The following is a 72,089-nucleotide window of genomic DNA, read 5'->3' as shown; positions in this document are numbered from 1 at the left end:
GTAGAGCTGACGGAGGCCCCCCATGCGAGATAGCGGCTGGCTCCGCAGTTATCAGAGCAGAGCCCCACCATCTGGAGCACGTTGCAGACGGTCAATGTGCCCAAGGGCACGCTGGAGCATGTGCAGCGATAATGGCCATTCGCCAGCCTCAGCCAATGTGGCAGCAATTCGGGAGTGCTTGTGGAGACCGAGGAACTCCTTACTGCGCTCCTGTGCAGTCTCTCGAGCTGTTGCTTCCTGGCTGGAGATAGTAGAACCAGCGGCAGAGCATATAGCAGGATGGATGTGGCCGCAGCTTGGCTCATCCGCAGCGCCCACTTGACGGTGCAGCCCCGACCACGCTGCTGCACCTTGCTCACTGCCCCCTGGACTCTTCGGACTTTGGAGATGACAGCCTTGGCAGCAGGAATCCAAGAGAGCGGATGATCAATGACTAGGCCTAAATATGTGACTTCCCGCTTCCATGGGACGGTGGTGCTTAGAATGCGCCGCTGTTTCACGTAGTGGCGTGCGGAGGTCAGCGGGTGTACAAGTCCTTGCCGGGGACACGGAGAGGCGAATGCCCCCGAGGAAGGAGATGACCGCTCCTAATGCCCTCTGTAGAGAGCCCCGGATGGCAGCGATGCTTCTCCTGGGTCCTCGTATCCACAGCGCCACGTCATCTGCGTAGATAGCGCAGCAAACTGGGTAGCGGCTGTCAGCCGGTAGTGCTGCTGCGAGTCCTGCCAGAACCAGGTTAAAGAGGAAAGTGCTCAGCACTGATCCCTGCGGGACACCGGAGGTGATGTTTCTGGGATTGCTGAGCACCTTGCCTACCTGCACACGAAAACTCCGGCCCACCAGGAAGGCAGAGATGAGGCCCCGGAGACATCCCGTGACGCCTAAGCAGTCCAGTGCATCCTCGATCCCCTCGTGCGGCAGCCGGTCAACGGAACTCTGGACGTCCAGGAGCAGCAGCATGGCGACCTCCCCACTGCCCCTGGCATCCTCCAGGGTGGCCACCACATCTGCGATCGAGTCCGCCATTGGGCGCTTTTGCCTGAAGCCAGGTTGTTGTTCTCAAAGTACTTCAGCTGGGCAGCTATCCATTCGAGCCGTGATAGGGCCATCTTCTCCATCAGCTTGTATGCTGCAGAGGTAAGGGAGACTGGCCATCAACCACCAACACAGCCATCAGCCAGCCCTCAGGCAGGACCCCAGGGCTCCAGGAGGAGTTGAACTGCTCCTGGAGTCGTACTCGTTGTGGCTCTGCAAGGTTACGCAGCATCTGGCAGGTTATCCCGTCGGCTCCTGGAGCACTCCGTCGTCGTGTGAGAGCTAGCGCCGGCTCGAGCTCGTGCATGCGGAGAGGCCCGATGCACAGGGCGGAGATCTGTGCTGCCACCCACTCTGGATGGTGGCAGGGAGGGAGGCAGCGTCTTGTGGCGACCGTCGAGGGCAGGATCTGCGGGGCTGGAGACTTCTCAGGAAACTAGTCAGCTAGGCGCTCGACCAGGGCCCGCTCGCTGATGCCTATGAGAACAGCCACGGTTAAGGACTGGCGTTGAGCGCTTGCAGCATCCATCAGTGACCTCAGCAGGCGCCAAACTCGAGCACGATCTGGATTGCGGCTGATGGTGGAGCAGAGGCTCTCCCAGCTTTGCCGTCTGCGTCATCGGGCGTGGCGGCGGCAGAGAGCATCCACGCGGCAGTAGGCCGTCCATTGTTCCGGAAGCATGGTGCGCCGGGCTCTGCGCTCCACACGGCGCCGAGCAGCTCGCAGGCCTTCCAGTTGACTGTGAGGCACTCTCTGCTCCTGGGGGACTTGCCTCGAAAAGGAGGCAGGAGCAGAGGCAGATGGTCGGAACCCCATGTGTCAGGAAGCGTCTCCCAGCTGTACCGGCAGTCCTCTGTGGTCAGGTTCAGGTCGATTTCCGTCTGTGTTGGACGAGGTCCACGCCGGATGAAAGTGGGGGCGCCAGTGTTTAGAATCTGCAGGCCTAGTTAGTCAGCAGCATCCCGTAGTGCCTTGTCGCGAGGACAGCAGTGCCGGCCACCCCAGGCTGCGTGGTGGACATTGAAACCGCCACAGAGGACGAAGTCTTTGCCCAGGTGGCTAGCCAAACGCAGCAGGCAGGAGGGGTCCCAAGGCTGGCCGGGTCGGACATACACACAGGCGATAGTAGTGTCCACACCCCCGATGCGTACGCGACCTGTGCACTTCTCAGGTCAATACTCGCTCTCATTCAGCAGCAGCTGTATTTTGCAGCCTTTTGGAAATTTGAGCGGCAACGTTCCAGCGCCGTGTTGCCCTGAGTTTCGGCTCTTTTTCTTCTTTTTAACAAATATCGTGACGCTACTATGCTGACACGTTCCAGCTTAGGGCGTACTATTTATATCGCGGAGTTCACTGACCTGATTATCTCGTTGCAAAGCTAATTGGCGGCATTGCAATAGCAGTCCCTGGTAAGGGCAAACTTGCGCTCGAGCCCCACGCCACACCACCCGCCTGCCCGTGCGCATGTGGTCGGGTAAAAATTTTCACATTTCGGAGACTGGTACACACATTTAGGTTTACACTGCATGTGCGAGCCTAGTATATGCCAAAATTTGCGAACCAGTGGGCGAAATGTACAGTTTTCTGCACGACCGCACGCGTCACGGCTCAAGCGTAAATTGGCCGTTAATTAAACAGCCTCAAGGCCGGGACAAAGCTGTGCAACTGGTGCGCGGCCTGCACAGTACTCCGCTATCACACCGGTCAGGTGGTGTAGCGAAAGCAAATTTTCTCGGAGTGTGCTGACGTCACCGCACGCACACGTAGTTTAGTAGAACCTTTAAAAAGATTAGTTGTAACAGTTTACGAACATATTTCTTTAAACATTTAGTAGCACTCCGTCAACAATTTGCTACCGACTTGGATTGGGACTATGATTGAAAACAAAGAGCTTGATTCCTGAGTATGTCAAATATGGGCATTAATGTGTGTTAGAAAAAAATTATTAAAAAGTAACAAGTTACTTCCCATTCTAAATATTTTTCGGCAAACAGTACGAGCTGTGGAGGTACTGAGGATACATGTCCTTCAGAAAAAAAAAATTGTTTGATGATGTATAGCAAAACATAATTTACACAAAAGTAACGAGCCTTTTGACACAGTACTAAAGTTGTTAAACAGACAAAAGCCAGAAAAAGACATGTTGATGGGGCACTTGAGATATTCTATGTGCAAAAGTAAGAAGGAAGTCTTTTAACGGTGTATTTAAAATATTCTTTAAAGAAAAGTAAGAAGGAAGTCTTTTAACGGTGTACTTAATATATTCTTTATACAAAAGTAAGAACGAAGTCCTTTAAAGGTGTATTTAAGGTATTCTTTATACAAAAGTAAGAAGGAAGTCTTTTAACGGTGTGTTTAAAATATCCTTTATACAAAAGTAAGAAGGAAGCATTTTAACGGTGTATTTAACATATTCTTTATACAAAAGTAAGAACGAAGTCTTTTAACGGTGTATGAACAAATGTTAATAGAATGTAAACGTAAACCGACTGTCAATAAAGTAAATAGAAAGTCGATAGAAGTTCTAAATAATGTTAATAGGTATTTTTGTAAGAGGAAATCCTTGTGTATACGGTCTACGCTAACTTTTGCCGCCACGTTCCTTTGGCCGGTGCTGATGCATAGTGAATGCATGGGGGGTATTTGCGAAATGGGTTTCTTTGAGGTTGGGCTCTGGGCACGAAGCCGCCGCAAAGAGCGATGCGAAGGCGGTTGTAGTAGCGCTGTTGGGTTCTTTCATTGTGGCATGAGCCGTGGCAACCAACGTCCATCGACCGGAAACGCGTGGCAGGAGCTTGTTTATCCTGTCAAGCCCAGCTTCTCGCTAGCAACCACAGTCAGTGGCGGGTCCGACTGCCGACACATGAGCCGGTCTGTGAACATGGTGAAACCACGTACTCAGCCAGTGGGCATTGCCTCAGAAGCAGGCACCCGGAATGCTGTCGTTGTGGGGAGGCCGCTGTCAATCACGCCGTGCATCCCGATTGCGGTTTCAACCCCGATTACGTGGCGCTGAGCTATCACTGTGGCCACTCCTAAAGTGTTTTCATTCTTGGCCCCGCTGTTTGATCGGCTAAAGCTGCAAGCTACACAGTGATTCAGGTGTGATATACACGGTTTAAGCACGTCGTGTACTCGGTGTCTGTACCAGGCGTATTATAGTCGGATGCAGCTCAAGTCTGCAGCGAAGCCTCGCCCTCATAGCCGTAAGCCACTGTTCCTCCGCGAGTTTGCACATAGTTCGTACTTCAAACTTTGGCTGTCACCTAAATAAGGCGATAACCACAAAAGTAAAGTTGAAAGCGCGCAACTTTATACGTTTTCACTCGTCTATTACAGTGGAACTGTGAATACCTGATTCTTTACTGAATTGAAATAAAACGGTTGCAACGTAAAAACCCGGCGTGCGCCACACATCTTCACAAAAAGCAAAAGCCACAGTTTGTCACAGTTTTGAACAAGATTGCAAATACTGTAACGTTTTACGATAAACGTTTATATCCAATAACTATTATTATCGTTCACTGCGTTATATAAAAAAAATGTCTGCACGAAACGAATCGGGGCTACATGCTGCAGTTTCCAACATGGACGCCTCTCGTGCGGCGCTGTCATGCCTCAACGAGCTCGCCTTCATGCACTGCGCCGTCACCAGGTGCGCCTCAGGCCTGCCAGGCTATCGCCTAGTAAGAGGCGATTGGAGGATTGGTGGACGAAAAGTAGGCAAACGACAAAAAAAAAAAAAAAACGGAGACGTACAAAAGCACAGTTAGCAATAGCGGATAAGAAAATTTGGGTGTGGGAGTTTATAGCGCTCATTTTTTTTTATTGTTTAACTTAGGTAGGACATTAGGCAGTATAATAGCAAGAGCTTGGTGGCACAACCCACCGCCCCGTTCCAAAGGGGACGCTCATAACAACCATCCATCCATCCATCCATCCATCCAGCTATTATACTCCGACGACGCCGAGGTTGTTCAAAAGAAGCAACCGTGGAAATGGCCTCTGCAGTGTCACTCGAATCTTGCTCAGTGTGTGCGCGTACATGAAGCTACGAACAGAGCAACAGAATGCTGCGATCACGCAGTTCTGCAAGAGGGTGAGCGAACTAAATGGTTTGAGCTGGCGAAGTTTATTAGCACCCATCTTGGGAACGAAAACTTTGAAAATGTTTTATCACATGCAGCGAGATTTCGCAATGCGCAAGAGTACAAACGGCCAGAAATTATGTTTGCAGTTCATGGCATTATCAAGGACGCCTCTGACATTTACTGCAACGTCTGTGCGTACGGTTACGTATGGCATGGTATGCTATGTTTAACCTCCGAAAGCTGCACGTGTACTATGAGACACGCCGTGCCCAGCATCTTAGCTGCGTTTGCCGTAACGTCATGCGTAAACTTAATGTAAGGCAACGTTTGGCATGAGTCAGACATGCACCCAAGGCATTTGAAACGAGTTCTCCGCCATTTAATATTTATGGTTACCTAAACCAAGAATACGTTGTTTAGCGCAAAACGACAAACACAAGAAAGACGACAGGACAAGGCGCTACTCTCAACTGACATCATTTTATTGCGTCACTCCTTTCTAGACCGCTCAAACCATAGGAACATGCGCAGTGAGCACCATGCGGTGGAACCACCAACATCCGATCCCAAGAGCGCACTCATGCGACAGAATCCAAAAAACCAAATTCAGCGCTGTACAAGGTTAAGGAAGGCACACTAATGCACTGTGACCCCAATGACTGAATGAAAAATGCTTCCGATAACTCTCGGGCGGTGGTGTCACGGCTCTTTTTCAAAATAGTGGTATCACGAAACATGGGTTTGCACTTGCATGTTTTACAATGCTGAGCCAAATGGGAACCTGTGCCTGTTGGTATGGATCGCTCATGTTCTCTAAGGCGCTAGTTAACACAGCGGCCTGACTGCCCTACATACACTTTGCCACATGACAGGGAATCTTATAAACCACACCGACGCTGCAATCTACAAACTTCACGTGGTTCTTTTCACAATCAGGTTTCTTACTTGTTTTAGAAATACGGCTGCACAACATTGACAGTTTCTGAGGAGCGGAAAACACTACCGGAATTCGGTATCTAGTGGCGACATTTTTTAGATTGTGAGCCACTCTGTGGCAATACGGCACAACTTCAGGCCTCTTCTTTTGCGTGATGCAGTTACTTTTGTGCCGCTTCCCTTTCAGTTTCTGCAGCAATACCTCCGAGACTGACGTCACCACCACACTTGGGAAACCAGCAGCCTGCAGCCTATTTAGTCCTGTCGCCTTTCTTGTGTTTGTCGATTTGCGCTAAACAAAGTATTCATGGATTCGCACCAACTAGCCCGCCAACACATTGTGCTGAAGTACCTAAACCAATTTCTTGCGCTGTACCACATGAGTGCATCTCACATTCAGCCTACGCAAGTAAGATGTTTACGCAGGTATTAGGATGATTCTGCTCACGTCTGCACAAAGACAGTTTATTTGGGCATAAAATAATTGCACAGCGCCCTCCAATTGTCGAACATATCTAGCGGCTTTTTGGCGACATTTGACAAATGGCAAAAGCGCCGCATTGGTAACGAGGGACGGCTCAGTGGCTCTGGAATAAGTCATACCACCTGGGATGACGTCGCGCAGTGCGCCTCAATCGGAACGCGGCCGACTCGGGCGCAGCAGCCGCGGCAACGACAGCGTCATAGGCCTTCGGATGATACCTGGCGTTATCGCAAAAGGACGCCCGCAGCGCCAGCTCAGAAAGCACAGCGGTTCCTCGGTGGTCATGTCCAATCACGAAAGAATTACAATGAAACGTATACAGACTGATCTTAACGATATGGATTTTACGATGCGAAGAACGTACGGGTACAGTTGAATTTAGATTGAGTCCGCGAGCGATGGCACGCCTCACCAAAAAGATATTTCCGAACGGTGATACAACACGCACGATCGAGAGGCTTTGCTTGATGAGGGTGGAAAGCAAAGGAATCGGAAGGGCGTCGAAAATGCTGTCTCGCTTCAGTTTCTTGTCAAGAAGGGCTTGTTGGGGCATATTAACTTTTGGCTGAACTGCGCGAGGACGGGACAAGAAAGGAAACAAAATCGAGCGTGAACTTGACAATATTTATGCTGAGGTTTCACTTGACGAGCAAAACGGATTCGGCAGTGAACTGTACCGAGGACTTTTGAAGAGTGAAATGCTCATACTCCGTACGCTTTGTCCATGTCTACCCGCCGCGGTTGCTCAGTGGCTATGGGGTTAGGCTGCTGAGGTCGCGGGATTGAATCCCGGCCACGGCGGCCGCATTTCGATGGGGCGAAAACACCCGTGTGCTTAGATTTAGGTGCACGTTACAGAACCCCAGGTGGTCGAAATTTCCGGAGTGCCCCACTACGGCGTGCCTCATAATCAGAAAGTGGTTTTGGCACGTAAAACCCGATAATTTAATTTTGAACTTTGTCCATGTCTGTTGCACACCTCACCGCTTCCGGCGATGAAAAGGCTCTTCAAAAACAGCAGACATTCCGTAGGTATCAAGTACGACGCCGTTTTGAAAAGGTCGCATGACGACGATTTTGTTGCTTATGTGATTGGCTGTCGGAGACGACACAGCCCCGCGCGGTCCGTGTGCCGTTGTTGCCAACTGCTATATTTCGTTGACTTGTATCTTGCTATGGTGACGCGTCTAGGGTGTCGGGCCGCAGGCGAGGCAAGCTACTAGTGGGGATTTGTTTAAGACCTCCCTTTTTATATCGATGATGAGCCGACCCTTATCGGCAGTTGCCGACTCGAGTACAATATATATATATATATATATATCACTTAAATGAAAGGTCAACTTGCATTCAAATAATAACTACGATGTAATAACCAAATGTGCTAGGCTGATTTGGATCTCGCGCGTTGTGCAGAATTTACAGGCGACACCGTGGCCCTCTTGGGGAGCCCGCGCGGACGACCCGTCGGGCGTCGCCTTCCACATCGCGCTGCGCCAGCACGGCGCCCATTGTTGGCGGTAACACGCCCGGCCTTTGCCAGCGGCCGCCCAAATGCGAACAGCGTGGAAGCGAAAGACGCGACAGCGCCGCACACGCGCGTCGCGCTCCTTTTGCAAAACAACCCGTGGGGGCGACGGCAACCGCCGACGTCATGCGCGCTACTATATGACGTCAGCGCCGACGACACAGCGAACGTCACGCGCTGTTTTTGCCTGCTGCGTCGCGTCGGGCCGCACTTGGTCGCCTTCAGCATTTTTCCTCGTACATGGAATTTCATCCCTCGCTTTTATGTATTTCTCGCGAGACCTTTTTTGTGATGCTCGAGCTTTGCAAATCAATCTTCGGCGCGCAGTTGTTGCTGCGCTAAAAGCTAGAACGTACGCTGTTCTTGAGAAATCGGGGTCGCGATGGAAAGTTTCCACTTGGGTGCCTTGTGATGCCTCCCTACAACATAGACAAACTGAAATGTCAAGGCTGGAGGGACCTAAGCTGTGATGAGAGTGGTTCTGTCTTACAGCGGCTTCGTTATGGGTCGCCGTCGGTGACGGCATATAAGCCAAACCACAAAGCTCTCTTTCTTTTTCTCGCGTGCGTGCGTGTGTCAGCTCTGCCGTATAATACGCCGTCTGCACGGGTGAGGCTGTATGCGTCGAGGTACATGCTGTGCACAAACTCAAGCAACTTGTGATAACGTTCATTGCTTAACTGGCTGGCGCTGCATGACTGTGATACAATAGACAGGTGATTACCGATTCAGGACCGCAAGCAGGCTCGCGCATTCGGCCTCTGATTGGTCCACACTGCTGAGGCTGCTCAGTGTCTCCGTTGGTGCACCTTCGAGGAACACGACTGACTTCACGCCATGAAATTCAACATTTCACATGAATGGGAAAACAAATGCTCAAGGTAATGAATAACACAACTTATAAGAAGGCTCTGCGTGTTTTGTTGCTCTTGAAGTCCTCACTCCAAGACCAAAGCGTGTTGAACATATCGCGTAACGGCCAAGCGATCTTTTAATCGGTGTTCGCAGTGCAAACTGTGAACTTATTTCTTCCTCCTCCTCTTTCAATCCCCTTCCCCAGTGCAGGTACGTAACCTACCGGGCTCAGCGTGGTTAACCTTCCTTCCTTATGACTTCCTCTCTCTCTCTTTACTCGGCGCACGGTACTTAATTTCTTCTATGCAGGGGATAACGGTGACGTATTCCTCCACTTCTGCATGCAAAGTCCCGCGCCCAAAGGTTTGTTTGAAGGTGCCTTCTTTAGTTTGCTTTTCAGGGGCGGAGAGCAGACGTTGCTGTTCTACTCTCGCCGCCGCCGCATTGTCAGTCGCTGTACAACCGCGACATTCATCGCGCCGCAGTCGTCGTTCGTCAATACCTACGATTGTTCTAAGGCTTGTATATGCGGGACCTTCATACGTGTCAGTTTATTCAGCTCCACCACAGGTACACCTAGGCGGTATCTTCAGTGGGCCTTTTCTCGCTATTACTGTGTTTTTTTTTTCTTTTTTCACTCGCTGGCTTACGCTGGCTTATACTGGCTATGGCTGTAACGTTAGCGAGAAACCAATGAGAAAACATATGCGAGCTGCATTAGTAAAATCCCTCTTCCACAATAAAACAAAGAAAACCACTCCTACCGCGATAAGGCGCTTGTCAAGAAGAGACAATAGGAAAGCGACTGGTGTGACGCCAGCTCTGCGCGCGCACCCCGGTTCACCTTGACGTCACGGGTTTGGCCATTCGCCCTGCTGCTCGGGCTTAGCTAAGTGTACATTCGTAAAAAGGGACTACATTGTATTATGAACGAGCGAGGGGCTGAACTTGGAAAGTGTCTTGAAGAGCTCTTGCTGAATAACCACAACGGTAGAAACACGAAAAAAGAAATACTTTGCAATCCGTGACGTCCCACTGACGTCCTGAGGTTTCGACGCGAAATACAAAAATAAAAGACTGCCCTCATTTTATCCTCTAAGTAATTTTGCCTATTACCACGAAATCAACAAAAGTAGAGTTCTTCGAGAATATATGCTAAAAATGTGAACTAATTCAGTTTTCTATTACAGGGGGCTGAAATCTGTCCGGAGTCCTCCACGGCGGCATGCCTCGTGATCAGGCACGTAAAAAAAAGCACACAATTGCACATAATTTTGCTAAACACCCTCGATTCCGCCGTTGTCTTGATGAGCGGAGCATTAGGCAAGAAAGGGTGCATAATAGCAGTGCTCCTCAATCACAGGTGCAGTTGTTGCTTAAATAAAATTAAATTCGTATACAAATATGAGTCTTTTCAGAGCACCATACAGGAGTCAAAAGCCTTCAAAATAAATCACCATCGAAACTATATACATAATGTTTTATTCGTAAATGCGCATTTATAATAGTTAATAGAAAGTACCTAACATATATTACGTCGACGATCGTGTCCAGTAGTAAAATTTCGGTGCACCAAGTTTTAGGGAAAACAAGACTAAACACCAGCCATTTCGTCGTCATCCTATTTAAATATTAATTGTTTAGGCAGCTGTCTCGCTCTGTCCTTAGAAGCGTTCCATTTGGACACCAACTATAGCTGTTCGAGGCCTTTTATGCACAAATAATTAAATTCAAGCCCAAAGATCAGCAGCAGCCGTGAGGTCGCCCGCCTCGACACGTGTGCAGCACGCGCCGCCACGATGACAGTGCACAAATGCTTAACCGAAATTTGTTCTCCCGTCGCCCAGCCACGCACGTGCTTGATGTATATGCACAGAGTCTACGTCATGAGTTATTGTCACTATTGTAGTTGTCACTTACACCCTGTCCAGTACCTATCTACAGAATCCAACAATGGGCATTTCGTAAATTCGCTTCGAGTATAACTCATGTCGTCGCCGCCATACAACTGTCGTTGCACAATCCAAGGTCAATCCAAATGGGTCGCGGAGCTTAAGCCGGAAAGCGGTCCAATCGTCACCGACGCGAGCAAGGGTGCTCATATGTGAGAGCAGCGACTGAAGCGCGAGGGGAGGGAAGAAAAAAAAACGTTTTTCGATTTAGGTGAGAAAAAGTTTGATGAATGAAAGGAAAATAAAATTGCCCGTGAATTTTATATACGCGTGGGGGGAAAGAAAAGGCAGTTCTATTTTACGACAAGTGCTTCTTTTTCAGAGCCCAGTATAAAAGGGGGCGTTGCGTCGCTATCACTTGCAATGCAATGTGTGCAGAAAGGCGCGCTCGTAAAGTTCACCCGTTACAATACGCCCCCCTCACACGTTTTGCTAGTCAACGATTGTATGAATTCTGGTGGCGCGGGTGGCTGCATCTTTCTTTGACGTCTTCAGCCCAAAGTAGTGAGTGACGACAATGGTTTACTTTAGCTGCTTTCGTGCGGCGGCGTTGGCCGACCGGCATGGCGCCTGACGATGCGAGCAGCACGCGAAAAGATTTCCTCTGCCTGCAAAGAATCGTGCAGCGTGCGATGCGACACCCGCACGGCTGGCATTATGCTGCGTGGCTTAATTTCCACGCTGAAAGCTCGAAACGCCCATCGAGTCAAATTGCGGGGCATTTGGAAATACGGCCCTAACGGCAAGCCACCGAAAGAAATTTCACGCCTCTGTGAACAAGAATGGCGCCTTCTTAAAGGCGTCGCATTAGTGTTCCCGCGCTACATAGAAGACCCCGTAGGACACCGAAGAACCATCACGCTTCGAACGCGTGCGCTTGTATGGAAGCTTCGCTAGCGGGCGTGTTAACCTTGCACAACCTGTCGCGCATGCGCTCGTCCGCCTAGTAGCGCTTTTCAGAACCCGTAACAATCAACGCTGCAGCTTGCCCGCTGCCCACAAGATGCTATTGCATTATAGCGTCTATGCCCGCAGTGTGTGGCGTCCGCATGACAGTTAGGCTTGCTTCCTCAGCGAGGCACCCGAAGACCAGGAGTGGGCCGTCCAGCGGGCCAGGGCCGTTGCCGAGGATCTCGAAAGATTTTCCTCGGGCGATGGAACCCTGGCAGCCTAGCCCCGGGCACCAACATCAACAACCGTTGGACAAATAAAGTTTATTCCTATCCTATCCTATCCTAAACTTCCAGGCAGTCTTATACGTACGAAGGCCTCTGCGCACAACCGTTGCGGGCTCTGGCATTTACAAAGCAACAGTTGGTGTCGGCCAATCACAGCGTAGGTCATCTCGGAACCGGAAGAGCCACTCTCCAAGTCCACGCTTTTCTGTAATCTATGGGGGCGCCAGAAGCTATTGCAGGAGCCGGAAATCCGCCTTAACCGCCACGACACTGCCTATATTTGGTTGAACATGAACAACTTGCAAATTCATAAAGCAGTTTACAGCTGTATATAGAAGAACGAAAGATATCGAAATCTTGTCCCTTCTTATCGCGGCTTTGTTTCGCGTTGTGCGCTGGTCGCGCGGAAACGCGGCAGCTTCGTGGGAAACATGGCCGCTGTGCAGCGTTGGTCTTTCGGCGCTGCCGTGTGCGAAGGACGTCAGCGAATAACGTCAGCGCTCGATCTCAGAGGTCACGTCGTCGCTGCTGACGTAAACCATGCCTGGAGCAGTGACCTTCTTGCTCGACGTCATCCCGTGCGTACCACGTGTCACATGTTCATCACGACATTTCCGAACAGCTTGTTCGCTTAGTCGTGCGCTAAAGCGCATCGTTGCACGCTCCAGCTGCGTAGCGTCGCAAGCTGCACGCATGGACGGGCCAGTGGTCACAAATTTCGATTTACGCCGCATGCTGGCATCCGGACGCCTGTTGACGCCAACAGCGGACGGCATATTTTTGTCGTCGAAGTGGGTCCCGCGTCAAGGCATTCACTTTCATCACATTCTGTTATGCAACTGCATGTGTTGCGTTGGCGTGGTGACCCACATTTGAAACACTGCGCAGTCATCTTACCCGCACCACATATTTTTATCTAAAGCAACCGCATCATGTTGCAGCAACATGTATCGCTACGTACTCGAAAACTGAAACTGGCACAGCGCAACATAGAAAGCAAGAAACAAGCCGAGCCGGCCAGATGAAAAGAACAGAACGTTGCTCTGTGCAGGGCTCTGTTCCTTCATCTGACCGGCTCGGCTTGTTTCTTCCTTTCTATGTTGCGCTGTACCAGTTCTAGAATGCAATACCAACTCACCTACTAGTGAGAGTTCGGAGAAATTCCCAACTCTCACTAGTATCTCATGGGATGACATGTCCTCGTTCGGAATTGATGCTGCTGTGGAGTATTTCACAGCATTCATTATAGATGCCACATCTAAATGCATATCAGAAGTAAATGGCTTCGCATGCAAACGGCATGTCCCGTGGTGGAACGACGAATGTAGGATCGCTCGTAAGAAACAGAACGCGCCTCTCCTACTGCGGAGAATCTTATTGACTTTAAGAAAGTCAAGTCCCAAGGCAGGAGAGCGCGCCGACAGGCCAGAAGAGAGAGTCGGCAGAAGTTTTTATCGGGCATCAACTCGTATAGAGATGAGGCCAAAGTCTGGAACAGGGTTAATAGGATAAGAGGGCGACAAACATATTCACTCCTCTTGCTAAACACAGAAGGTGATACCCTGCAAGACCAGGTAGATTCACTTGGGGAGCATTTTGAGAGCGTGTCAAGTTCAACCAATTGTTCACAATCCTCTCTCAAATATAAACAAATAGAAAAATATAGGCCATTCATAAGAAAATGTCGACAGAATGAACCTTACAACCGTCCTTTTAGTACTGCCGAGTTGAGAGCTGCCTTGAGCGCATGCAAAAGCTCTGCATCGGTATCTCACAGAATCATGTATGAAATGATCAAAAGCTTACGGAATGACGCGCAAGTTACACTACTCGCACTTTTAAACACAATTTGGGCTGTCGGATACCCTACAACCCCATGGAAAGGAGCCATTGTGATCTCTGTTTTGAAACAAGGCAAAGACCCTTCCTCTGTGGCAAGTTACCGCCCGATAGCCCTCACAAGTTGCCTTTGTAAGGTATTTGAAAAAAAAAAAAGATTAATCGGCGACACATCCATTTCCTTGAACTGAGCCAAATGCTTGATCCCTATCAGTGTGGCTTCAGAGAAGGGTGGTCGACAACCGATCACCTTGTACGTTTTGAAGGATATATCCGTGACGCATTTGTACACAAACAGTTTTTCTTATCAGTATTCCTCTGCATGGAGAAGTCGCACGACACAACATGGCGCTACGAAATCCTTGTCAGAAATGGGCATTCGTGGCCATATGCCAAATCTAATAGAAAGCTATTTGTCCAATCGTACCTTCCGGGTAAAAGTCGGCAATGTACTGCCACGTCCTTTTATACAGGAAACTGGTGTACCCCAGGGAGACGTGCTCAGCTGCACACTCTTTATTGTAAAGGTGACAACACTTCGTGCTTCGTTACCACCGGCCATTTTTTATTCCGTCTACGTGGATGATATTCAAATAGGTTTCAAATCCTGTAACCTCGCATTGTGTGAGAGACAGGTACAGCATGGCTTGAACAAATTTTCGTTACCACCGGCCATTTTTTATTCCGTCTACGTGGATGATATTCAAATAGGTTTCAAATCCTGTAACCTCGCAGTGTGTGAGAGACAGGTACAGCATGGCTTGAACAAATTGTCAAAGTGGGCAGAGAAAAATGGATTTAAAATCAATCCCCACAAGAGTTCTTGTGTTCTTTTTTCAAGAAAGAGAGGCCTGGTTCCGGATCCTTGCTTAGAACTGCGTGGGCAACAAATACCTGTGAACAAAGAACACAAACTCTTAGGTGTTATGCTTGACTCCACGCTTACTTTTATTCCACATATAAAATATCCTAAAGCAAAATGTCTAAAAACAATGAACTTACTTAAAATCCTATCCCAATCAACCTGGGGTAGTGACAGAAAGTGTTTATTGAATCTTTGCAGGAGCATAGTTCGATCACGACTGAACTATGGTGCCGTTGTATATCACTCTGCCGCCCCGAGCGCGCTAAAGATCTTAGACCCCGTTCACCATCTAGGTATCTGCCTGGCCACTGGCGCATTTAGGACAAGCCCTGTTGAAAGTCTATACGTCGAGTCAGATGAGTGGTCGCTCCATCTTCAGAGAACGTACATCAGCTTTACCTATTTTCTTAAAGTTCGCTGAAATAAGGAACGTCCGTGTTTCACAACCGCTAACAACTTGACACTTTTAACAATTTGAAACACTTTTTCGTAATAGACCCTCCAGGAAAGCACCTTTGTCACTGCGTGTAAGAGAGCTTAGCGAAGAAATGGATGTCCCAATTCTCGAACATCGCTTAATGCCTCCAGCTAAGCCACTACCGCCCTGGGAGTGGCAGGTGATAGACTGTGATGTTTCCTTTGTAGAAGTCACAAAGCCAGCTCCTGACCTCAAAATCGTTGTGCACTTCCGTGAACTTCAATCGAACTACTGCTGCTCCGAATTCTAAACAGACGCGTCAAAATCACATTCTGGAGTATCTTTTGCTGCTGTTGGTCCCTGATTTTCTGAATCTCACGTATTGAACCCCTTAACAAGTATCCTCACTGCAGAAGCCTATGCTGTACTGTCTGCAGTAAAACATATAAAGAAATTAAAACTTGACCGAGCGACAATATTTACAGACTCGTTAAGTTTTGTGAAAGCACTGATTTCCTTACAAAAGTTTACAAATCATGTTTTCATTGAACTTTACTCACTCTTATGCGGTACTTATTTATCATATAGACATGTAATAATATGCTGGGTACCTGGCCATAGAGGTATCGAGGGTAACGTACTAGCTGACAAAATGGCCACATCACTCACATCACTAGCTATTAATCCTACGACTACTGTCCCTGTTACAGATCTGAAGCCTTTCTTACATAAGAAACTGCGAAACTACTGGCAACGCATGGGGGACGCAGAAATAAACAACAAACTGCACTACATAAAGACACAGGTTCTTGGCCCTCCGCAACGAAATCACGGCGAACAGATGTCGTATTCTGTCGTCTCAGAATAGGACACACATTTGGCACTCATAATTATCTACTTACTGGAAGTGAACCTCCAACCTGTGACAGATGTGGTGAGAGGCTGAGCGTCCTTCACGTCCTTCTGGAGTGTCGGGAGGCCGAAGGTGAGAGAAAAATATTTTCCTCTGGCATACCGTTCTTACATCCCCTTCATCCGGCTATGTTTCTTGGCCAAGAACCGCTATTTAACATGAAAGCAGTCCTCGCTTTCTTAAACGATGTAATCCTACATGTTATAAGTCCCTTAAATTCGTAGAGCATCCTCGTTCCGGAGGATGCCGCTGCGATAATTGTTTTGCATAGCACATGCCTCCAGGCCCTTGTGTTTCAAGGGCCTTAAGGAGGCAGTAGTGCTCAAGCCAATTTAAGCATCTGACATATATTGTACATGGTATCATTCTTTCGCGATGGATTTTAATGCTCATAGAACATGTCATTGTCATCGACATAATCTTATTACAGATAGATCTTACGCACTTTCGAGCGACTATTTTTAAGGCCCCTTTACAGCCACGTCACATGAAATTCATAGAACTCATAACTACACTGCGAACTCATCACCACGGACCTGGCGCACTTTCGCCATACTAGGCCCTTGCGCCAATAAGCAAAATACATTCATTCATTTTTGCAGGTGTGCTAGAGAACGCTTGCAAGAACGCATACGCACACGCGTTTCTGAGCCGATGAACAAGGCGCAGCAGCAATGCGGCACGCCGTAGCGCGTTATCTATTAACGTACTCCTTTACAGATGGTTCCGCTACCACCGAATACAGCTATACCGTTATCACCGAGCACGCGTGTGTGAATCTTCAACTACGGCTTGTTGAAGAGTACGCATTTGGGCTGGCTGGTTCTTGATTACGAGCAGCAAACAGCACTAAACAACAGCACGAAAAGAGGGACACAGACAACAGCGCTGACTAACAACCAAGTGTCTTTATTCTTTCAGTCACCATATATATACTCCGACGCTATCTCTAAGCGCAGAATCAACAGCATTCAGCATGCGCAGGGGCGAAAATTGCAATTAATGCGATAGGAAGGCAATCTCCTTCGGAAGGAGAGAAATAGAGGGACGGCTTACACATGCTTCGCCGCTAACATGAATGTGGAAAGCTTCGGAAATAAGACGTGCGTGATCATCGCCTTTTTTTTTTTTTTTTGACAGATAGGTCACATATTTAAAAAAAGGCTTCCAGCCACATTCATTGCAATGCAGAGATAATTGACTATCTGTAGCTCGTTTTTTAACTTTGTTTGAGTGTTCGCGCACATTGATGCGCCGCCGTTTCACCGATATAAAAACGCTCGCATGAAATAGGAATCTTATAAGATTGCGGTATTGCAAGATCTTCCGTGAAGGCTGCCTTCATCAGGTCTTGTGACCACCAAGTGGATGCACTTCTGGCGGCGCAACTCACACGTTGTCGAAAATCACATGTTAACAGGCAAAAGGCGATAAAACGATTGTGAAGGTGACGCTCGGGACATTAACTTGTGATTGTTAACATGTGATTTTCGACAATGTGTGAGTTGCGCCACCAGATTTGCGTATATATATTGTCTTTCCGCCAATAAAGCATGAGTTGTTAGTAAGCGCTCGTCCGTGTCTCCTCTTGTGTCGTCTGTTTGGCGCTTTAGTACTTCAGCAATATGCACCAACTAGCCCAACAAAAAGTTCCAAGTGGACGCAAGCTTCGAATTGCAAGTACCCAGGCTGAAGCTCGCGGGTTTCCCGCTACCGCTTTTGACTAACATCGCTGAAAGCCTCGCAACAAGCCTTAAAAGAAAGCAATCGACAGCTAATCAATCTGAGAATCGCTCATGGCAAATGGTTGCGGTTTTCCCATATGTGCACCAGGTAGCGCATAACCTCCAAAAGGTTGTCAGCAGGGCAAGCGTTACGTTGCTGTTCACTGCCAGAAATAAGTTGGGTAGCCTGTGACATCAAGTCAGTCGGGTGACCGAGAACATCAAAACAAGGTAGTAAAAAGCCGCACAAACAGAGGTTTGTTGGTGGCTGTTGTGACTGTGTGGTTTATAAGATTCCTCTTTCATGTAAGCGTTTTTATATCGGTCAAACGAGGCGGCGCATCAATGTGCGCGAACACTCAAACAAAGTTAAAAAACGAGCTAGAGATGGTCAATTATCTCTGCATTGCAATGAATGTGGCTGCAAGCCGTCTTTTAAAGATGTGACCTAACTGTCAAAAAAAGAAAAGCGATGACCGCGCACGTCTTATTTTCGAAGCTTTCCACATTCATGTTAGCGGCGAAGCATGTGTAAGCCTTCCCTCTATTTCTCTCCTTCCGAAGGAGATTGCCTTACTATCGCATTAATTGCAATTTTCGCCCCTGTGCATGCTGAATTCTCTTGATTCTGTGCTTTGGGATGGCCGCGGAGTATACATATATTTTGACTGAAAGAATAAAGACACTTGGTTGTTAGTCAGCGCTGTTGTCTATGTCCCTCTCCTTGTCCTGTTGTTTAGCGCTGTTTGCTGCTCGTAAGGCTTGTTCCTTTACTTGCACTCTGCTGTTCACGTTTCTTTAGCGGCGGCCAAGTGAAATAGTGAGCCTACAATTCATTATTATTATAATTGATTATGACAGACATAAACGTTTATATATATGACAGCTACCTTTTTCAGACATGCTTATAAGATATGCTTTCAAAAGAAGAATGTTTCCATGAAAACAAATGTTAATTCATAATGGTGACAAGACACCTAATTATTACTGAAATCGCGTAATGTGTACATTTCTTGTTGCTGCTAAGAAATTTGCCCGCGAATAGACGTAGTATTATCTTATTCATGCTTTAGGAGATGACAGGCGTTTACGGGGGCACACAAAGCAGAACATTCCATGCAAGAAGGCCGTGGCCCATTTGCAGCACCCTTCACTACTTAGTCATATCTCATTAAGCGTTTAGACAATATACGGACTATGATAACAGCAGGCGCACTCCCTCTCTCAGCAGTGGTGACAATCAAGGATGACCGCATTGAGAACGATTGATGATGTCAACATCGTCCATGCACTTGTTCTCTTTTTATTCTTCTCCCTAGATAAAAAAAGTCGCAGTTTCGCCCGCAAGGCGAAGCCTTGACTACGACAGCGAATTAGTGGACACCATTATGAAGTAAGGATAGTAGTTACATCAGCCGTATAGCGTTGTCAACATAGGGATAGTAACTAATTTCACAAGCATGGTGTGACGCGCGCACAAGCAAACATGAACACATCTCCCTCGATGACGTTGGAATCTCGCTGTCAAAACGCTGCAGTGACGAAGCGCGGCAGCAGCAGCGAGCGAATTTATCCTCGCGCTGCCTCTAGCATCAACCCGAACTAAGCCGGCAAAAAGCACAGCGCACGGCGGACCCCACGGCAGATGGTTTTCGAGATATAGCGGCCCGGCCCGCCCGGAGTGAGATGCGCCCACACCCCCCTCATTGACCGCCCTCCGTAACTTCGGTGAAAGACGGCGCGCTTGCTCTCCACTTTCCTCCAAGCAACAAATGCGCCTGGAGTGTCCGTACAATCGCCACTGCTATAAAGAGAAGCTTTCACGGGATGCATCAAGTCATTGAGCCGTAGCGCCTTGTCCTGTCGTCTTTCTTGTGTCTGTTGTTTTGCGCTAAACAAGGTATTCATGGATTCGCACCAACTAGCCCACCAACGCATTGTGCCGAACTACTCAAATTATTTGATTGAGCTGGGCATGGGCTGAATGACGTTCGTGTAGTGGCAAACTAGGTAGCTAATGCAACGCCAGATTAAAAATAATGACAAGTGCGTAAGCTAACAGAAACAAGTGCACAGTACCTGTATTCTCTCTCAAAGCAAAGCAAGACTTAAGTGACTACGTTTTGCAATGAGTGCACTGATCTCACATGCAGTATGGTTTGCGCAGTAAGTGGTTTTATATTTGTCTTTCTTAACCAGTAACTACTCAAACAGGTGCATGACAATGAAATGAAGCTCAGGCACATTGGGTGCAAGACGCAAGTAGGATAGAACATTTGCCGTGCCTGCTGTCGCACCATTTGCAACATGCAGCCGCTTATAGGCAATGGACGCGTGTTCATTGTGTCTGTTCAACTTTCACGAACCTCGATTGAAAGAACAGAATGTTTGTATTATAGACATTAGTTCATTAGCACCATGTGCAGGGCAGTACAATAAAGTAAGGAATCATGTGTTGCAATTCTTTATTTTCATAACAGACAGTTCCTTGGGTGGAGCTTTGTGACGGATGCACAATATGTTCTGCGTAAATCTACAACGTGGAGTTGTTCTGTTGTTATACAGTCTCTCCACAAGTAGTCCAACAAATGCGAAAAGCCCCATAGGCACTGTGAAACAGAACACCGCAATTTGCAGTTAGGAAGCCACATGAGCACCCTGTGCTGAACATGAAATTATTCCACGAGAAGAAATTCATAGTGGCATTCATTCTCATCTACCGTACAAATCCGCACCATGAAACTAATCTATAATTCATATTGCTTACAATTGCACAAAACTTGTTGCAGCGTTCTCGGTGGAGTAAATAACCTTACAAATCACAGTTGCTTGTTCACTCTATTAAAATGCTCCCAGGCTCTCCAATATTCCTGCACGGTTAGTATCATTACCTTGCTATGCACGATCACTTCTTTCCATTCTTCTGAAATGAAGGTGGTGTATATTGTTACCAAAATCTGCTAGACAGCATAACTGTTAGTCATTGTTTAAGCCTCTCAAAAACAAGAGTTGATGTTCAGTGTTGCTGGTGTGGCATTTCATAGCTTATAACACACCATGATATTTTTAATGAAGCAATGACGGAATTCTATGGTCACGCCATACGATTAGTACGACTGGGGTGTTGCTTCACAGAGGAGTCTCACTAGCACTTTCCCCATTTTGTAAATGCTTAGCCGTGTTCAAGAGGAAGCTTTAGCTCGGGTGCTCCTGTCTAAATATACGTAAAAGGAGAATTCGTTTCTCTCGGCAACCACTGCACCAAATTTGACTAGGTTTGTTGTACTTAAACGAAAAACTTAAAATCTAGTGACTGTTGGTTTCGAATTTTTGAGTTCGGTCGTCAATTTTTTATTAAAAATTGGCAATAATCGAGAATTTTCAAAAAGAAAGAACGAAACTATCAAGTTTACAACTCTGTAACTCAACAACGAAAAATGGTAATACAATTATGTGAATTGCATCTAATAGTACATCTAAAGCGGACAAAATTGATATGTTACACATAAATATAAAAAAATTTAGTAATATGGAAATACAGCTTTTGCAGAACCCTTGTACCCAACGTAACGAATTCACGTAAAAAGTAAAATGACACATCGGCTTTGTCCGCTTTGAATGCTCTCACAGATGGCGTTTACAGAACCGCGATATCTGTTCTTGCTGCACAGCTATGAATTTGTAAACTTCGTGCTTCTATTTATTTCAAACGGTCCAATATTTGAAAATCCTTTTAACAAAATGCAGGCAGTCACTAGAACTTAACTTTCTCTTTTAAATGCAACACATTTCATTGAAATCTGTCCAGGGGTTATCTCAGAAAAACCTTTTTTGCGTTTTACATGTATTTGAATATGCCGCGTCGGAGTTGGGCCCGAGCGAAAGGTTCCTCTTAACTCCACGGCATGTATTGTATCACATCAAGTAAACCAAGTTAGCACAAAAGCCCATTTATCACTATCTTAATCGCTAGACATACAGACTAGCACATGGTACGTAGTTCTCTCATATGCTATTTGTATGTTATGTGAATGGCGCAAATAATTTTTCTCACCCTTATAACCTCGGCTCTGCTTTCTTTTTTATATTACCTAAGCTATAACCTTGCTCAGTGCATTGCTGTGAGAATGATAGACTTGCCAGTAGCACTGCGCCCTCGTGCCACATTGCAGACGACATGCCTCTTTGCATGCTACAGGCTGGCCGCAATCAGCATAACTTTGAAAGTCAGCTAAACAAGGTGCAAGACCATGCGTATGAAATAAATCTGTTCCAGGCTTTATGTCTGTCCCATATAATTATCAGTTGACCATATATATGGCAGAAGAGCATAACACAAAAAAGAACAATCGAGTTCCATCTGAAAAGGTGTTTTTTTGACGCTATTATATGCAGCATAGTGAGACTTCATAAAGCACAACCTTAGGTGCATCTTTGTGCACTGTATAAGAATTAGAGTGGGCAATATAAATTTTTTTCGAATACGTATTGAATATAAATAGTACGTGTCGAATAGTCAAACGACGATGTACATACTTCCACTAGAAGTAATTATTAGCGAAGCCCCACACCTTAACTCTCTAGTGCAAAAATAGCGCTAACTATCGGGGGCAAACGATAAGTCTCAAATGCCAGACCACTAATTGTTTAAAAAGAACTACATGAATAATCTACCAACAATTTTAGAGCCTTGTTCCAAACAAGCTTTCCAAGAAATAATGGCTGCTGTATGACTAGCTTTCCAGAACTCCCAATAAATGGTTGCGAAGAAACATGAACGTTGTAGAAAAAAAAAGAAAACAATAACTGCTGGAGGACATACGAATCGTAGACACATGTAAAAAGACTCGTTGCACGGAAGACAGCACAGTCTTTTAGCATATAAGGTAAAGCGGCAAGATGAATACACCGCCAAAAAGACCAAATAACACAAAAAGAAAGTAAACCTTTATTTAGAAAAGGCAAAGCAAAAAGAAAGCAGCTCGCTGTGCTTGGTCCAGGAAAGCCAGCTGGCTGTCCTGTTCCTCGTCCACGAGCCATGCCTCCCAGCGCCTTAGAAAGTCTTGTTCTGTAAATTTGCCTGCGTTCGCTTGTGAAGGTCTTCTGGAGCATGTGAGCGTGATGTGTGACGATGTAGTCTTCTCGCCATACCGCGGACATTTCTCTGGGTACGCTTCGCCATGTATTTGTCTTGGCTTGTGTACTTTAGAAAAGTGTCTGCTTGGAGTCAGCGCCAGCCTGTCTTTCCGGCAGTCGGTTCAATTTCGGATGGCTCCCGTCTTTCTCTGCTGTTCCCAAATATCTGTCGTAGTAGTTCCAAGGCCCCTGCGTGGCTCGGCGGACGCCCGGAGGGCACGACCTATTGGGTCGGCATAGTTTCTTTCACGCCTTTGGGTGCCGGGCACCACATGAGCATTAGTGAACTGATTGCCCACGATCCTAATCATGCTGCCCGGCGTACCACCCCCGACAGGAAAAGGCCCGCCGCCTGTGAGTCGGTCAGTGGATACGCGTTCGGCGTCCATAAATGCCTCAGCCGTGCATGCAGTTTTCAATGACTACCCGTTCCTAACGCGTGGCGACTGCGAGGTGTAGGCTACATCCAGAGTAACCTGCGTCCCTGTGTAGTATAGGTGTTCACTCTTTCGGAATGCTCCTCGCACCCGCGCCTTGTTCATATGCTGTGGCAGTGGTAGTCGGCGCGCCCAATGACCCGATGTGGCGTGTCGTCTGCGCTGCAGAGCAGACGCGGCGCCTGTTTAGAACAATCCTCCCTTGGCGGGATGAGCTTTCTCTCTGAGACACCAAAACGGCTGCTTTTCGAAAGTGTTTTACGCCTCTAGCTTCTCCATCCGTTTCGTGCTTGGAGGGAGCCCAAGGGCAGCCTCACATGCTCGTCGTATTATAATGTCCAACGGTTTAATCTCTTGTGCACCACACTCGTTCCATAGCTCGTTCCGTCGTCCTCAATATAAGTAGAACCCTTTTTGTAAGCCTCCAGGTTTCTGCCCCGTACGTGAGTACTGGTAAGACACAGCTGTTATGCACGTTCCTCTTGAGGGATAATGGCAACCTGCTGTTCATGATCTGAGAAAGCCTGCCAAACGCACCCCAGGCCATTCTTATTCTTCTGATTATTTCAGTCTCATGACCCGGACCCGCGGTCACTGCCTGTACTAAGTAGATGTGTTCCCTTACCACTTACAGTGCCTCGCTACCTACCGTAAACTGCTGTTCTCTTCCGAGACTGCTAAACATTACTTTAGTTTTCTGCAGATTAATTTTAAGACCCACCCTTCTGCTTTGCCTCTCCAGGTCAGTGAGCATGCATTGCAATCGGTCCCCTGAGTTACTGAGCAAGGCAATATCATCAGCGAATATCAAGTTACTAAGGTATTCTCCATTAACTCTTATCCCCAATTCTTCCCAATCCAGTTATCTGAATACCTCCTGTAAACACGCTGTGAATAGCATTGGAGAGATCGTATCTCCCTGCCTGACGCCTTTCTTTATTGGGATTTTGTTGCTTTCTTTGTGGAGGACTACGGTGGCAGTAGAGCCGCTATAGATATCTTTCAGTATTTTTATATACGGCTCGTCTACACCCTAATTCCGTAATGCCTCTATCACTGCTGAGGTTTCGACTGAATCAAACGCTTTCTCGTAATCAATGAAAGCTATATATAAGGGTTGGTTATATTCCGCACATTTCTCTATCACTTGATTGATAGTGTGAATATGGTCTATTCTTGAGTAGCCTTTACGGAATCCTGCCTGGTCCTTTGGTCGACAGAAGTCTAAGGTGTGCCTGATTCTATTTGCGATAGCCTTAGTAAATACTTTGTAGACAACGGACAGTAAGCTGATCGGTTTATATTTTTTCAAGTCTTTGGTATCCCCTTTCTTATGGATTAGAATTATGTTAGCGTTCTTCGAAGATTCCGGTACGCTCGAGGTCATGAGGCATTGCGTATACCGGGTGGCCAGTCTTTCTAGAACAATCTGCACATCATCCTTCAACAAATCTGCTGTTACCAGATCCTCCCCAGCTCACTTCCCGCTTTGCATAGCTCCCAAAGCTTTCTTTACTTCTTCCGGTGTTACTTGTGGGATTTCAAATTCCTCTAGACTATTCTCTCTTCCATTATCGTCGTGGGTGACTCTGGTACTAAATACATCTCTATAGAACTCCTCAGCCACTTGAACTATCTCATCCATATTAGTAATGATATTGCCGGCTTTGTCTCTTAACGCATACATCTGATTCTTGCCAATTCCTAGTTTCTTCATCACAGCTTTTAGGCTTCCTCCGTTCCTGAGAGCATGTTCAATTCTATCCATATTATAATTCCCTATGTCAGCTGTCTTACGCTTGTTGATTAACTTCGAAAGTTCTGCAAGTTCTATTCTAGCTGTAGGGTTAGAGGCTTTCATACATTGGCGTTTCTTGATCAGATCCTTCGTCTCCTGCGATAGCTTACTGGTATCCTGTCTAACGGAGTTACCGCCGACTTCTATTGCACACTCCTTAATGATGCCCATGAGATTGTCGTTCATTGTTTCAACACTAAGGTCCTCTTCCTGAGTTAAAGCCGAATACCTGTTCTGTAGCTTGATCCGGAATTCCTCTATTTTCCCTCTTACCGCTAACTCATTGATCGGCTTCTTATGTACCAGATTTTTCCGTTCCATCCTCAAGTCTACGCTAATTCGAGTTCTTACCGTCCTATGGTCAATGCAGCGCAGCTTGCCAGGCACGTCCACATCTTCTATGATGCCAGAGGTAGCGCAGAGTATGAAGTCTATATCATTTCTAGTCTCGCCATTCGGGCTCCTCCACGTCCACTTTCGACTATCCCGCTTGCGGAAGAAGGCATTCATTATCTGCATATTATTCTGTTCTGCACACTCTACTAATAACTCTTCCCTGCTATTCCTAGAACCTATGCCATATTACCCCACTGACTTGTCTCCAGCCTGCTTCTTGCCTACCCTGGCATTGAAGTCGCCCATCAGTATAGTGTATTTTGTTTTGACTTTACCCATCGCCGATTTCACGTCTTCATAGAAGCTTTCGACTTACTGGTCATGATGACTGGATGTAGGGGCGTACACCTATACGACCTTCAATTTGTACCTCTTATTAAGGTTCATAACAAGACCTGCCATCCTCTCGGTAATGCTATAGAATTCCTGTATGTTACCAGATATATTCTTATTAATCAGGATTTCGACTCGTAGTTCTCGTCTCTCCGCTAAACCCTGGCAGCACAGGACCTGCCCAGTTTCTAGCACTGTATATGCTTCATTTGTCCTCCTAACTTCTATGAGCCCTATTATATCCCATTTACTGCCCTATAATTCCTCCAATAGCACTGCTAGACTTGCCTCACTAGATAACGTTCTAGCGTTAAGCGTCGCCAGGTTCAGATTCTAATGGCGGCCTGTCCGGCACCACTGCCCAATCTCTTGTGCAGTGGTGATCAAATACGGCAACGCTACGGTGTCCATTATGAAAGTAATGCACATGATTTTATTATGACGCGACTATCCATGGCAGCGTGGTAAAACCGGTGGGGAAATGTGGCGAGGGTTCTACCCTACACATGTAAAAATTTGGGGTACACGGGATAGTGACCGAGGGTCTGCAAATGCACAAGGTCTACACAAAGCTTGCGCCGAAAGTGTTGACGGAAAATCAGAAAGAACTTGGAGTTTTGCGCTGTCAAGAATTATTGGATTTGATTCAATATGAGCCGGACTTTTTTAACTCTGTCCTAACCAGAGACGAATCCTGGATGTTCGAGTACGACCCAGAATCGAAAAATCAGAGCAGCGAGTGGCATACAAAATCATCCCCCGCCCCAAGACACCTCCATTGAGCAAGTCTCGCATCAAAACGATGCCCATTGTCTTCTCTGACGCCCTAGGAATTGTCTATTTTCAATTTGTACCGCAGGCAGAAACTGTCAACTCAGCCTTTTACCTGGAGGTGCTGAAGAGATTGAAACGCCGGGTCGTTCGCGTAAGGGCTGACATCAAAGACACGGTCAAGCTCAACCATGACAATACCGGCCGCCAGCCACACGTCCTTCATTGTTGACAATTTCCTGGCCCGGAGCAACACCCCGGTGGTCCCCCATCCGCCTTACAGTCCCGAATTGGCTCCGTGCGACTTTCTTTTGTGGTTTCCCCGGCTGAAGACAGCGCTGAAAGGAAAGCATTGGGAAACCGTGGAAAACATCCAGAAGTGTGTTACAGCGTTCCTGAGAGACATTCTCGTCGAGGACTCTCAGGGTGCCTTCCAGGCGTGGCAGACATGTGTTCGCAAATGTACGTGTTGATGCAGGAGGAGAGTATTTTAAAGAATTTCAACCATTTCTACAGGTGCGGTCACTAAATTTATTTTTCCCAGAAAATGTGCATTACTTTCATAATGGAACCCGTATAAATGACTAGTCTCTCTCGGCCTCCAAGAAAACTTTTCCGATTGTGCGTGAACCTGCCGCGTCGCATGCCCCGCGTTGGCTTTCGCGGACATCCTGTTTGTTCCGAGTGAGCTCTGTACTCGGCCGGTTTGTGCGTCTGGCGTATCTGGCACGCACAAACTTTTCGGGGGTGCATGCCATGCCCCTGCAAGATGCCCTGTCGACTGGCCATTGCAAAAAGTCCTAGTCACCATAGGGTCACCCATAGGGTAATATTAACACGTTGTGCCTGTTTATCTTTTTCGGGTTACCGCTCTTCACCGTCTAAGAAATGTTATCCCTCAGCGCGGGACGCACCCGCATGTATCGGAAGTTTCTCGAATGCTATCGATGGTTCTATCTGCTGCCTGTTGTCACCGAAGCTTTGTAATCTGATTGCATGTGCGGCGCGAATTGTGCAGAATTTTCTGGAAGACACGTGGACTCCAGCGATTACTCCGGAACATTCGATGGCACAAGTATAAAAGCCGGCGCGCTTGACCGGCATAGAAAATTTTCGACGATCGCCGACTGCGTTCGCCACTATCGTTGTTCTTTGAGCGTAGCCGGTCTTTGAGGGCACAAGTTCGCCGAATAAAACGCTAGTTTCGTCAATCGCAGTTTTCTGGCCTTCCTAACCGTCACTACTACGTGGCAATGTCATCCCCGTATATGGCGCTTCCTAATCGAGCTTCCCTTTCTGACTCTGGTGCTAACCTCCTCATGGCCATGTTAAAGAGTAGCGGAGAAAGTATGGAGTGCTGGGGGGGGGGGGGGCAGCGTGAAAGGTCCTGACCTTGGATCCAATTCCCATGGTTGCCTTACGATTACCCAGGAAACTCTGCGTATCGATATATTCGCTCCTCACTGTCTCTAGGCCCTCCAGAATGGCCTCGTGAAATATCGTATCGAAGGATTTCCGCATGTCCAATGCCAGCACCACGTGGTGCTCTGCCCCAATATGTGGGTGTAGTACCTCGATCCTGCCTGCTGTAAAGCTAGGAAAACATTCTGCCCAACTATGTTGGGAGGGAAACCAAACATGGTCGCGGGAAAAAGGCTAAATGACAGACTACAAGCAAAAGTCGCAGGTTGTTATGCAGGCTTCCACTGCGACACCGAAGACAAGGCTTGGATTACTCATTTTGCTTCTGCCTTGCTTCGAAAACTTCTGCTGTTCTTTATTTCTGATAAGTTGTGATACTCTGTTTAGCGGACGAGGAACGGTAAGCAGACTTTAAACATTTGGTCGTTGCAAAAAATTTTGTTAATATTCGCTATTCAATAACACTGTATAGATTATTTTTCAAATATTTGTAGTTAGTGCATAGTGCTCGAAACTTTGAGTATTCGCCCACCCCTAACGAGAAGGCTTCTCTGCTGACTTGTGTAAACGCTTGTTTAAATTCCCAATCACGCTCATGCCCATATGAAAGCGAAATCATTTTATGGCTAGTCTTTTAAGCAATAAGGTAACTGAATAACGTGCCACTTGCTACCACTACTAATAAGAATGGTAGCAGGTTCTAGAAATCGGATTGAGTTTTTACTGCGTGTAAACTGTAACGAAATATGATCATTTTCTTGAGCAATCCTGGCGGCTGTAATTTAATTCCTTGAATCCCTTAACTGGCCAACAGAACAGATCTTTCAGATGGGACGGAACATAAAAAGGGCGTTCCTGTGTGTCACATTAGCAGCACAACTCATGCAACCAAAACATTCTGTTGTGCATGAAACTAATCCATATTAGTGTGTGCAGCTTCCTTTGCTCACACGCAGCAAGTTAAATGCATGGAATGGAGCTAATTTTGTTCAGATAAGCAGTGCAGATGAGCTGATATTTTCAGAAATATCCTATACACACAGCGCGCCTGTATTGCAAGGACCGTACCAACTCGCGTCACACCTCAGCAGGGGTGGCTAAACGACGTGCGGCAGCAAGTCTTGTAAGTCATTGAGTTGAACGTGAAGGGAATTTCTCCTGAACGCACTGTAACCGAGTTTATTGTTCTTTGCAAAATACTTTGCATATTATTGTTCTTTGCACCACGAGGGCGCATCTGCGATGTATAAAATAAGGAGGCAAGTCTATCAGCACTTGCGCTTGACGCATTTTAAAAAATGCACCACGCCTTCTAAGCAGGGAAAACCATAATTTCGGTCGTGACAAATACAATTGAGCCCACCAGCGTCGTTCTTATATACTCGCCGGGCTGTTTGCGTAACACGCCCTCCGTTGCTATATATAAAGCACGTCACTCCGTGTTCTGGATTCAGCTCAAAGCATGACTATTATGGACTGCATTAGACATCGTGCAGGACGTTGATGAACCGTCGGGCGTCTCGCGATCGTCAGTAGTCAATGCGTCATCCCAACTCTGCTGCAAGGGCGTGCATCTCGAGCGGCAAACTGTGTCGGTACGATTAAACTTGGGCGAAGCACTGCGCTTCCGAGCTTGCGTAGAGTATTCGAAGCCGGCGACGTGACACAGCTCCAGTTGACTGCCAAATGACGCTCAGCCAAGTCAAACCTGACTCGCCAGGAAGAGTGGCGCCGCGCGGCACAAGGAGCGAAACGACCGGAAAGCGCGCGCATCGTTCGGCGCCCTGCAAAGTAGCACGCGGCCACGCCGCCGGCAACCCAACGGCCGCGCGGGGACACTGAACAGTCATCGAAACCATCGGGGATTTTGCGACAACGAGTGAGCCGTCCTATGCCTTTGCGCAGGGGTGTTCTTAAGTGTCCTCCCGAGAGGAAGACGTCTCCACGAAATTCCCTTGTACAGAAGGGAGCATGACCCGAACCTAAATTTTAGCAGGACTGTGGTTTGTAATTCCGCAGCGAGCCAGATTACTTATGCGCTTTGTGGCATCAACGAGTGCCCGTAAAATCGATGGCATAGAAACGTTTGCTTCAAGGAACTTGCCTGCAATCCAAAGCTGGCAAAATCTACCGGATTTGAGGCGCTGCGGGGTATAGCAGTCCCGTGCAATAATCAGCGTGTGCCATCGTGCTCGGGAACGTTAATCGGAATCGCTCTTTGCCCCACGTGACCGCAGTAGACGATCGGGACGCTGATTGGAGAAGAGCAATCGATGGCCGACCCCGCAATGACCAGCGCGGTGAACAGAGGAGGGCTGCCGGCAACATCGATGAGTGAATCACTGTTGCTCTCTTGCGTGGCCTCTGGACCGCGTCATAATTTCGGGACCAACTTGGTTTCTTCCTCTACAGTGGTGAAACAGCGTGTAACAGCAGAGCGCAGTTTTGTAGGCCATTGATTTGACCTGAGCGTGAAGGGAATTCCTACTCACCGCGCTGTAACAGAGTTTATTTTTCTTTACATATTCGGCCCGTCGTTTGAGAGCACTCTGGCCACTATACGAAGGTGCTGGAAGAAGTAACCGTAAAACCGTATTACCGAGAACGGAAGTTTGGAAATGATGATGCTGCTTCCTTATTAGTTGAGCTTCCTTATTCTAACAGTAACGCTTAGTTGGCTGGCATTCATGTTTTGGGGTACATTTTTTGGTATATACTGTGATATCAGCGCAATTTAGTCGGGACATTTCGGCTTGCGCGCATGAGTCAGTGAGTGGACAGGATAGGCCGCGGTCGAGATTCCAGAAAGGGCAGCCGTTCGAACCAGGCGCGCGTCTGCGCCCAAACACCCTCGCGACCGGGGACGAGTCGCCCAGTCAGGCGCCGAGAGGTGCATACGCCCTTGCACTTTTGACGGCGGAGCTGTTTAAGCTCTCAGTTCCGCCGTGGAGCGTTACCAGAAAACTCAGCCCAGCTGTGCGCCACCTGCGAGAGCACCGAGCACGTAACCTCCTCGCACCCCACGCGCGTAGGCAACACCTCCTAGACAAGTGCTCTAGAGGATGTTGGCGTAGGGCGGAGTCGTGACGTCACAGTCGACTGAAAGCTCAGAACAGCCGGTGCGGCCACAAACCTTTTGCCTCCTTTACTCCGTGCGTACGTGCTGCTGCCATGTTCAATATCAGACTGTTCGATTTTTGCACCCTTTGATTAATCAGGCAATCAACCAGTTCGTCGAGTGCTCACACCAAGTTTGGTTGGCACGCTGTGAAGTGGTTTTCGGGGGACGGACGCCGGGCCTTCACGAATTGTTTGCGAAAGCCCGGAAGGAGGTCTCGTTCCACCTCACCCGAGAGCGGCATCACTTGGGCGACAAGAAGTTTCTCGAAGTGTGGGGTTGCCCTGCCATGATTTTTGATGAGTCAGGTGGAAAGCTCTCCATTAAGTTATGATGCATGCTCCTAAGGTCCCTCGACTCGGCCGTGTGAGCCAGTCGATCCACGGGGTTTCGTTTGGCTTTGTGGAACCCAGAACCGGTGTGTGGCGCACCCTCGTGTGGTCGCGCTGCTCCGCGGATGGTCTTGGTGACCTCCATGGTTGTGTGCCTTAACCATTGTGTCAAGGCAATCCCAGGATGCGCCATGCTCGCGTGCTTTAAGACCGACATTGCTGTTTGTGTGTTGAGTGCAGTAGCACAGTTGTGCAGCACCACAGCAGCCCCCTTGTCCGGGAAGGACCATTGGCCCGAACCAAAGCCCCCGCCCAGTCAACCCGGGTAGAGGGAGAACGCCGGAGTCAATGTACCGAATGATGTTAAGTTGATGACTACATGTAAGCTCTGGGACGCGGTACCTCCGGGTGCCACGTCCTCTTCCCATCTCACAACGGCGCCATGGGAAGACCGAAGAAAGTCCGGCCGCCCGAAGGAGAAGCGGCTTACCAGAAAGAGCGCCGTACTGCCAAGCGAGAAGCGATGCGTCGCCGCCGAGTTGATCCGTAACACCGCGCTGAAGCTGCGGCTGAGAAGAGGCGACGCCGAGTCGACCATGCCGAGCTTCAGTCGCCGAGAAAGCGATCCCGGCCTGCGACTGCTCGAAAACTTCCAGGGTCAAGCCCGCCGAGACAACAACTTAGCAAAACCTACCATAACCTCGGAAAGTCTAGAAACAACTTAGCCAAGTCTACAACAACCTCGCAAAGCCTAGAAACGACACCAGACGTTCATTTGAGGGACCGCCAGCCGTTTGTGCGCAGGCGAGAGTATAAGCAGGCGTGAGAGTGAAAATTTGGAGGCTTTTGCTCCTTGAATATATGACTCTGCCTAGGCACTACGAAGGAGGTTTCTTAGCGCGCGTTGTATAAGTTTGTCCCCAGACGTGCCGGCATTGCGGAGTGCAGTCGAGTTTGTATACGCTCAGCCGCTGGCTGCCTGCGCGGTGAGGCAGTGGGCACGGACGCCCCATTTGATGATCGCTGTGTCTGAAGGGGCAAGGTTGTGACTGGTGTTGTATAAGTCGCGGGTGGCTTTTTTCGTCGCGACGATAGGTTGAATTTTTTACAAGCAGTGCTCCAGGAGGGCACATGTAACCGGCAAACGAAGGCCTCAGGAGAGCACCTGAGGTTATAATACAGGAGGCGGTGCAGGATCTCTAGGGCACCCAATGGGGGGGATCAAAGCTGGAAGCAGGGCGGCCCGTGGGTTGGGGCCGCGGAGGCCGAAGCGTGCCAGGGGGTATTCGCATAAAAAAAACATTGGCTGTCCGCTATCGCGGACAGCCGATCTTTATACACCCCGGGCACGCGCCGGCCTCGGCGAGCTCCAACCCGCGGACCAGTCCGGGTTCTAGCTTCGGTGTCCTCGTTGCCGCTTTGGTGTCCTGGAGGCACCGTCAATAATGCGAAATAATGACACGTTGTTACAATTAGTAAAAAACACGAATGAATAACTATAATTACGTCCAGCCGCCAACTTGTGACGCTAAGTTCAGCACTACCGCGCCCCGCGACATTTTTCAATATATGCGGCCCGGGCTCTACTACGGTCGCTACGGCTCCCACATAAACATCTGTGATGTTATTTAAGAGGTACATTGCCGTAAGATGCGATGATCCGCCACGACTGACTTAGCACGAGCGCCGCGGGTGCGAGACAGTATGTCCGACACAGCGGTCGCCAAATCGAGCGTCAGTTCCCGCTCAATGCGTTGGCGGGCTAGTTGGTGCGAATCCATGAATACTTTGTTAAGCGCAAAAAGACAGACACAAGAAAGACGACAGGACAAGGCGCTACTCTCAACTGGCATCATTTTATTGCGTCACTCCTTTATAGACCGCTCAAACCAGAGGAACATGCGCAGTGAGCACCATGCGGTGGAGCCACCAACATCCGATCCCAAGAGCGCACTCATGCGACAGAATCCAAAAAACCAAATTCAGCGCTGTACAAGGTTAAGGAAGGCACACTAATGCACAGTGACCCCAATGACTGAATGAAAAAAGCTTCTGATAACTCTCGGGCGGTGGTGTCACGACTCTTCTTCAAAATTGTGGTATCACGAAACATGGGTTTGCATTTGCATGTTTTACAATGCTGAGCCAAATGCGAACCTGTGCCTGTTGGTATGGATCGCTCATGTTCTCTCAGGCGCTCGTTAACACAGCGGCCTGACTGCCCTACAAAGTGTATGTAGGGCAGTCAGGCCGCTGTGTTAACGAGCGCCTGAGAGAACATGAGCGATCCATACCAACAGGCACAGGTTCGCATTTGGCTCAGCATTGTAAAACATGCAAATGCAAACCCATGTTTCGTGATACCACAATTTTGAAGAAGAGTCGTGACACCACCGCCCGAGAGTTATCAGAAGCTTTTTTCATTCAGTCATTGGGGTCACTGTGCATTAGTGTGCCTTCCTTAACCTTGTACAGCGCTGAATTTGGTTTTTTGGATTCTGTCGCATGAGTGCGCTCTTGGGATCGGATGTTGGTGGCTCCACCGCATGGTGCTCACTGCGCATGTTCCTCTGGTTTGAGCGGTCTATAAAGGAGTGACGCAATAAAATGATGTCAGTTGAGAGTAGCGCCTTGTCCTGTCGTCTTTCTTGTGTCTGTCTTTTTGCGCTTAACAAAGTATTCAGTTCCCGCTGCTTGACCTGTTTTACAGCGCCGGCAGCCAGCGTGCCTAGGGACACGCTGCCAGCACCAACGCCGGCACGCCTATTGACAACCGCCTACAACACGCGCTAGGAAAACTCCTCCATTGTGCCTAGGCAGAGTCATAATTCAAAGGGCAAAATCCCCGAAATTTTCTCTCTCACGCCCGCTTTTACGCGCGCCTGCGCACAAACGGCTGGCGATCCCTCAAATGAACGTCTCGTTGAAACGACTTAGCCAAGCCTACCAAAAACCTAGTATAACCTCGCCAAACGTATAAGCAACTTAGGCAAGCCCCGTAAGGCGATCACAAGCTCCGCTGCTCACTCCAGTCTTGCACCACGAGTGCAAGCTGCGCGCGTTTTTCTTTTTTCACGACGCAAGCATGACCGCACGGCGCGCGTTGTAGCGTGAAAGGGATTGCAATGCCTTCTCCTGCGCTGTTCGCTTGATAATGGGTAGCCGCGTTGTCCTTCCCAGCTTGCATATCATCATGCTTTGACGCCCCTGTACGTGCCAGCGACACACAACAGGTGGCTTCGAAAAGTGCGCATGCGCGCACTGACCCCGGCACAACTTGCACTCGAGGGCACGACAGCTCCGCCGCGACGCAGACGAAGCATGTCGATTGGTACGCGACCAGAGCTGATCTCGGAGATGCATTTTACTGCGCGGTTAAAATGATTGCAACCGCACAAAGCAGCACGCACTCGGGACTGTTGTGGAAGGGAGCGCCGAGCACGTGCGTCATCGCTATCCTTGGGAACTTATTGTTAGACTGACCATAGCTGCAGCCCAGGATTCTTTCTTTTTTCGGGAGAGGGGACAACCTAAGGTAATTTTATATGCAAATGAGGGGGTGGCGGTACCTTTACTAGTACAAATGTGAATAATGCCTTCCATTCGCCATAAAGACGCGTAAACCCACAAAACAGAAATGAAATAAGCTGTATCTCGCAGGTACGCGTGCCAAGAACAGTAAACAAGCGAAAGTATAAAATAAAGATTTCTAGTAGCATTTTTTTAATTAGCTCTGGATAAATTATACAGAAATATATATTTGCGGAACAATCAGAGTCTTTTTGGATCCCTCGAATGCTGCTTTACCAAGTTATGTGCCAAAACTGACTCATGTTGTTATTTGGGAAGCAACGATGCGTGGCCGCCAGTCCCGTACAACCGCGTAGAGCTCAGGACGCTGCGGTTCTAAAGGTACTGCGCCCACCGCAGAAGGTTAGAAAAACACCCAATAAGCACAGCAGAGATGTCGCTACGCCAGGCAGCTCGACCGATAAGTGTACCAGCGCCATTCAAAACACAGGGAATTCTTCTCCACTTGCGGGGAGTTTTTCTCTACTTCCTTTTTAAATAAAAAGATGTTGATCGATAAATATTTTCACAAACAACAGTTAAATTTGTTATTAACGTTTTTCTTTCCTGTTTGGCTGTTTCCTCGGCTCTCTTCCTTACTAGATCGCTTAATTTCTCAACTCCTTGCGACTCTTGTTTCCATTTGCCAATTCTGCACGAAAAGTGCTGTGCAATCGGGGAAAGGCCAGGCCACGTAACGCGCGACTGTCAAATACTGCTTGCGGGTTTAACGACTATTGCAGGGTCTGATTATGGACGCTGTATCGCATTATTTTATTTTTCACCGTATGTAACCCATATCGCGGGTATGTGGTTCCGAGGATTTGCCAACATCGCGGCGAGCCATCACTCGAGCAAACAATGAAGCAAAAGGAGAAGGAGAGAACTGGCGTTTTCTCCGGGCGCAACTCGTTCCACGAGCATATATACCGACCAGCTGACCACGAATGGAATACCTTCATGGACCCTGGATCAGTCTAACCAAAGAAGGTTAAACTAACAAAGCAGCAACGATGCGCGTGAAAGTTGAATAGATGATGGCAACTGAACTCATCTCGAGTTAATCGCGCGGGCACCAAATCGATGAGAAAACGGGCCTTCACACCCCAGGAGACGCTAATTATTACCACCATGCAAAAGGAGAGGAAAAATTGCAACCATTTCACTCTGTGAAGATGAAATGGCATCGAAAGCTGATGACAGTCAAAACTCTCAAACGGAAAGTTGCGCCTCCGCCGCGGGTCGGCCCGAAGATAGTTCAATATCGGGCCCAACCACGGTGCAGATGAAGCAGGCGTTAAGCATCCCCCCCCCCCCCCGTACGTGGGCCGATCCCGAAGGTAGTGCAATGTTGGGCAGGCCTGCGGCAAATGTAAAGCAGGCGTTAAGAACATCCCATACGTGGACCGATCCCGAAGACAGTTCAACACGGGCCGAACCCCGGCAGAGGTGAAGCAGGCGTTTGGTACTCCCCCCTTCCGTGGGTCTATCCCACTGAAGGGGGGAGTATCCGGGCCGAGCCACGGCGCATGTGAAGCACGCGTTAAGCGCTCCCTATACGTGGGTCCATCCCGAAGCTAGTGCAATGCCGGGCCGAGCCGCGGCGCAGGTGAAGCGGGCGTTAAGCTCTCTCCATAGGTCGGCCGATCCCAAAGATGCCTAAGGGCGCCTTACAGGTTCCCGAGCCCACAGGGGTATGTGCGATTGAGCTGGACCAATTCTGCACTATATCAACAGTATGGGCTCACATGACGATTTTTTCTGTTGACGGACGCCGAAATATCTGAACGTTAGTTAGGAAGTTAGCTCTCGCTGTAGAAGGTAGCAGGATGTTGAACGCCGAATAGAGTATTTGTCGGCGCTTTAGGAATTTGTGTGAGGAGTGGTGACGTGGGCGGGGAGGGGGTACGGTATGCCGCTTAATCTGGGTGGGTGGGTGGGTGCCTGACCTGCTTTTAACATTTAACGCTACTCATCGATAAATTGTCTGCTCGATTATATTAAGGCTTCTTAGCCTATCGGCCCGAGTTGCGTGACGCGGCGGCTGGTGCTAGGTATTTGTGAGACTCACGGTGCTGTCTTCTGGCTGGTACACCGCAGATATATAGCAAACCGGAGCCGCGTGTAGTATACTGCGCGAACCGAGGTGGCAGGTAAGAGCGGACGTGACCTCCATCACATTTGATCACTTGCATTCTGTCTTCACTCCTTAGTTGTCATGACGTTGTTTCTTCTCGGAGGCTATGGGCCAACCCATGGACTCCGAGATTGAATCGGCGCCGCTCCGTTTGGCGCTCTCCCGAGCAGTAACGCGGCTAGCCGACCTCGTGCCGAGCAGTTGTAGACCGGCACAGACGAGCCCGGTCAGCTGAAGCGGGCTTGGTGACTGTGGCGAGCGCGTCTCAGAAGCGATGCCAACCCGAACCAAGCGTGGACGCCAATGCCGCAAGCGCTGCTGGCTCCACTTGGCGAACCACGCGGCATCGCTTGGGGTTCAGCACTGCTGCCATCGCTTCTATGGCATTGTGGTCATATAAATCAAGCAATGTAAAAATGAAGCAAATATCACGTTTTGTTTACCTGCAAACTGGTATACAAAGCAGACTGCAGCTTCGCATGGAAAACAATCTCGTTCCGCCTAACTACACATGCAATTGGGATCTAGTATGACAGTTTCATTCCTGGGAAGTTTCGGCATTTCTCGGCGCTCGAAACGATTGAGCGCCTTGATAAAAAAGAAACTAGTCGCGGGTCGACAGCAGCACGCGCATGCGCTCCTGCACGCTCTTGTTTAGCCGAGTAACGATGCTGACAAACTTGCGATTTCGTGCAAACTGCGACGCGCTCGCCAAACACAGCTGTGCTTCCAAAGCGGGTCGTCGAGTGTGACGCCATAGGCGTGCCTGGTGTCGCCCTCCTTGCTTGCAGTCTCCCCTCGTGTCAGCCGGCGATTTGAGACGCTCTGGTAAATTGCCTTCGAGGTCGGCCAGCATTTTACAGAATGCGCCATCTCCGCCCCATATCATACGGATAGCTACAAGGCGTCTACAAAGTGATCGCCTACAATTTGACAGCATTAAAACAAGCCGACGTGACGATATGCTTTCCTTGATAAAAGAAAGCCACTCGGAATTTTGAAAAGTCGAGTAGGCTCTCGGAGGGAGGATGTCGCAGTTTGGCGCGTTGGCAGACGCCTCGCTGTGCGCACCGCCGGCACTTGAGGCCCGGATTAGGTGCGGGCATGCCACAAAACTGACCACTATCAAAACTGCAGCTGTATGTAAATTTTAGTTCAACGTGGGAGAGTCCCGGCAGGCAGGCGACGTGCCGCACACACGCGTCGGGAACGCGCGGTTACCCACGGCTTTTCGATCCCGTAAGTGCGGCATCCTTACTTGCCCCACGTTGCCGACGATCTTGAGCCCCGTCTCGTCCCATCATCGTCGTACACTCGTGGTCATTCCGTTGTAGCCATTCTCGTAACGCTGTCATCGTTTCAGAAACGTCACGAAATTGTGGTCATCGTTATACCGCCTCCGCAGTTCCATCGTAATCATGCTGAGACCACTCAATCGTGATGACATGCCATCATTGTGTCGTCGACGTACGGTCACGTCACGGTCGTTCCGTCGTCGTACGGCCGCCCCGCCGTGCACCGCCATTTCGGCAACGCCTTCGTCGTTCCACCAACGTCATTTGTTCTTCATTCCGTTGTGGGCTATCGTTATGCTACCACGACCATGCCACCTGTCATCGTCGTCACTTCAGAATCGCCCGCCCGATGTCGTTACACCAACGTTGCCTGCAGCATAGCTGTCACGAGTTGTGCCAAGCGCCCGTCGCGCAGCATGCAGCCACAAGAGGAATCAATGAAAGGAGTTTCACTGCTCGTGGTGACATTTTTCAAGAGCAGAAGACGTGCTTAAAGGCAGCGTCGTTGCCAATATTTTGCTGCTGGCAACAATATTTTCGGCAGGGGTCATTGATGTGCCGCTTTGCACTATCTTGTGCGTGATCGTTTTCATGGCAAAACAAAAATTAAATAAACGTTGAACAAGTTCATGGAGCATTGAAACAAAGTGACAGCCAATACATTCTGGAATATTGATTCACAAATTTGCCTTGAGGCATAGTGCAACTTGACATTGGTTTCCATTACTTTTGTTCATTGTTCAAGCGGGTTGAATGTTCTGCTGTGGTTTATCGCACATTTAGTCCTAATGATTACATTAATGTTTTAAGTGTTCATAGTTCTCGCATGAATACTTGAAGCCTACGTGGATGTGCAAAACTTTGCGACGTTGGTAAGAGAGATGTGGAAATAAAAAACAGAATGCAGAAAATCTTGTTATCTTAGTTAATTTTTCTTTTGAATGCTCTTTTCACACTTTAAGTGGCTTGTGTTCGCAGCCTTTGACACGTTTTTCTTGCATTATGTGGGCTTCTGCGAGTGTACGTGAACAAACAAGCACACCGTATCCCAATCGGACGGTAAAAAACTACGCTGCCCACGCTGTCCTACTGACACAACAGTAGACAGTCCAAATTCCCTCATACTGCGAAACAAGGAGGCGTAAATTTCCGATTGGAAGATTGACTAGATTATAATGAAGCCGACAATAACAATGGCATGTTCCCTCTGATTGTACATGGGCGTTACCCTGGTGGGTCACAAATTTCTGTTTAATAAAACAAAAATTTGTAGTGGTTGTGTGTTACGGTATTTCTGAAAGCCAGTATACTAGCCTATTCAAATTTACATTTGTGCCAAGCTTATTGGCTCGAGTTCCATCACTGTACATCGCAATGATTATACGAGATCTGGAAGTGACATGAAATGGCCATGTCAGAACTCTTCACCCTTGCCTTCGCTGTGTACATCGCCGCACAATTATTTAGGAAGTGCAGTGCGGTCGTTGATGTCACACGTTAAAGCATGAGCATGGTGATCAAAGGTGTGCTTTTTTTTCAGTCGCAACTAATAGTCTAATAACACAATTTTGAACTTGTTTTTCTATATCCCCCTTCCCAAAGCTTAAGCAGGCGTTGCGCATGAAGTTGCCGGCTTGATACCTCCCTGTTTACCTCTCTGTCCATTGCATATGTGTGTTTTCATATCGAATGTTAATTATCGCGTGTTCGGCTGGTAACGCAATGAAACAGCCCCGTGCGCGCGCAATTGAGGGGCTCTACGCATCGGCGGCATCGTTGTCGACGGTGGCACCATGCGGTTCAAGCGAGCCCGGACAAAGCGTGTTGCGCGCCTGTCTGAGCCCCCTCTACGTAGGCCTAAAGTGAATATTAAAATTTTTTGGATAATTTATCTCAGATGCGTATTTAATTAAACGGAATATAAAGAAATACTTTAAGAAGCCACGCATGTCCGCAAACCACATGTCGTTGGTTTCACCCATCTGCAGTTAACCACCTTTTTCCTTTAAAAAAAAAAAATTGGTTCAAGTGACGCGAAACACCCTGTACATTACGTTCCGGTGATGGCGCTAATGCCTGCGGAATACATCTTAACGTGTTGAAGTGAAATCGGTTCGTCAGCCACCTTATATATCGTTGCCTTTCTTGTAAATATTGCTAGTACATCTATGTGTGCGACTTGCGCAACGGAGCAAATTGATGGAGGTAGCGGGGCACAGACGCAGGCTCGGGGCGATAACACGTGGCGCGCAGAGGGGGGAGTGCACGGCTGCTACAATGGCGAGCAACGTGACCGATACGCCGGCAGGCAAAGCAGACTCGTCTGCGGTTTGCCACTCGGCTGGATTTCGGTAGCGTACAGGATAGCGCGTACCATTTCATGGAGCACAAGGCAGCTGTGCAGTGGCAACGGCACATACAGAACAAACTCCAAGGTTAGCGAGTTCTTCGCGGACGGTGTTGTAGGCAAGTTGTTCGGTTCACTGCCGTGGCTTCGAGTTCTCGCCGCACTATCAGGTCGTCTGCTGATGATGGTCGCTGCGCTCCTAGCCTGTCGTCACAAGAGGATGTCGCGGCTGTGTTCGGCAGACGTGCGAACGGCGTTGCAGTGCGGCGGAGCCTGGCCTGCTCAAAGCGTTCACACTCTTTTATGCTGTCTTCTGCTGTTTCGCAATTTTCGCACATGAGCAGGTTGAAAGCATCGTCAGCGATCTCCTTTAGTACATGCCAGGCCTTGTGTAACTCAGCCATATCACTGTCGGCCTTACAGCACAAAGCCAGGACGTCCTGCATGTAAGAGACATACGATTCTGTGGACGTCTGGGCACAGGTCGCTAGTTCTTCCTTAGCGGCGCTATTCCGCCAGGAGGGGCGGCCGAACAAGTCCCTCAGCTTTTGCTTGCACGTGTCCCAGTCGTTAAGCTCTTCCTCGTGGTTGTCATACCACACCTTCGCCGTGCCTTGTAGGCAGAAGACCAAGTTAGCTAACATAATCGGGCAATTACACGCTATACGTGGCGATCCAGTTTTCCACATCCAGGTGGTCCGTGCCGCAGAAGGTTGCTGGATCTCGCGGTTGAGCAAGCGCAACCGTCGGGCTTGCAGGCGTCGATGTGAGCCGCACCATGTCGCGTCCGGTTTCGTCCGTCTTGCTGTCCAGTCTGAGGTGACGACCACTGCGGAGCTTCGTTGTTTCTCGTGGGTACCCCGCACCTCTCGCCAATTTGTTACCTTTCGGAAGTCACATATAAAGATGTATTTAGAGTATCTACAGGAAAGACAGCGATACACAAACAAGATGACTGTGGAGACCGATTTTACTTCGACACGTCAAATCGTCTTCTGACTTTGGCGCCAATCTTTGTTGTGTCGTAACTATATGTTGTCATATACTGGTATGTACATACAATGAGCATGTGCGAGTGTGTGCGGTCTATACTGGTTGCCGCCCTATGAACCCTCCCCTGAGGAAAGCCCTGGTGACATCAGCTTGACCGGCTAATTTTAGAGCACAAGTCACTAGGGAAATCAACCGGCCCCGTTTCTCGAAGCGCCAAAACAAACACGAGAAAACGCTAGCGAAACAGTGTGTCTGCTGCTGGCCACTTCGGCATTTCCGAGGGCGCGCGGTGACCTTCTCAGGCCGTTGGCGCCGGGCTTACGCCGCGCCTGTCGCGCCCTCTGCTAGCGGCGGCCAACAGCAACCCTCACGGACTTGGGCGCGAGAGCGTCGCCCGCGCGCGTACGAGGCAGGAAAGCGTGATGCGTACGTACGAAACTTACCGGCAGCGGCCACAAAACGGCTCCGCTCTCACAGACAGATTCAGAGAGAGAGGAGAAAGAAAAAAAGCGCGAGATATACGAAAAAGAAAAACGCAAACCAGAGACCTCCAGAGAGGGAGAGGGTCCACACGCGCGCAGGCACACACACAAGCATAGCGTACATTCCGCGCCCTTTTCCTCCTACGTCACGGCGTCTATGTGCCCTTTCCCGCGCTGCCATTGGGTGGACGTGGAGAGTGCGGCCATTGGACCGAGTCAGTTCAAGACGTCACCAGGCGCCGTGACGTCGGGTTTTTTTTTTTTTCTGCTGTGCTTGTCTGGAGGGCCTCGGCGCGTTTTTTCCTTCCGCCGGGTCGGGCCAAAGTAGTGCCAGTGTCGTGTCCATATTTGTAGAGTTATTTCCCAAGTAAGAATTATAAAAGCAACGAATTAACTTCAACATGGTTTGTAAAATTTGGAAGTTTGGACATATTATGCTTTGTACGTGAATAATTAATTGTAGGTGGCGGGAATTCCACGCCAGCGTCAGTTAGCGGAGTGGTACAAGAGACGCGAGGCGCCTTCTCTCTCTTGATATTTATCACATGAGCGCGGGCGTTCGCGATTCATAGAAGGCAGCGGACGCTCGTGATGGTGGTTGGTGCTGTGCGTGGTGAAAAAAAAAAGTCCCGCCAAACCGTCAGCCTCGTTGCTTGTGCCCGTCGCATCTGGCCATTTGGATTATCCACCGTTGTTTGATCTGTGTGTTGTGTTTCTGTGCTCCGCCCTGGATTACACAACGATGGTTGGACGGCGCATACCCGGTTTAAGCTCTATGCTATGGGATCGTCCAGGTAATAACCACAACACTATGCACGGCGGCGTTATTCCGAAGCATTGTCCCACGGATACTCACAGCGTTGCTCCGCTCTTTGCAGCGCAAGTCGAGAAGAACAACTCGTTCGAAAAGAACTACCGCGTCGGCGCGCTTCTCGGCAAGGGAGGCTTCGGCACGGTCTACGCTGGCACCCGGAACCGCGACAACTTGGCGGTAAGGGGACCTCCATGTTCGGCCTTTGAAATTGCGCCAAGTTTCTTCTCCCGAGTAAGCGATGCGTCCTTCGCGGTGTATCGTGTTCGTCGAAGTGTGTGGGTGGCTAAGTTATGCGAAAGCGTTTAGTCGATTCTACTTGAGCGCTTCGGATTAAACGAAACCGGCCGCTGGAATAGCGCAGTTGGCGTCATTCAGCCAGTATCGAAAGTTGCCGTTTGCGCGCTCTAGCGAAATTGACTGATTTTTTAAAATTCATTTTCCAGGTGGCCATCAAGCATGTATCCCGGGACAAAGTGACCGAATGGGGCACGGTGAGTGTTGATCTTGGTTGTTGGGAATCGCAATGTGGAGGGGAAAAGAATGCGCCCCCCAGGGCACGCCAGAGTTCGCGAGCGTCCGTTTCCCTCGGTCAGGAATGCAGCCAACCTAGATCGGTTAAAGCCGCCGATTCTTTCGGCCGGGTGAGGAGGTTCTTCTCCTCCCGCAACCTAGATGCAGCAGCAACGGCGCCATGTTTGCCGCTTCTCCCCTTGCCCGGCAGTTCGTCGCTCGCAGCGGCGGAATGGCGGCGCGAGCAGTTTCGCGGCGGAGGGGCATTGTTCGGCGCGACAGAGCGGCGTCGGCCTGCAGCGCCGCCGCCTCGATTGTTTTGGCGCAGCAGTGTTTTCGCTTCCTGTTCGGTGCGCGCGTCGATCGATGCCACCAGTGTGGGACATGTCGAAAATATTTGCGCCCATTACAGTGCGCGCGCAGTAATTATGCCATCAGAATTTCCAAATCGCTATAATTATGTGTCTCACCGTAGCACGCAGTGGCCGTGTTGCACAGATTGCGCGATTGCACGAGAGCGATTTACATTTGCGCGAACTTGCCCGACCGTACGCCTCGGATGGCTGTGTTCATTAGAAGCGTAAAAGCCCTAAGACGAGCGTGTGTCTTCTCCTGGGAACAGATCAATGCTCAGAGGGTGCCATTGGAAATCGTGCTCCTGCGGCGTGTGGACCACGTTCCGGGCGTGATCCGGCTGCTGGACTGGTACGAGCGCCCAGACTCGTTCATTCTCATCATGGAGCGGCCGGAAGTGGTGAAGGACCTCTTCGACTACATCACCGAAAAAGGCGTGCTCGAGGAGACTCTTTCGCGGCTCTTCTTCAAGCAGATAGTCCAGTGTGTGATGGCGTGCCACAAGGCGGGCGTCATCCACCGCGACATAAAGGACGAGAACATTCTGGTCAACCTCAAGACCCTCTCGGTCAACCTCATCGACTTCGGTTCCGGAGCCGTCCTTCGAGATGGATTCTACACGGACTTCGACGGTGAGCCTGTCATACTAAATTGTCTTCGCGCGGTTGGGGCGCGATCCTTGCCGAACGCGCCTTGGGGGATGTCTGAGGAACGTGGGCATACAAATCATGTTGTACCTGCCGTAGCTTTAGGGTGCGTGCTAGTGAATTGACACTTGGAAAAGAACTCCATGGCGCATAAATGTCGTTGTTTGAAGGTTGTCTCCAGCATTCTGCGATTCAACGGTTTAAACGCGTTGCTGTCAATGTGCCGCGCTTGCGCAAGCAGCGATTATGTGCCTAGGCGTGAAGCGCATTCTTACGGTTGTGTGACGAGTGCGCGCAGATAGGTGGCACGCGCGTGCCGGCGTCGATCGATTCAGGTCTAACCGCGCGACAGCATCCATCTTTGTTTAGTTACCAGGAAGCCGTCCATTGCAGCCACGTCTCGCTGCCGCCACTGTTGCCGGAAGCGCCGCGAGGAAGGTGGCTGTGTTTTGGCCACGTGACCGCCCGCTTCGGGCCCTCCTCTTCTCTCTCCCCATTTCTCGTCTGCCGCCCGATAAGGTTGATTGGTCGGGCATTTTCAAATGTCCGTTGTGGCGATTCTCTTGTGCTTCGCCTTGCAGCAGACATGGGCTGATTTTTCGGCAATAGACCTGAGCAGTTGATAATGTGATGGTATTGTCGTACTTCATTTAGCTACAGATTTTAATGCACGGCCACTTCACCGTGTTGCGCTTTCACCGGTCCGGAAGTAGTTTTCCAGAACCACATTCTGTTTGAGCCCGTAGTTCTCACGCCACTGTTACTCGGCCCGGCGCAAGTTCAAGTGCAAAACCAGTGTGTGTGTGTGTAAGCGTCATTTCAAGGCCCTGTTGGTGAAAATGTTGCACCGCTAGCCTTCACATCATCGAAAAAATGTACACCGGTGATGTACTTTGTGCGCATGTGCAATGAAAAGGCCGTTTCACCCGCTCCATCAAGCAAGTCTGTTTACGGGCAGATCACACGCCGAAGGCGCTGGCACGTCTCGTGTGCACTGTGTGTGTTCTTGCCGTGGCGTGCGTCGCCCTGCGGGTGCCTTTCGAGGCCGTGACGGTGGCGCGTTTTGTATTTTCGGCTCCGTCACCTGCCAGCGTAGTCGGCGACCCGAAAGGAAGGAGCGTCCTGCGGAGCGAGGCCGTCGTTGACCGCTGTTGTTTCGTGTGTGCAGGCACCCGGGTGTACAGCCCTCCCGAGTGGATCCAGCGCAGCCGCTACAACGGCCGCGCCGCGACCGTGTGGTCGCTGGGCATCCTGCTGTACGACATGGTGTGCGGGGACATCCCGTTCGAGCAGGACGAGCAGATCCTTCGTGCCGAGCTCCACTTCCGGCGGAAGCTGTCGCCCATGTGCGAGGACCTGATCCGCCGCTGCTTGGCGCTGGTGCCGGCGGAGCGGCCCACCCTCGAGGAGATCCTCGAGCACGAGTGGATGGTGGCCGACGACCTCAACAGCACCGTCTCCGAGAACATCCCCGTGCGCTGTGCGCGCGGCGAGCAGTCCTCGCTGGACCAGAACTCCACCGGAAGTCAAGACAGCATTTGCATTTGATGATCACGCCCTCTTTAGAGAGCACCAATTCCTCATTTTTAGAGAGCCGCTGTTCATCATCATCACGGACGTTGCGTTGCGAACTGTGGACAGGCCACCGCTGGCGACATGTGAGAGACGGGAGAGAAGCCCTAATGTGCCGCTAAACGAGTCTTCCCGCTGATTGGAGACGAGGATACAGCCTTCTTTTTTTTTTATCAGTGCAAACACGCGCATTTTGCGTAGCAAGAATCTCTGCTCTGCCAAGTCTACGACTGCCTAGCGTGTGAAGGACTGGGGATCCTATATCTGTGTGCATTTTTTCTTTGCGACAGACTCGAGTGCAAAGTCGTCTGAAGAGGTGCCCATCCGTGCGTCTAGGGGCGAAGAAGCTAAGGGACTGCCTCCTTACTGCGTAGCTGTGATATGACAAACAAAGAAGCATGGGCAAATCCCTCCTTACAGGACGTTGCTGTCCCTGTGTCGCAAGCAGACCAGTCTTGTTGCACACTGGTGTGTTCCATTCCCCAACTACACGCAGTTGTGAGTTTGTTTCTGTCGGTCCACCTGTATTTATTTTGAGAATGTACAGAATGAACCTTGCCTACCTTCCTCCCACCCTGTAAACAAAGCCCTTCTCCATCATCACCAGCATTGTAATCTGCCATCCCAGCCGTTTCATGAGCATAAAAAATGTACATATATGCAGCATCACTTTTGCAATTGATTTGGGGGTGTAAAAGGCACCCGTGTCACATTTTTTTTTTTTTCAAATGTAAAATTGTCACTGCGAGTATGCTTAGTGGTTTTCCTTTTAAGTTATTTGTTTCCTCTTGTGGAAGAAAGATGTGGGAGCACCATGGTAGCAGCTGTCTGCTCGGGTGTGCTCTCTCGCTTCCACTCCTGTTCCTCATATTTATGTGTTCTTGATTAAGTGTCATCCTTCCCTGTCCTTTCGGAAAGCATTGTGTACATAGTCTGTACAGAATAGTTGCGAACCGGGTATTTTTATAAAAAAAAATGCTGAAAATAAACTTGTATGTACGTTCTGCAGGACACACAATGTTTCTGTTGCCACTGCAGCCTGAGAGAGCACAAGCTCGGCCAGCTCTGGCATGCATTGGCGATTTCTTTCTCTGTTATTGCATGGAGAACGAAGCGAACACTGGAGTCTTTGCAGAATGCGGGAATGTACGGCAGCTTGGCAGCTGTGGTTAACCTCGGCCACCATTTGGCTGCATTCAGTCTACAGCTAATGTAATGGTGAATAATGCAGCTCTTGTTTTTGTGCAGCTGTCTTACTTGCACTTGAGAACTTGATTAGCCCCTCTAGAACATGCTTGTTGTTGCTAGCAGGCAAGTTCTTTCGTTATGCTCCCAAGTAAGCCACCAGTGCCATTATGTGTGGTCAGCATGAATGAGGCTATGACTGTCTGCAGATAATATGGTTGGAGCAGCTTTCAGTCAGCCTTTCTCGCTCGAAACATCTGTGATTAAATTAGTGCACCGAGAAGCTGGGCAACCACAGCAATATATTTGACACAAATAACTTGATTAGAACAGTGATCGTATCGGAGGAAAAGTCATTTACAAAATTTCTAGTAAATCTGCATGGTTTCATCGGAAAGCTTCTCGGTTAAATGCACCTACTTGGGGCGTTGAACTAGACACCACTGCCTTTCCGTAATATTGATTGCCTCATGCTTAGTACGTGGCGAAACAACTTTCCCTAGGTAACGAGCCCATGTGAGCCTTCTGTTGATGGCCACGCCACCATCGAAATCGTGCACGTTTCCTGAGGTGACCTGCCAAATAAAGCTTGGTTTAATTTCATCATGCAAAGCCTTCACTCTAGACATTGCACTGGTGTAGCAGTGATGCAGCAATACATTGCGTCCTCAAGCAAGAGGAGATCCAGGCCACACGGTGGAAGCAGGGCATGTTCTTGCAGGCATAAATGGGGCCATTTGCCTTGGACTGCCAGTTTTTAAGAATGGCTGCCTCTATTCTGGGCTGTGTATAGGAGGCACCACTTGCTTTAACGACACTTGAGAGGTCATTTACAGCCCATGGTAAGAAAGGGCGCCGAGCAAGCGCACAGTCTTGAAGTAGTACTGCGCTCAAGTCGGGTCGCAGCACATGAACTGATGGCACCATTGCTGAAGCAAGCTCGTCGCTTTTTGACTACAACCCACGAGAGCTATTCACTGAACATGCTTTGTTACTTTTTGACCGCAACCCTGAGAACAGCTAGTAACGTTGGAGAACAGTTGTCAGCAGATAAGTTTTAGGACTGACAGTCATTTAACACAGATTCATAGATTCTGTGTAGACCGTGCATGATTGATAACCGTGATTACAAAGAAAGCGCTGCTCACGTACAGACGCATCAGACAAGCCTGTTTCGTCATCCGGCTTAAACCAACCGTGCCGTGTTTCTAAAGGGACCGCATAGACTTTCGTCGGCGGTTGCAGGACTGCAGCCGCACGCTGGGTCGACGAGACCGAGACACGTGCCGTCATGCCAGTGTTGCGCGTTTAAACTGCCTCTCCGTAGATCGCTCAACAGGTAGGCATGCAATGTTCTTTGTTGCACGAATGGAGAGCCAAGGAATGCGCCACTGTCGTGAGTCAAAGTAGTCGGCGGCCGTCGCTTCGGTGGCGAGTAGGACGACGTCACGCAAAGTGATGAATTGAGTAGGGCACCTAATTCGTTTGATTCGTGCGTGGGCGATGCTTTGCGACAATGCATGGTAGGCGCACTCACGCGTGTTTCAGCGACTAGCTTATTTGTAGGTGTCGCACATCGAAGTAATTTCCGTGGATACCTGAGGCGCAGGAGACATGCCAACCGCTCCATTGGCAGAAAGTGAGGGTCGCGTTTCCGAGGCCAGATACGATGTTTCCTTTGCGCGAGGCCGTGCGTACCGGTATGTTCCACTTTGAGCACTGCGCAAGCCGCTCGAGTTGTGTTCACACGAGCGCACCGCCGAATCGACACAACAAATGCATCAGCCGTGTTTACACGAACGCGACAGGGAGGCGTCGCACTGTCTGTCTCAGTAATTCCTTGATTGCAACCTTTTGTGCGTTAGTCCATAGAGACGTTACGTTTTGTGTCTCTCCGGTGTACACGCGGGAGCAGCAGACGCTGGCCGCTTCCCATTTCAGAGGACTTGAAGGCGCAATGAAAAAGATAGCCTCATACTTTGCGCGTATCATTCTTATGGGCTAGAGAGAGGCCATACAAAGAGCCGACTAAGTGTTTTCAACATTTGAAGAATGCGGAGTAATTGAAATAACCAGATCTGCACGACATAATGACAGTTTTGACAACACAAAACAGCACTACAGAAAACAAGCCTGCCAAAACCACACAGGGCCGCGTCTGGAAAAGCAGTCATGGGTGTGCGATGTAAACAAGACACTCGCCGTGGGTACATCAGTGGCGTTGAGCACGACGTCGATCCCAGCGTTTAGACGGAGTGCAACTCGGTTACTCCAAAGAAGAATCCCGGGTGGTCAAAGTTATTCCCTGTGGTCTATAACCACCCTAGAATTTAAATTAATGATTATCAAGCTATAGCATAAGAGTACAAAATTTCGTCGCATAGTCATAATTGCCAAATAGACACGAACTCGCTCTTCTGTCGAACTCAAGCCACTCGCGGCCTTCCGCGCATCAGTCATTCTCTCACGAAGGCGGCTCTCGCCAGCGAACGCTAAGCGAAGGTTTCTCCGGCTCTTCGACTTTTCTGCGGCTGTCTGTAGGCCGCGTCGGGAGGTGGTCCAGAGCATGTGTGCACATGGAAGGAACGTGTCAGAGAGGAAAGTCGACACGAGAAACTCGTTTGGACCTTTGCATCGCGTCACACGTGCACAATACCCTCTAGAGATCCCTGGGTATCGCCACATTAGCCTCTTCACAGCTGTAATTATCCCGGACGTCCCTCAAAACCATTGCAGAAACATTGCTTGCCTTTCTACTAAGTGCAAGAGGGCAAGCAGATAGAATTGTAGAGAGGAGTTCAGCATGGGTATAGAACCGACGGCACTCGCGAAACGAGTAAAGAACAGACAGCCATGCCACTCTCACAGTTCTCATGCAGGGGGAGAGGGCGGGAGATGGAAAAGATTACGTGAGAAGGTAAGCGGTTGCGGGCAAAGTGAAGGTAGGTACGGTATAGTACGTTTCTTCTGAAAAATAAACACCACGCTATCTTGTCAAGCGGACGACTGATGCAGGTCGTGCAGACGGAAAGCCGCACTAAAACGGCCTAGGCGACACTACGTAAGTGGTCGCACGTCAAACCAACGCTTCTGCGCCCGCTTGGCGGCTATGGCATTGCTCGTGGCGGCGAGTTCCATCCCGACCATAGCAGCCGCATTTCGAAAAAATACAAAAAACACTAATACACGCATATTTAGGTGCACAATAAAGAACACCAGGGTATCTAAATCCGGAGTCCGCCACTGCGGCATGCCTCAAAATCTGATCGTGGTTTTGACACGTACTACATGCCCCGTAATTCAATTAAGGTTCCCACGATGCGATGTGCCATGTGAGGCAATACTAATGCTCAACCCTTCCAGAAATTATGAACAATGGCGCACAACAACGCCTCAAGCGAACACGCCTCCCTGGGTGTTCTGCGCACTGCACAAACAGCACTGGCGCACGCAAGGTAACGTTTAACGTCAATTCACCGCACTTGCATTGGACTAAACGCCGAAGAAATTACACATTCGCTGTCAACACCTGTGGTCAATCAAACCTAACAGCATAGATAGCTTCGCTTACATCGATTCCCACAGTGCGTAATACCTGCATACATATATATTGCATCGGTGCACTTCGGCGCCAGTTCTGTGCCAGGACAGGGAAAGAAGTTGACGTTCGTGTGTGTCTCGCGCTGTCGGTTTTTCGGGCTGTGGCCACTGTGGCTGGATTGTGTTAGTGGCCCTTTTCCAGACGCCGTGCCCACGTTGCTGAGACGGACACGCCTGTCACATTTGGTGGACGTGCGGGATAGTTTCTTTCCTCGTGCTGGAGAGAGGCACGTGCCCGGGGGGGGGGGGGGGCTGCATACCCGCCCACGCCACCAATCCTTGCGCACATTTCTAAAGCACCGTCAAATCAATGTTGAGATTTGACAGCTATTTGGTGGTCAACATTTTGATGTCTCTTTCACTCCTTTTGGATGACGGCATTTATCGGCATCTCCTGGGGTGTGAAGGCCGGTTTTCTCATCAATTCAGTGCCCACGCAATTAACTCGAGAATTCAGTTGTCACCATCTATTCAACGGTCACGCGCATGGCTGTTGCTTCGTTAGTTCAACCTTTTTTGTTTAGACTGATCCAGAGACCAGGAAAGGAATTCGGTTCGTAGTCAGCTAGTCTGTATGCTTGGTCTGTATGTATGCCCCCTTCCTCATACGGCGGCCAGTCCTTGCTTTCCGAAGACGCCGACAGAAAGCAAGGACTGGCCGCCGTATGAGGAAGGGTAGGGGATTGGGGGTTAGTCTACCGACACCCACCACCCCTGGACACCATCAAGGACATAATAAAGTTTTATCTCTCTTGAGGAACGAGTCGCAGCCGGAGAAAAGGCCAGTTGAGTTTAATTTTTCTTTTTGCTTCATTATTACCTCGAGTGGCAGCTCGCCGCGACGCTGGCAGATCGTCGGAACCATGTACCCGCGATATGGGTTCAATAAAGTGCAAATTAAAATAATGCGAAACAGCGTCCATCATCAAACCTTGCAATAATCCTTAAACCCATAAACAATATGACTGTCACCCGTTACCTCGTCAGGTTTTTCCCTAACTGTACAGCACCTTTAGTGCAAAATTCGCAACTGGAAACAAGAGTCGCCAAGGAGTTGAAAAATTAAACCAAGGCAACAGTCAAACAGGAAGGAAAAGCAAAAATTAACAAATTTAACCATTGTTTATGAAAATATTTATGGGTCAACACCTATTTATTATAAAGGAAGTAGAGAAAACGCTGCCGGAAGTGGAGAACAAGTCTGTGCATTTTGAATGACACTTATACAGTTATCAGTCGAGCTGTCTGACGTAGGCACTTCTCTGCTGTGCTATTGTGGGTATTTTTCCAACCTTCCGCGGTTGGCGCAGTACGTCTAGAACCGCAGCGTCCTGCGCTCTACGCGGTTGTACGGGATTGGCGGCCACGTACCATTACGCAGCTTCCCAAATAACAATACGAGTTGTTATTTGGGGAAAAAAATCCTGGATACGTACAGACTGGGATACATAGCGCAAAAAATTACACAGGGACAAGCAGGAGCACAGGACGAGCGCTAAGTTTCAACAATTGATTTATTGCAGCTGGTGAGTACATATATACTCACTGGGACACCACTGCAATAGACACACTGAAGGGAAGGAGGAAAACAGTCATGTGACTACTATGCCCAAAAATTCAAGCTCTTTCCTTGATTAAAGTATCGACGGCGTGCTAACGCACTCGCACCTGCTCTGGCTATCTCAGCTGCTTCCACAATTTCCCTCGTAATCTTATTCCTGTGGCGATAGACAACAACAGTTTGTTTTAAGAGCGGGAAGCATGGTGCCTTCGCGTCACATTTTCTACAATGGGCAGTCAGATGCCCATCTATTGCGATGCTCTCCACTTTGTTACTATGCTCCGCCAGACGCACGTTTAAACATCTGCCCGTCTGGCCCACGTAGTACATCCCAAACGAAAGCGGGATCTTATACACAACATCGCGAGTGCATGTAACAAAAGGATCTTTGTGCGCGGTAGCGCAACCAGGCTTTCGTTTCCTCATGGGACAGCTCAACACACTCAACCTCAAGAGTTTGTTAGGTGATGTAAACACAACGTTTACACCAGAACGCTGCCCAACCTTTTTTAGGTTGTGGGAAACCCTATGAAAGTAGGGAATTACCGCCACTTTTCGTTTGTCCCTTTCTTCTTTTCTTTCTCTTTCGTCATCCGCTCTCTGCTCATCGCTCATGCGTGAAGTTAGTTTCCTTTGACGATGCAGACCTTCAGCAACCGAGATAATGATATGTCTCGGATAGTTCGCTGCTTCCAGACGAGCCACCTGCTTACTAAGGCCTTCATCCAGCAAGTGAGCACATGACTTAGATAGAGCGCATGACAGGAAAGAACGTATGATACTTCTTTTTATGAGTTTAGAGTGTGCAGAACTGTACCTCAAGGGCGGCTTATTAGCTGTGGGCTCATATACCCAACACACGTGTTCAGCTTTGAAATGCAAACACAAGTCTAAAAACCTGATATTGCCCTGCGCTGGAAATTCAGTGGTGAACGTAAGTGGCCTATAATACTCATTGAATGCGGCAAGAATACAGCTAACAGCAGGGTTTCAGCAGTCAAAACGGCAATCTACATGAGAACTGGCAGTCGGATCAAGCAGTGATCTATCTAAAAATACAAAAAAATCATCTACACATCTAAAAACCTTCACAACGCCCAAATCACCCAACCGCACAGCAAAAGCCTTGTCACACCGAGCTAAAAACAGGTGACTTAATATGGGCGCTATGCAAGAGCCTATGCAAACACCCTGTTTTTGCAGGTAAATGTTATTGTGAAATTGAACAAAAGTGGACCTCAAATAAAATGATAAAAGCTCTAAAAACCTTGCCACACTAACACCACAAGCGTTAGAAAAAAGGACAGCGCCGTGCTCATCTATTGCCGCCTCAACACTGGACAGCAAACCCTCCATGTGGCAATGAATAAAACAAATCTTTTATGACGACAGGAAATGCAGTTAAACACTCGCCGTCGGCACCATTTAAAAAGCTGATCACAGCTGAAGAATCTTTGGTAAGGATGCCTGGCTTCGCAGCCGTATTTTAGCATCTGCCGATGCAATGACTGACTACCTCTCAAGCTGTACCTGCCCCCGCGCCTGCCATGTGTGCTGTTGTGGCTCGTCATTCAGCGGCACTGACGATCGCGATGTCGAAGACTGGCTGGCCGAAAATGAACTTTGTAGCGCTCATAACAAGTAGCATGACGCTGCCAAGCTGATTCAAGTCATCTTTTACCTGACTGATGTGGCCAGCTTACGGTTTAACAATCACGGAGCGGATTTCGCGACCTGCTCGGTTTTCAAGGAAACCCTCACTTCGTTCTCCGGTCGGCCACCCGTGCGCAAGCTTCGGGCTGCATACCGCCGAGCTAAACAAGATGGTGAGACCTTCACGAGCTATATTGAAGAAGTTATCGACCTCTGTAGGCGGGTGAATGCTTCAATGGCAGAAACCTAGAAATCAAGGCACATCCTGAAAGGCACAGACGACGATGCCTTCCATATGCTGGTAGCCAAGAGCCCTCGGACGATCACCCAAGTAATGGAACTGTGCCAAAGCTTTGATGAGCTGCGTAAGGAGCGCCTTTCCACGCGTCGTACCACTATGCAATGAGCGGAAATTTTAGCCTTGGAAACCGCACGTACTGGAGCTGAATATTCCGCCATTCAGCTGTACATCCCCAAGCAAGTGGCCCGCCAGTTCTCCCTTGTGGCATCTGTTCCCGAGAAGCCTACCACATTGAACAACCCGCTCCGTCGTGCCATTCAGACGCAAGTCGTTGAGGCACTGCCACCCCCTGCCGCACCAACGCACCTTGCAGCGCCTCTCGCTTACGCTGAAGCCGTCACTCGCTGATATGCTCGACCGCCGCCAGCGCTCAAGAGCCCCGTCACCAGCTTCCACTCGCGTCCCGTAGGCCCGGCACGCACCTCCCTCTCACAGGCGTACTCCGGATAACCGCCCCGTCTGCAGTGGTATGGCTGGGCACGTTGCGCGCCACCGCCGTGTTCGTCGAGCCCCGCTTTCAATACAGACACCTCGACGACCAGAACGCCACGTTGGCGCTTCGGATTCGCGTCGTGCCACCTTCAGCTCGCCGCCGCTTCATTTCCCCTATGCTTCAGCGGCCCAATTCTCCGCCGAGGGAAAACTAAGAGCCGCAGTCCCTGACGCAAGAACTGCGCTGTCGTCGAAATTTCCAAGGCCTCATACTTTGCCCCCTAATGAAATCGCAGTGTTTATAGATGGTGTCACGACCAAAGCTCTTGTCGACACAGGAACTGTGATAAGTGAACTACTGTGCTGCAGACTGAAAAAAGGGACGATACCGGTTCCTGACCTGCGGACAGCGAACTCGCAGCACGTTAAGCCTCTGGCCGCGTGCACCGCTAGCGTTTTGATTGAAGACGTGCCGTGTGTCGTTGAACTTGTCGTCCTCTCGCGTGCGTCGCATGATGTTATCCCAGGCTAGGTCATTCTTTCTGAACATCATCCTGTAGTCGACTGCGCTCGTGCACAACATCCGTGCAGTACGATAATTGCAGACCCTGCGTGCTCGTCTCCTAAAGTGGTTGTCGCTGCCGACGTCGTCATTTCTCCGTTCTCGGCCGCCTTAGTGTCCATCCGCTGGGGCTCTATCACTGATTCAAGTGCTTTTTTTTGCGCCGTCTGGAGACTGTGCCCGTCGCCGGAACCTCGTACTTTCGTTGGCCGTCGTCGAACTTGCTGATGGTTGCGGCGCAGTTTACACGTGCAATCTCTTTCCCTGCCCTTCAACTTTATTACACAGCGAATGCCTCAGCCATCTGGACACTTCTCATGCCATTTTCCCATCCCTGGCATCTTCTGATTTGGCGCCTCTTGATGCAGTCACTTCTGTCATCGCACCCGCCGAACGTGACCAAGACATCTCGTCGCGCAGCATAGATAAAACGCTCACTCAAGCCCAGCGCAGCCAAGTTGTTCAAATATATACTTGAACGTTTTCGTGCGTCTTTTAACCTTGACCAACCTTCCTTGGGGCGCACGTCTGGGGTTGTTCGCCGTGTTGACACTGGTAACCATGCTCGACTGCGCCAGCGTCCCTACCGGGTATCTCCAACCGAACGCCACGTTATCAGCGACCACGTCGACTATATGCTGAAACGTAGCGTGATTCAAGAATCCCACAGTCGCTGGTCTTCTCCGGTCGTGTTGGTGCGTAAAACGGGTGGTTCGATCGGGTTTTGCGTTGATTACCGCCGAGTAAACAAGATTACACGCAAGGATGTCTATCCGCTACCGCGTATTGACGACGCCCTGGATTGCCTTCAAGGAGCCGAACATTTCTCGCCCCTGGATCTGCGCTCCGGCTACTGGCAAGTGCCCATGACTGAATCCGACCGCCCAAAAACGGCTTTTGTCACCCCTGACGGTTTATATGAATTTAATGTGTTGCCTTTCGGCCTTTGCAACGCGCCTGCAACTTTCGAGAGGATCACACACTCTATTCTGAGGATTGAAATGGCAGACCCGTCTGTGCTACTTATACAATACAATAGTATCTTCTGCAGATTCACTCGCCTTGAACATCACTCGCCTTTAACAAGTTCTCGAGTGTCTCAATGCCGCAGGATTACAGCTAAACTTAAAGAAATGTCATTTTGGCGCCCGTAAACTTACGATCTTAGGGCACGTAGTCTCGAAAGAAGGCATCATACTGGATCCTGCGAAGCTTCGTACGGTTGCCCACTACCCCAAGCCCTGCACTCTAAAGGAGCTCCGTAGCTTCATCGGCTTGTGCTCGTGTTTCCGGCGTTTCATCGCGCAATTTCGCCTCCACTATCGCGCCTTGGCGCAGCTTCTTGCCTGCAGCAATGACCTCTCGACCTGGAATCCCGAGTGTGATGAGTTATTCACAACGCTTCGCCGACTCCTCACACCCCCTACAATACTGCGTCACTTTGATCCTAACGCACCTACTGAAATCCACACGGACGCCAGTGGTATCGGACTTGGTGCCGTACTCGCCCAACGCAAGCGCGGCTTTGACCAGTATGCTGTGGCATATGCCAGCCGTACACTAACAAGTGCAGAGTCAAATTACTCCGTAACGGAAAAGGAATGCTTGGCCATTGTTTGGGCAATCGGTAAATTTCGTACTTACTTTTACGGTCGTCCGTTTGACGTTGTCACCGACCACCATGACCTGTGGCTATCACCGTTGAAAGGTCCCACTGGACGCCTCGCTCGCTGGGCTTTGCGTCTTCAAGAATATGGCGTCATTTATCGCTCGGTAAGAAAACACGCGGACGCTGACGCCCTCCTCCGTTCGCCCCTACCTTCTCAACCTGTCTGCTCGACCACTTGCTCCTGCGATTCGTCGTGCCTCACCGACATGCCGGCGGAACAGAGCGAAGACCCCTGGATTGCTTCGCTGCTTGAGCACATTTAATTTATTTTCACCTTAAAGGCCCTGAGGCATTACACAAGGGACGGCATCAATCCTTGTGACAAGAGCAAATGTGCAGAGCAGTAAAGAAACAACAATAAACAAAAGCAACATACGGGGTGTTTCAGCGAACACTTTCGAAAAATCTTTAAGAGTTGCCTGTGGCAGACGTCCCAATTCCAGTTTATGAACCAGTCTACTCGAAACTGCGGACAATACTTGCACAAAACATCGAGATGCAAAATCGACTAATTAATAAAAGTTCACCAATTAGGTTTTTAACAAGACACATTATGGCCCATATCGCAATTTACAAATTCTAGCCGTGGAGTTCGTAAGGCGGATACACTTGGACCGAATTTTCAAGACGACACCAGTTTCCAGACGTAAATTCCCGAACTTTGCGCAGAAATGCACTGGCGTTCCAGTTAATTTGTTAACGAAACATCATTTCATGCACTGAAGCACACAACTGGAACGATTAATAAAGGGAAAATCAGACATCCACCCGGTCGTAGCAATTGCTGCAAAGGAAATCCATACGGGTTCCTCGAAAGAAAAGCCTCAGAGTTCAAGAAAAGTTCTGCGGGTTTCCGCAGAACTACTACGTCAAACAACTGGAACGCCAATGCATTTCTCCGCAAAGTTCGGGATTTTATATCTCGAAAATGCTGTCGTCCTGAGAATTCGTTCCTCCTTGCGAAGTACACTGCTAGAATTTACAAATTGCAATATGGGTCATACGTTAATTAGATAAAGGTTAATTAGCGAATTCTTGTTAATTAGCCGATTTTGCATTTCATTTTCTTTGTGCAAGTAGTGTGCGCCGCTTCGAGTAGACCGGCTCATCAACTAGAATTGTAATATCTGTCACAGACAACCTTTAAAAAATTTTGAAAGTATTCGCTGAAACACCCTGTATATCTCGATCTTCGCCTGACTCGCCCTCACGCACCCTTCGTAGTCAAGCTCCACACTTTGCCGTTCGCGAAGGCTTGTTGTACCGTCGCAATTACTTACCTGACCACCGCAGGTGGCTCCTTGTTATTTCTCGTCATCTGCGCTCGGACATTTGCAGCGTTTTCCACGATGACCCCCAATGTGCCCACGCTGGTACATTCAGGACGTCCTCCCGTCTTCGCCTATACGGCACTACTGGCGTGGGCGGCATGTATCGCTACGTTCGCCGGTATGTTCGGTTGTGCCCTACGTGTCAGCGCCGCAAGACACGTCCTCACATCACCGGCGGTCCTATATACAGCCATTGCCTTGCGCAGCCTGGCCGTTCGACCGCGTTGGAGTCGATCTTCACGGTCCCCTTCCAAACATTCCTGATGGCAGCCGGTGGGTCATTGTCGCCGTTGACCACCTCACACGGTATGCTCAAACATCGGCGCTGCCAACCGCTACCGCGAAAGGCGTTGCTTACTTCCTTCTTCATCACGTCATTCGGCGACATGGTCCACCACGGGAATTGCTAAGCGACCGTGGCCGCGTGTTTCTCTCAAACGTCATCGAAGCCCTCCTAAAGGAATGTCGGATTGTACATCGCACCGCCTCAGCCTGCCATCCTCGAAGTAACGGCATGACGGAACGTTTCATGCAATCGTACCCTTGCTGACATGCTGGCGATGTACGTGTCCGACGATGACATAAATTGGGACCTGGTACTTCCATTCACAACCTACGCTTATGACTCTGCCACCCAAGCTACCACTGGTTTCTCGCCTTTCTTCTCTATGGACGGGAACCATCGTACTGCAAAGACACAATTCTGCCATACCGACCTCACGTTTCTGATGCGAAACCTATTTCTGAAGCGGCTGCTTATGCAGAACAACACCGTCAACTGGGGCGTTCGTTTACCACGCAAGACCAGCGTCGCCAAAAATCTCGCCATGACGTCTCTTCCCCCGGAAAGCCGGTTTGGCTGTGGGTTCCACCTACCACTCTGGGCCTTTTTACCAAGCTCTTGTCCAAATACTACGGCCCTTACAGAGTCCTAGAGCAAACGTCGCCCGTGAACTATGTCGTCGAGCCGGTCCAGCCAGCTCCCGACAATCGTTTCCGAGGGCGCAGTACAGTTCATGTCGCACGGCTTGAACCGTGCAACGACCCGCCTGTGCTGTCTTCTTCCTAGGTCGCCAGGTTGGTTCCTTTCTACCCAGGGTGTGTTGTACCAGAGCACTTCGGCGCCAGTTCTGTGCCAGCACAGAGAAAGAAGTTGACGTTCGTGTGTGTGTCGCTCTGTCGGTTTTTCGGGCTGTGGCTGCCTTGTGTTAGTGGCCCTTTTCCAGAAGCCGTGCCCACGTTGCTGAGACGAACACGCCTGTTACATTTTATATATATATATATATATATATATATATATATATATATATATATATATATATATATATATATATATATATATATATGATAAGAAGCCAACAAACACTGACACCAAGCAAAACATAAGGGAAACTACTTTTGCTTACTAAATAAAGTAATGATGAAAAACCAACTTGCCGCAGGTAAGGAACGATCCCACAAGCTTCGCATTTCGCGTGCGATGCTCTACCAATTGAGCTACCGCTGCGCCATTTCCCCATCCACTTTCTTGGGTATTCATGTTTACTGGCAGAACCCTGGGAGTGTTAGCCAGCGCCACCACTCACAGACGTTGGCGGCGGATGTGGAATATCCTTTCTACCGCAGGCGTCACGAGAACGTGATCTTCTTGGGTGAACATAACCGGTCAATAAACCCACACATGCTACCTGAAGGCATGAATGTTGCCGGATTCGAGAACCTCGTTATGTAGTAAGCGAGAAGAAAGGGAGTTAACCAAGGTGCCCGATTTTTGTTAGTCGTATCATAAAAAGCCAACAAACGCTGTCACCAAGGACAACATAGGGGAAATTACTTGTGCTTAATAAAGAAACAAAGAAACGATGAACCAATGGAAATGAAAATATGAAATGAAATGAAAATTTATATATATATATATATATATATATATATATATATATATATATATATATATATATATATATATATATATATATATATATACACCCGTACCCAGGATTTACGTACCCAGGATTTTTTTTAGGGGGGGGGGCCAAAACTCCACCACCACCACCACCACCACCATCATCATCATCATCATCATCATCATCGTCATCATTAGTCTGTTTTATGTCCACTGCAGTACGAAGGCCTCTCTCTGCGATCTCCAATTACCCCTGTCCTGCGCCAACCCATTCCAACAAGCACCCGCGAATTTCCTAATTTCATCGCTCCACCTAGTGTTTTGTCGTCCTCGATTGCGTTTTCCTTCTCTTGGTACCCATTCTGTAACCCTAATAGTCCAACTGTTATCTAACCGGCGCATTACATGACCTGCCCAGGTACATTTTTTTCCTCTTGATGTCAATTAGAATATCGTCTATACCCGTTCGCTTTCTGATCCAAGCGGCTCTCTTTCTCTCTCTTAACGTTATGCCTAGCAATCTTCGTTGGATCGCTCTTTACGCGGTCCTTAACTGGCTCTCAAGACTCTGCCCCATATGTCAGCACTGGCAAAATGCACTGATTGCACACCTTACTTTTCAGTAATAATGGTAAGCTTCCTGTCAGGAGCTGGCAATTTCTGCCGTATGCGATCCAACCTATTTTTATTCTTCTGTGAATTTCCTTCTCATGATCAGGGATCCCTGTGATTAATTGACCTAGGTACACGTACACATTGCAGTAGTACTCTGCAGATTTCGCGATAACCTGATTGATGACATGGATGTGATCCATTGTAAAGTATCTCTTCCTGAAGCCAGCCTGTTCCCTTGGTTGACAAAATCCAGTGTTGCCCTTCACAGTCTTTAGTGGCCGACTGGCGATCCTGATCTCTTGTTCCTTTGCCCGGCTATTTATCATTATCTTCATCTTCTGCGTATTAATATTCTACCCCACTCTTAGACTCTCTCTGTTAAGGTCTCCAATCATTTGTTGTAACTCGTCTGCATTGTTGTTGAATAGAACAATATCATCGGCAAACCGAAGGTTGCTGTGATATTTGCCGTCGACCTTTACTCCTAGGCCTTCCCAGTTTAACAGCTTGAATTCTTCTAAGCACGCAGGGAATAGCTTTGGAGAAATTGTGTCTCCCTGTCTGACCCCTTTCTCTATAGGTATCTCCCTGCTTTTCTTGTGTAGAATTAAGGTAGCTGTAGAACCTCTGTAGATATTCTTACGCGAAGGACGAGTCAGTAATACGAGAAGCTATTTGTGTGTGTGTGTGATAACTTTATTTGGAATCCGGCGATTGGGAGGCCCGGGCCTGGGGCTGCCTAGATGGCCACTGGGAGCTGCTGCTCCCGTGCGGCTTCCTTGGCTCGCTGGACGGCCCAAAGCTGGTCTTGGAGTTCTGAGCTGAGCAGCACGGCCGACCACCGCGCCCGTGGATTTTCTGGGGAGACTGCCATATTATTTTGATATATTTCACATCCCCACAACATGTGTTGAAGGGTGGCTCTAACAGACTTGCATAGCTTGCACATATCGCTTTCGTATATATCGGGGTAGAAAGTTTTTAGTTGCACAGAACTCGTATAAGTTTCTGTTTGTAGTCGCCTCCAAGTAACGGACTCAGCTCTGTTCAGTTTAGTGTGAGGCGGTGGTAATACCCGCCTCAGATTTTGATAGAATTTGGTAATATCACTAAATCTTGTTAATACATCTTTTTCTCTCCAGATTTCCTCCTCCGCGTTCTCCTGACCGATGGAAGTCACTCTTTGCTCAGCTCGGCGAGTAAGACCTCGAGCTTCGCGGTGTGCTACCTCGTTGAGGTTGACTGCGGGAATGTCTGGAGTCGTATGCGCTGGGAACCAGATCAATTGCCTGCCGTTCTTCTCTGCATTGGAGAACTTTGCTTCATTGACTCTGATGATGTGATATGCCTCAGGAGAGATCCTACCTTTTGCATAATTTCTAATGGCCGCTTGAGAATCGCTAATGATGTACTGAGCATTCGTGGAGACCAATGCTAGTGCAATGGCTACCTCCTCTGCGGTCTCGGAATGTTTGGTATTAACTGATACGTCTGTAAGGGGTTTTTGGGTGTGATCTACGATTACTGCTACATAGCTATTTCTGTCTGGGTATTCAGCCGCGTCTACGAAGGTTGCTCTGTCGTCTGACCCAAAGCTTCGGATAATTTTCTCTGCTCTACTCTTGCGTCTGCCGTCGTTGTAACCTGGATGCATGTTCTTGGGTATATTTGGTACTAGGAGTTTGTCACAAATTTCTCTCGTTATCGTGCTCTTTTCCCCGTATAGATTGTGATAATTCATTCCTAGTTTGCTTAGTATATGCCGTCCCGTTTTGGTTTTCGTTAGTCGCTCTGCTTGAGATGTTTGTTGTGCTTCTATGAGTTCGTCCAATGTGTTGTGGAGTCCTAACTTTAGCAAGAGATCCGTGCTCGTACTGATGGGAACCCCTAGCGCTAGTTTGTATGCTTTTTTATGGTGTTGTTAATTTTACGCTTGTCAGCTGCAAACCAATTGTGGAAGGCTGCTATGTATGTGATCTGACTGATTACGAATGATTGTATCAGCCGTATGATACTTTCTTCCTTCATACCTTGGTGCTTGTTAGTAATTCGTTTGATTAATCTCATGGTGTTTGTTACCTTTGTGTCTAACTTCTTTACGGTTTCCCTATTTGTGCCTTTGTTCTCGATTACCAGACCCAGCACTTTGAGCTGGTTGACTATTGGGATATTCCGCCCGTTCTTGGTGTGTAGCTTGATTTCCTCATGAGCCTTGTTTCTGTCGTATCCTTTGGGAGGCCTGCCTCTAAGTGTGGGGCGGTACAATAGAAGTTCAGATTTCTCTGCAGAGCATGTGAGGCCTGTTCCTATGAGGTGTTCCTCTACTGTGTTAATTGCTGTCTGGAGTCGTTGTTCTATTGATCCGTCGCTGCCATCACAGGTCCAGATAGTAATATCGTCTGCGTAGATTGTGTGATTCAGGGACTCTATGTGGTTTAATTTTTCGGGGAGTCCCATCAAGACGAGATTAAACAGCATCGGCGAGATGACAGCGCCTTGCGGCGTGCCGCCCCCCCCCCCCCCCCCGCCTATGTCGATCTCGGGCGATTTGAGCCCTCCGACGGAGATGACTGCTTTCCTATCTGATAGGAAGCTCTTGATGTAGTTATAGGTCCGTTGCCCTAGTCCTATTCGTTCGATGTTTTCCAATATGGTTGCGTGGTTGGCATTATCGAAAGCTTTTTTAATATCAAGGCCCAAGATGGCCCTTGTCGAGCGCGTGTTAGAATCGATTATCTGTTGCTTAAGTTGGAGCATCGCATCTTGTGTCGAAAGATTTTTGCGAAATCCTATCATTGTATCTGGGTATATGGTATTATCCTCTAAGAAGTTGTCTACTCTGTTTAAAATTACATGTTCCATTAATTTTCCGACGCAGGATGTTAGGGAGATTGGTCTGAGGTTGTCTATCTCAAGCTTCTTACCAGGTTTTGGAATAAGCCTTATCGTCGCTTTCTTCCATTGAGCTGGCACTTCTCCCTTTACCCAACACTCGTTTATGTATTCTGTTAGTTTGGCTATCGATTCATCATCCAGGTTCCTGAGAGTCTTGTTGGTTATACTGTCCGGGCCTGGGGCGGATTTGGTGTTTAACTTTTGTAGGGCCGCGCGGATTTCTGCCTCCGTGAGTTCCTCGTCTAATTTTGCGTTTGTATTCCCGTTGTAGCTAGGATAGATGCAAGGGGGTGCCTGTTTTAAGTATTTCTGCTGTAATTCATTGAGAAATTCCTCTTCTGTACCCTCATATGCGTGTATTAACTTATTAATGGCTTGCATGTGATTTTTCTTGTTATTGTCATGGTCAAGCAGGAACCTGAGCATGTGCCAGGTTTTGCCGGTGCTTAATTGTCCTTCCATGGAATTACATATCTCGTCCCATTGTTGTTTGGTCAATTGCTTAGCATGTTCTTCTATTTTTTTGTTGAGGAGTGCTATTGCGCTTTCTTAACTTTCTGTTATGCTTCTGACCGCTAAGTCTATTCTGAAGCGACTGCTTAGCTTCCCACATGTGGAGAAGTCTGCTGTCGCATTTATCCAAGTTAGATTCAGGTGGTGCTATTTTTGTGGAAGCTTTGACGTCATCACTCAGCTCCTTAGTCCATTGTTCTATGTCTGCGATTGATCGTTGATGTGTCTTCTCTCGCGTTCTACGAAATAGTTCCCAGTCTACTAATTTGATCTGTCGTCCCTTGGGTCTATTCGGCCCTTCTCTGACGTGTAACTCCAATATGCGGTGGTCACTACCCAAATCTTCCAGTGTGTTGTGCCACGTCGCCTTTTCAATATTCTTGGTAAAGGTTAGGTCTGGGGTTGTGTCCCTGTTTAGCGCCGTGCCTACTCTGGTTGGAGTGGCGGGGTCTGTGACAAGCGTGAGGCCTAATTTTTGCGAGTCGTTCCATAAGTCCCTTCCTTTTGCACTGCTATATAAGTATCCCCACGTAGTGAGTGGGGCATTAAAGTCTCCTCCTATAACTAACGGATTTTCTCCAGCAAGTCTGAGTGTTTTCTGGAATAGGTTCCTGAATTTGTGTTTATGTAGCATGGGGTTACTGTAAATGTTGAGAATAAATAAGCTACGTCCTGTCTTTTTTTTGTGGGATGAGTTCCAATAGAATATTGTCAATGTGCGTTATGCCTGTGTTGTGCTGCATGCAAGTTATGTTTCTTTTTACCAGCGTAGTTAATGCCCTGGTGTCCCCTTCGGCATAGCCAAAAGATCTGTATCCTGCTAGCTTTGCAATCCCGTGTGTTTCCTGCAGAATTATGACGTCCGGTGTATCCTTGTCTTTCAAAGGGGATGAGCCCCCTCCACTCAAACGCAAGGCCCAACCCATCAGTGATAAACAAGATAACGCAGTGGTAGATAAAGCATTAGCCGATATTCAAAAGAGCCTAGCAGAAATACAAAAGTCAAATGAAAAACGGGACGAAATGATGAATGAAATGGCTAAGGCAATAGCAGCAATTATGAGTAGATTAGACATCCTAGAGGCAAACCAGTCACCAGGTAATGGACTCCCCTCTGTTGCGTCAGAAGCACCGCAATCCTTACCCACTTCACATCCACCTAATTATATAAGATAAGCTTCTCTCCAACCTCCCGTCTCCCTCCCATGGTCGCACCCGAAATGAGGCGCGCTAAAGAAGGGTTCAGGATATGGCAGTGGAATTGTAGAAGTTACGAGAAGCTATTTACAGATTATGTTTACAACAACGGTTGCAGCGCTGACCGGTTAGATTCACAGCGCGAGCCCAGTTCGTTCTTCCTCCTCTTTTCTGGAGTGATGGCGCCCACGCGCCACGTTCAAACAAACAAATACCACACGAATGTAGCAATATTTTCCAAGCTTTTTACGTAAGCGTTCTGTACTCCCTGATTACGTAGTGCCTCTATGACTGCTGGTATCTCTACTGAATCAAATGCATTTGCGTAATCTATATAAGCCACATAGAGAGGCTTATTTACTCTGCAGGTTTCGCGATAACCTGATTTATGACATGGATGTGATCCATTGTAATGTATCTCTTCCTGAAGCCAGCCTGTTCCCTTGGTTGACAAAATCCAGTGTTGCCCTTATTCTATTGGAGATTATTTTGGTAAATATTTTATATAATACTGGGAGCAAGCTAATAGACTTATAATTTTTCAATTCTTTAACGTCTCCTTTTTTGTGGATTATTATAATGTCCGTATTCTTCCAGTTTTCTGGGACCCATGCAGTCGATAGACACTTCGTATAAAGAGCCGCCAGTTTTCCAAGCATTATGTCTCCTCCATCTTTGGTGTGCAGCGGTGGCGTAGAGGTAGAACACCCGCCTCGCGTGCGAGAGGTCCGCGGTTCGAATCCCGGTGCCGGCAATTTTCCACCGGATAAAAAAAAAACAATCCGCGTGTTGATAAAATTGCACAAACAGGCCTGGAGTGTGGCCTGATTCCGGTGACCAGAACCGGTAACGCACTCCCTCACCAGAGCAGGATTGGCCACCCTGGTGCAGTACTTGGCCACAACCTCCTATGAACACAACAATCAAACCCCGGCCCTCAGTCCCGAGCAGCTGCGAAGCAACTGAACACGGCGGCGGTCAGACCTGCGACGTAGCAGAGGGTGCTAAGAATCACTGGCTCCGGACAGGCCGCCATTGGAATATGAACCTGGCAACGTTTAACGCTAGAACGTTATCTAGTGAGGCGAGTCTAGCAGTGCTATTGCAGGAATTAGAGGGCAGTAAATGGGATATAATAGGGCTCAGTGAAGTTAGGAGGCCAAAAGAAGCATATACAGTGCTAAATAGCGGGCACGTCCTGTGCTACCGGGGCTTAGCGGATAGAAGAGAACTAGGAGTCGGATTCGTGGTTAATAAGAATATAGCTGGTAACATACAGGAATTCGATAGCATTAACGAGAGGGTGCCAGGTCTTGTTGTGAAACTTAATAAGAGGTACAAAATGAAGATTGTACAGGTCTACGCCCCTACATCCAGTCATGATGACCAGGAAGTCGAAAGCTTTATGAAGACGTGGAATCGGCGGTGGGTAGAGTGAAAACTAAATACACTATACTAATGGGCGACTTTAATGCCAAGGTACGCAAGAAGCAGGCTGGAGACAAGGCAGTGGGGGAATATGGCACAGGCACTAGGAATAGCAGGGGAGAGTTATTAGTAGAGCTTGCGGAACAGAATAATATGAGGATAATGAATACCTTCTTCCGCAAGCGGGATAGCCGAAAGTGGACGTGGAGGAGCCCGAACGGCGAGACTAGAAATGAAATAGACTTCATACTCTGCGCTAACCCTGGCATCATACAAGATGTGGACGTGCTCGGCAAGGTGCGCTGCAGTGACCACAGGATGGTAAGAACTCGAATTAGGTTAGACCTGAGGAGGCAACGGAAGAAACTGGTACATAAGAAGCCGATCAATGAGTTAGCGGTAAGAGGGAAAATAGAGGAATTCCAGATCAAGCTATAGAACAGGTATTCAGCTTTAACTCAGGAAGAGGACCTTAGTGTTGAAGCAATGAACGACAATCTTGTGGGCATCATTAAGGAGTGTGCAATGGAAGTCGGTGTTAACTCCGTTAGGCAGGATACCAGCAAACTATCCCAGGAGTCGAAAGATCTGATCAAGAAACGCCAATGTATGAAAGCATCTAACCCTACAGCTAGAATAGAACTGGCAGAACTTTCGAAGTTAATCAACAAGCGTAAGACAGCTGACATAAGGAAGTATAATATGGATAGAATTGAACATGCTCTCAGGAACGGAGGAAGCCTAAAAACAGTGAAGAAGAAACTAGGAATTGGCAAGAATCAGATGTATGCGTTAAGAGACAAAGCCGGCAATATCATTACTAATATGGATGAGATAGTTGAAGTGGCTGAGGAGTTTTATAGAGATTCATACAGTACCAGTGGCACCCACGACGATAATGGAAGAGAAAATAGTCTAGAGGAATTCGAAATCCCGAAGGTAACGCCGGAAGAAGTAAAGAAAGCCTTAGGAGATATGCAAAGGGGGAAGGCAGCTGGGGAGGATCAGGTAACAGCAGATTTGTTGAAGGATGGTGGACAGATTGTTCTAGAGAAACTGGCCACCCTGTATACGCAATGCCTCATGACCTCAAGCGTACCGGAATCTTGGAAGAACGCTAACATAATCTTAATCCATAAGAAAGGGGACGCCAAAGACTTGAAAAATTATAGACCGATCAGCTTACTGTCTGTTGCCTACAAAGTATTTACTGAGGTAATTGCAAATGGAATCAGGAACACCTTAGACTTCTGTCAACCAAAGGACCAGGCAGGATTCCGTAAAGGCTACTCAACAATAGACCATATTCACACTATCAATCAAGTGATAGAGAAATGTGCAGAATATAAGCAACCGTTATATATAGCTTTCATTGATTACGAGAAAGCGTTTGATTCAGTCGAAACCTCAGCAGTCATGGAGGCATTACGGAATCAGGGTGTAGATGAGCCATATGTAAAAATACTGGAAGATATCTATAGCGGCTCCACAGCCACCGTAGTCCTCCATAAAGCAAGCAACAAAATCCCAATAAAGAAAGGCGTCAGGCAGGGAGATATGATATCTCCAATGCTATTCACAGCGTGTTTACAGGAGGTATTCAGAGACCTGGATTGGGAAGAATTGGGGATAAATGTTAATGGAGAATACCTTAGTAACTTGCGATTCGCTGATGATATTGCCTTGCTTAGTAACTCAGGGGACCAATTGCAATGCATGCTCACTGACCTGGAGAGGCAAAGCAGAAGAGTGGGTCTAAAAATTAATATGCAGAAAACTAAAGTAACGCTTAACAGTCTCGGGAGAGAACAGCAATTTACAATAGGCAGCGAGGCACTGGAAGTCGTAAGGAATACATCTACTTAGGGCAGGTAGTGACGGCGGATCCGGATCATGAGACGGAAATAATCAGAAGAATAAGAATGGGCTGGAGTGCGTTTGGCAGGCATTCCCAAATCATGAACAGCAGGTTGCCGTTATCCCTCAAGAGAAAAGTATATAATAGCTGTGTCTTACCAGTACTCACCTACGGGGCAGAAACCTGGAGGCTTACGAAAAGGGTTCTACTCAAATTGAGGACGACCCAACGAGCTATGGAAAGAAGAATGATAGGTGTAACGTTAAGGGATAAGAAAAGAGCAGATTGGTTGAGGGAACAAACGCGTGTTAATGACATCTTAGTTGAAATCAAGAAAAATAAATGGGCATGGGCAGGACATGTAATGAGGAGGGAAGATAACCGATGGTCATTAAGGGTTACGGACTGGATCCCAAGGGAAGGGAAGCGTAGCAGGGGGCGGCAGAGAGTTAGGTGGGCGGATGAGATTAAGAAGTTTGCAGGGACGGCATGGCCACAATTAGTACATGACCGGGGTTGTTGGAGAAGTATGGGAGAGGCCTTTGCCCTGCAGTGGGCGTAACCAGGCTGATGCTGATGATGATGATGATGATCTTTGATTAAGTCGACCGTTATTCCACCTTCTCCTCCCGATCTTCATCGTTTCATGTCTTGCAGGGCCCATCTGACCTCATCGCTAGTTATAGAAGAGTTTCTGTATCCTGTTCATTACTGTTTCTAAGTGAGGTATCGTGACTCCTCTGGGTACTGTATACAAGTCAGCTTAAAATTTTTCCGCTGCTTTTACTATATCTTTGAGATTGCTGATGATATTATCCTTCTTATCTTTTAGTGCATACATCATGGTTTGTCCTATGCCAGGTTTCTTTTTTACTGATTTCAGGCTGCGTTCATTTTTTACGGCTTCTTCAGTCTTTCTCATGTTATAGTTTCGAATATCAGTTATTTTCGCCTTGTTGATCAGTTTTGACAGTTCCGCGAATTGCGTAACGCTGTGCGGCCGCCAGTCCCATACAACCGCTTAAAGCGTAGGACTCTGCGATTCTAGACGTATTGCGCTCACTGCGAAAGGTTAGAACAACACCCACATAAGCACAGCAGAGAAGTGGCTAGGTGAGGCGGTTCGACCGATAAATGTAGAAGCATCATTCAAAACAAGTAATTGTTCTCCACTTCCGGCGGTGTTTTCTCTACTTCCTTTTTAAATAAAAAGATGTTGATCCATAAATATTCTCATAAACAACGGTTAAGTATTTTATTATTCGCTTTCGCTTGCAGTTTGGTTGTTGCCTTGGCTCTCTCCCTTAGTAGATCGCTTAATTTCTCAACTCCTTGCGATTTTTGTTTCCAGTTGCCAATTTTGCACGAAAAGTGCTATACAATTAGGGAAAAACAGACGAGGTAACGGGCGACAGTCATCTTGCTTATGGGTTAAGGGTTATTGCAGGGTTTCATGATGGACTCTCTTTCAAATTATTTTATTTCCCACCTTATCTAACTCATATCACGTGTAGATGGTTCCGGGCATCTGCCAGCGTCGCGGCGAGCTGTAACTCAAGGAAATAATGAAGCAAAGGGAAAAGATACACGCAATTGGCGTTTTCTCTGGCCGCAACTCGTTCCATGAGAGTACAGACCTGCTGAGTAAGAGCCGCATCCCCATCCTGGTCCCAGGATGAGCCTAAACAAAGAAGGTTGAACTAACAAAAGCAACAGCTATGGGCGTGACGGTTGAATAGATGGTGAGAACTGAACGCATCTCGAGTTAATTGCGCGGGTGCGGAATCTATGAGAAAACTGTCCTTCACATTACAAGAGAGGCCGATAACTACCGCCATCTAAAAGGAGTGAACAAGGCAGCATAATGCTGACCGATGAACAGCTGCCAAGTCTCAACATTGATCTGGCGGCGCTTTAGGAATGCGTGAGGAGTGGTGGCATGGGTGGGAAGGGGGGGGGGGGGTATGCCACATGCCTGATATATATATATATATATATATATATATATATATATATATATATATATAAGTTCATACGGACGCTAGCGGTATTGGCATCGGCGCTGTCCTTATTCGACGCGTCGACACCAAAGAACACGTCGTCGCCTATGCGAGTCGCTCTTTAAGTAAATCCGAGCGTAACTACACCGTTACAGGGCAAGAATGTCTTGCAGTTATTTTCGCAGTACAGCGCTTCCGGTCGTACCTGTACGGGCGCCCCTTCAGTGTGGTGACAGACCATCATTCTCTCTGCTGGCTGGTTAATCTCCGTGATCCGTCGGGCCGGCTTGCGCGTTGGACACTTCGTTTACAGGAATATAACTTTACCGTCTCTTATAAAAGCGGTCGCCGACACGCCGACGCTGACTGCCTCTCGCGCATGCCGCTTCCAACGACGGACTGCGACGCGGACAACTTCGACCGCTATATCGCATCACTGGAGCCGGGATTTCCTGATATAAATACCTTCAAGGTCGAGCAACAAAAAGACAGAACTTTAGAACCACTGCTCATTACTGCAGGGCAATCAGCGCCATCCACTCGTTTCTGCGTTCGTGATGGGGTTCTTTACAAAAAGAACTATTCTGCTACAGGCCCACGATATCTTCTGGTGGTCCCGGAGAGTCTCCGTGTCTCCGTCTTGCGACATATGCATGACGATCCAACATCTGGTCATTTGTGTTCTGCGCGAACTCTCTACCGCCTTCGACAAAGGTTCTACTGGCCTAAAATGCGCCAGACGACAGCCCAGTATGTGTCCAGCTGCAGCGAGTGTCAACGTTACAAGCGTCCGACGAGTGCTCCTCCTGGTCAACTCCATCCAGTGCCACCCCCCAGCGCTCCCTTTGAGCAAGTTGGCATCGACCTCCTCGGTCCTTTCCCGCGTTCATCCGACGGGAATCGCTGGATTATCGTGTGTGCCGATCACTTGACACGCTACTGTGAGACAGCTGCAATACCATCGGCTACTGCAACCGAAGTGTGTATTTTTCTGCTGCGTTTTGTTGTTCTCCGACATGGACCTCCCAGAGTCATCATCAGCGATCGTGGGCGGCAGTTCACTGCAGACGTGGTCGAAGAGGTGCTTCGTCTATGTGCTTCAAGGT

General features: G+C 48.6%; 1 protein-coding gene across 2 annotated transcripts; it reads left to right on the top strand.

The window, feature by feature from the left end:
- The first annotated feature begins 42,921 nt into the window (after positions 1 to 42,921).
- Positions 42,922 to 47,291, top strand: LOC142557846 (serine/threonine-protein kinase pim-3-like). Of its 2 annotated transcripts, XM_075670047.1 has the most exons (5): positions 42,922 to 43,177; positions 43,262 to 43,374; positions 43,641 to 43,688; positions 44,330 to 44,693; positions 45,877 to 47,291. In XM_075670047.1, the coding sequence occupies exons 1-5, from the start codon at positions 43,126 to 43,128 to the stop codon at positions 46,254 to 46,256; spliced, it is 957 nt and encodes a 318-aa protein (XP_075526162.1). In that variant the 5' UTR covers positions 42,922 to 43,125; the 3' UTR covers positions 46,257 to 47,291. The 2 variants fall into 2 exon arrangements, with proteins under 2 accessions (XP_075526162.1, XP_075526161.1); XM_075670046.1 differs by lacking the exon at positions 42,922 to 43,177 and having other exon boundaries at positions 43,184 to 43,374.
- The last annotated feature ends 24,798 nt before the right edge of the window (positions 47,292 to 72,089 follow it).

The sequence above is a fragment of the Dermacentor variabilis genome, chromosome 9 (assembly GCF_050947875.1).
Source record: "Dermacentor variabilis isolate Ectoservices chromosome 9, ASM5094787v1, whole genome shotgun sequence".
NCBI classification, from domain to species: domain Eukaryota; kingdom Metazoa; phylum Arthropoda; class Arachnida; order Ixodida; family Ixodidae; genus Dermacentor; species Dermacentor variabilis.
The sequence above is the reverse complement of the archived record's forward strand: the minus strand, read 5'-3'. Positions and strand labels throughout refer to the sequence as shown.

Excerpts from the sequence above, each read along its gene's own strand:
- LOC142557846 (XM_075670046.1), top strand. The coding sequence starts at position 43,195 with ATGCACGGCGGCGTTATTCCGAAGCATTGTCCCACGGATACTCACAGC. Across the intron at positions 43,375-43,640 it reads GGAACCGCGACAACTTGGCG|GTGGCCATCAAGCATGTATC; the intron begins GTAAGGGGACCT and ends TTCATTTTCCAG. Across the intron at positions 44,694-45,876 it reads ATTCTACACGGACTTCGACG|GCACCCGGGTGTACAGCCCT; the intron begins GTGAGCCTGTCA and ends TCGTGTGTGCAG.